This window comes from Hippopotamus amphibius, chromosome 5 (genome assembly GCF_030028045.1).
Source record: "Hippopotamus amphibius kiboko isolate mHipAmp2 chromosome 5, mHipAmp2.hap2, whole genome shotgun sequence".
Taxonomy (NCBI): domain Eukaryota; kingdom Metazoa; phylum Chordata; class Mammalia; order Artiodactyla; family Hippopotamidae; genus Hippopotamus; species Hippopotamus amphibius.
The window spans coordinates 57,761,476-57,832,395 of record NC_080190.1 but is presented as its reverse complement, the minus strand read 5'-3'; the positions used below and the strand labels follow the sequence as shown (position 1 = coordinate 57,832,395).

At 48.5% G+C, this 70,920-nt stretch overlaps 1 protein-coding gene across 7 annotated transcripts; it reads left to right on the top strand.

Annotated features, from left to right (window-relative positions):
- The first annotated feature begins 27,481 nt into the window (after positions 1 to 27,481).
- On the top strand, positions 27,482 to 68,856 carry ANXA11 (annexin A11). 7 transcript variants are annotated; one of them, XM_057734628.1, is made up of 15 exons: positions 27,482 to 27,742; positions 50,233 to 50,295; positions 51,802 to 51,914; positions 52,849 to 53,259; positions 54,566 to 54,653; positions 54,901 to 54,995; positions 55,618 to 55,731; positions 57,732 to 57,822; positions 58,222 to 58,301; positions 58,434 to 58,490; positions 62,105 to 62,198; positions 65,040 to 65,135; positions 66,134 to 66,192; positions 66,396 to 66,518; positions 68,048 to 68,856. In XM_057734628.1, the coding sequence occupies exons 2-15, from the start codon at positions 50,241 to 50,243 to the stop codon at positions 68,105 to 68,107; spliced, it is 1,536 nt and encodes a 511-aa protein (XP_057590611.1). In that variant the 5' UTR covers positions 27,482 to 27,742; positions 50,233 to 50,240; the 3' UTR covers positions 68,108 to 68,856. The 7 variants fall into 7 exon arrangements, with proteins under 7 accessions (XP_057590611.1, XP_057590612.1, XP_057590613.1 ...); XM_057734629.1 differs by lacking the exon at positions 51,802 to 51,914; XM_057734630.1 differs by lacking the exons at positions 50,233 to 50,295; positions 51,802 to 51,914.
- The last annotated feature ends 2,064 nt before the right edge of the window (positions 68,857 to 70,920 follow it).

Below are 70,920 nucleotides of genomic sequence, written 5' to 3'. Positions count from 1 at the left end.
TTAGCTTTGATGTTTGGATTGGTGTCCACCCTTTGCTCCCTGCCGGGCTGGCCTTCCCAAGACACCTCCCCAGTGTGGCTGGCAGGACCAGACTTGGGGTGGGGCCTTTTGGTTCAGCGGCACCCCCACCTAAAAGCCTCCCCAGGCTTCTCCTCCCCCAGGTCCCTAAATGCCCCTTCCAACAGGCTTCCAGGATGCTGGACCTCTGTCCTCCCTTTCCACGTCCCCATCAACAGCCACCCCCCCCCACCTTCTGCCAGCAGAGGTGTGTGTGCACATTCACCAGCATATCCTGCATGCTTGGTACATGAAAAGCTTGTTTCCTTTTATCCTCAACGATCTTGCCTTTTCCTCTTTGACAAATAAGGAAATGGAGAACCAGAGAGGCTAACTTGTTCACAGAGGTATGAAATGACAAAGTCAGGATTTGAACCAAGTCCTGCTGTGCTGATGACTTTTGAGCCCACACCCTCTCTCCACCCAACCACCTGGCCTGGTAAACACCAGCCCAGTCCTCTGGCCTGGAGCGTGTGGGACAGCTGCATGATCTACCCCCACCTGGCTCCTGAGCACCCTGTGAGCTATGGATGTATATGTACCGTTTCAGCTGAGCATGTTTGGCGAAGAGCGAGAATGAGGAGAGGATGACTGAGCTGGTGATTTAGGGAGCAGGCGGTGGGATTGCCGAATCTGCTGCCCTCGGCTGGGTCCCCAGTCTCTGGGACAGCACATGTTCCTTTCCGTGCTGGGAGTGATTCTGGGTGAACATAAGGGTACCTCCATGTGTGACCTTGAAAGACATACCGGCTACCACTCTGGGATCTGAGCCCAGGCAGGAGAGAAGCCTGCCCCCGTGGGTGTGTTGAGGGGCTGTGTGGCGGGTCCCCCAGCTGTCTCCTAAGATGTCTTCAAGGGTAATTTTGACTCTACTCAGTCTCTGCCTGCGATTGCAGACTAACTCCTAACATGAATAGTTGTTCCCAGGGAATTGGCCTCTAATGGTGGGATTCCAGAACTGGGATAAAGTCAGGGGAGGAGACTTGGGACCTGGGGCCTTTTGGGAGCTCAGTCTCACACTGTGAAGTCCCAGAAGTGCCCACTGTCCCTCTCCATCTAGGTTTTCAGTGTGGGGTCATGAAGGAGTGTAGGACGGGGAACGAGGTCTGGCTCTGAAGTGGGACCCCGGACAGGTCACTTACACCCCGCCGCTGGCCCCAGTTTCCTTAACTGTCGGATGCGGCTGCTGGACAAGCAATCCTGATGAGATGCTAGAGGCCCCTGGGGACCCCACCTGAGCTGGGGAAGGCTCAGAACTGTGGCCCAGGGGGCAGTCCTGCCTCCCATACCGGCTATCCTGCCTGAGGCCCCTCTGCCACCACTGGTGGTTGCTTTGGGTTCAGAGCTGGCTGCTAGACCTGCTTCCACAGTGTCATCACCTCATTATCTAGGCGAGAAAAACACCTTTGTTGCCTGTGTGGCCCGAGCAGCCTGCCCCCGGCCCCACCCCTCCCCGACACCTCCATTCTCCCTCTGTCCCCTTTTTTCTAAGCCCCATGTCCCAGCATTGTCCTTCCAAGGCCTGCCTTTAGACTGAGTCTCAGGTTCAGGTCCCTGCAGGCCTCCCCCATAACCAATGAGGTGCCCCATCCCCCCGAAAACTGTCCCTGCCCTGGGAAGTGGGGCAGAGGGGAAACTTGTACTGGGGTGTCTGAGGTGGTTTGGCGGTGGTAGGCCTGCCGTGGCCGTGCGAGGGGCTGGGCTGAGGTCTAGGCACCCATGGGAGAGTGGCAATGTGGGGGCACTGGGCATGTCCAGCTCCTCCTCTGTCACGTGGGGAGAAAGTTCCCGCCTCGCAGGGGTGTTGCAGATGCTCAGCGGGGGCTGGTACACAGTAGGTGCTAGCTAAATGGGGAAGGCTGCATTGAGCTTAGCGGATTCTCCCAAGGGCAGGCTCAGCATGAGGGGACTGAAGAAGCCCCTGCCTGCAGTCGGGGCTGGCCTGGAACTGAGGAAGGGTTGAGCCTCAGTGCTAGGAGAGGAGGGGGTGTTGGTGGAACACTGGTGGGATCTGGAGGCAACACCGGCTGGGGAGGGAGGGAAGGAGGGGAGGTGCAGACACCCTGAGTCTAATGCATTAATCAGCTCCATTTTTTTTTTAATGGAAGCAATATTTATGTAACTTACAACTCACCACTCTAGAATTATTATTTAGCGGCATTTAGTACATTCACAACGTGCAACCACCACCTTTATCTAGTTCCAAAATATTTTCCTCATCCCCAAAGGAGACCTCTTCCCCATTAAGCCTTCATGCCCCAGTCTCCCCTCTGTCAGCTCCTGGCCACCACCTAATCTGTTTTCTGTCTCCTGAATTTACCTATTCTGGATGTTTCAGATACATGGATTCAAACACCTGAGTTCTTGTGACCAGCTTCTCGCACTCAGCATGGTGTTTTCAAGGTGCATCCATGCTGCTGCAGGAATCAACATTCCATTCTTTTTTTTATGGCTGAACAACATTCCACGGGGTGGAAACACCACATCTTGTTTATCTATTCATCATTCATCAACTATTCACCAAATGTCAGTGGACATTCAGGTTGTTTCCAATGTTGGCCCCATTTTGAGGAGAAAGTCATTGAAAGGCTGAGGGTCCCACCATCATCACTCAAACCTTGCTTGGGGTGAGTAGAGCTCCAACCAGAGTGCCCCGTGAAGTGCCAGACCTTTCCTGCCCAGGCAGCTGCCACAGTGGCCACAGTACCTGCTGGAGCAGCTGCGGGGCAGTGCACCCTGTAGAGCAGCTGAGTTGCTTGGCCTTTATTCCGATCCCCTGGCCCAGGGCAGAGGGACAAGAGGATGGGAAGAGAAAGGGAAGGTGGGAGGAAAGAAGGGATGAGTACGAGCTCCCACAGAAGCCTCTGGAAGCTCCTGGCCCGTGAGTGGAGTCCACGGTGGACAAAGCCTAGTTGTGCCCGAGTCTCACTGGAGCCCACCCGAGCACCATCAACTGGACAGGGCTTGTCCAGGTGGGGAAACTGAACCCCCGGGAGTGGTGATGGCTTGACCAGTCTGGAGCCAAACCAGAGATCTGATTCCCAGCATAGGTGTGCTCTGTCTTATCAGCATGAGGCTAGGGGTGGGCTTGGAGGGGCTGTCGCACCTCTCCGGTGGGCCCATTCTGAGACCAGGAAGCAGATAAGGGGTCTGTCTCCTTCCATCACACTTGGGGGGTAGAAGAGGGAGGAGTGAGCCGTGAATCTGGAGCCCTGGGTTCCAGCCACCTTCCTGCAAGCCCCTCCTGCCCTCGCAGCTTCCCTTCCCCACCCTCCACCTGTAAAATGGAAAGTTTAGCCCCCTGGCAGGTGGGTGTGGGGCCCAAGTAAGACCACACCTGCAACAGGGATATGCAGGCTGTAAAGCCCTATGTCAGGGGCTTCCTAGGTGGTGCAGTGGTTAAGAATCCACCTGCCAATGCAGGGGACATGGGTTCGATCCCTGCTCCAGGAAGATCCCACATGCCACGGAGCAACTAAGCCTGTGTGCCACAACTATTGAGCCTGTGCCACAACTACTGAAGCCTATGCCTAGACCCCATGCTCTGCAACAAGAGAAGCCACTGCGGTGAGGGGCCTGCACACCACAATGAAGAGTAGCCCCTGCTTACTGCAACTAGAGAAACCCCGTGTGCAGTATCAAAGACCTAACGCAGCCAATAAATAAATAAATTAATTAATTAAAAAAAAAAAAAGCCCTATGTCGACTCTTTTGGCTCTTTGCGGCCCAGTGGTGAGATACAGCAGTCCTGTCCTGGAGGAAGGACTGTCCCAAGAGGGTGTTTACCTCACCTGGCTCTAGGCCAAAAACACCCTTGACCCAACCCAGCCCCCAGCCTCAGCTCCAGCCCCAAGGAAAGAACAGCACCCGACCTGCATTAATCTCCGCGCCCCCCTCTGTGGCAGACTTGGGCTAAATTAAGTGCATCCCCGGCCAGCAGTTCCGTCCCCAGAAACTGAACACATCCTTCCCGGCTGCCCTCCCACCCACAGCTGTGCCTTCCCATCAGACCGGGGGCTGGAAAGCTGACAGGCCTCCCATCCGCAGCCCTGGAGCTGCCCTCTGGCCTCTGGTGGTCCCCAGCAGTACCAGGGAGGAGACGCTCGCCCACACCCCTCACCATGGGCCTGGCCCAGGTGGGATGTCGGTGTTAAGTCCCCCCCTTCCCTCCCTTCCTCCCGCATATATTTTTTGAGCACCTTCTAACGTCCTGCATCCTTTCCTCTAGGTACATGGAAACCCAAACAGATCCCTGCCATCATGGAGCTTCCATTCGAGTGAGGGCAGGCAAAGAGGAAATGTATCAAGTAAATTAACAGATGTTAGAAAGTGAAAAGTGCTATTTTAAAAGAGAGAGAGAAAAGGCGCCAGTGTGAGGGTTCGGGGTGCGGGTGGGTGAGGGGCGCTTTGCCATCTCAAAGAGGGAGGTGGGACACCCTCGCTGAAAGGGTGACCACTGTGGAGGCCCCCATCCTCCCCTCCTAAGGATTCAGGTTTGCAGAGCGCTGGCGGCGGGCGCTAGTTTTGACTGCTTTCAGGGGCAGGGAGGGCAGTTGTTGATGCGGCTATTCTGTCTGGCTTGGGCGTGGCTCCTCCCGTCCTGGGCAGGGAGGGGCTCTCCTGTGGGTGGAAGTCCCAAGGGAGTGGGGCAGCTGGCCTGGCACGGAGGGGACCTGCACTTGGGGATGAGCCAGGGTGAAATCTCAGTCTGTGCCAAGGATGTGGGCCTGTTTAGAACAGAGGAAGCCCCAGCTGACACACTGAAACACGCCTCCCTGGGCATCCTGACCAGCTAGGCAGGGACGCCGGGGCGGGTGCCTGGGGGCCGTGAGCCACAACATGCGTGCTGCTAAGGCGTGAGCACCCTGTGCTGGTTCCCTCTGTGCCAGACCCGCCATCCCCACACACACAGACAGACACACACAGACACACACACACACACACACATTGCATCAGCAGACTCAGAAAGACCCACCATCACACTCACACATGAATATCACAGCACAGACACATAACACACATACACACCCCATATACACACACAGTATATCACACACACACCAACCATCATGTCACACACATTACACACCCACCCCACACACCCTCAAGTGAGCACACCCAACATACACAAACTACTCCACACAGACACAAACATACACTATTCCACACGGACACACACATACACACACTAGTCCACACAGACACACACACACTACTCCACACAGACACACACACGCTACTCCACACAGACACACACACACTACTCCACACAGACACACACACTACTCCACACAGACACACACACGCTACTCCACACAGACACACACACGCTACTCCACATAGACACACACACACTACTTCACACAGACACATACACACTACTCCACACAGGCACACACATACTCCACACAGACACACACACATACACACACTACTCCACACAGACACACACACACTACTCCACACGGACACACACACACAATTTCACAGAGACACACACACACACACACTACTCTGCAGACACACATACACTATTTCACACAGATACACACACACTACTCCACACAGACACACACACTACTCCACACAGACACACACACATACACACACTACTCCACACAGACACACACACGCTACTCCACACAGACACACACACGCTACTCCACACAGACACACACACACTACTCCACATAGACACACACACACTACTCCACATAGACACACACACACTACTCCACACAGACACACACACACTACTCCACATAGACACACACACACTACTTCACATAGACACACACACACTACTCCACACAGACACACACACACTACTCCACATAGACACACACACACAATTTCACACAGACACACACACACACTCTACTCTGCAGACACACATACACTATTTCACACAGATACACACACACTACTCCACACAGACACACACACATACACACACTACTCCACACAGACACACACACTATTCCACACAGACACACAGATGCCACACCTCACCGATACACATCATATTCCCACTCTACCATATACACAGCACACGTCCCATCCAAACCCCACACTTTGTCATAAAATACAGGTCTGAAGCATCTAGACGAGCTCTCTGAAACTGTCTCCGTCACTTATGGAGTTGGGACACCCATGACGTGTCCTCTGACAACGACTTTGTCTCTGTTCCAGGGCAGGGAGGAGGGAGACCTTCAGAACTCTTCAAGTGTCACTTCATAAAATGTCCGCTAAGGAAGGGGAGTTTTCTTTCACCACACAGAGCTCTCTGGAACAAGGGGAAGATCTGGCATAAATACCAGAAACTGGGTTTTACTCCTAGCCTGACTGGCTACCAGTTACATGTCACTAGGTAAGTTACTTTACCCCTGTTAACCTCAGTTTCTTCATCTGCAAAATGGGAATGAAAACTGCTTGTTCCAAACTTCTCAGATGAAATTCTCTGTGAAATTGCTTTGTAACCTGAAGAAATACTGATACAGAACAGGATAGTCAGAAATTCATACAAATTGTATATGATTCGTTGTTCCTCCCTCGTCCCTCCCCCCCCCCCCCAACAAACACACACTTCTGTCAAGTCCAGGTATCCTAAGCTCCGTAGGGTGGTACGAGCAGGCGTCCCTGCTGTTTCCAGGGGAGGCTTAATGGAGTCACGTGGGACGTGAGATAGTGCTATAAGATGGACCATCTCTTTCTTCTCAACGCAGGACCCAGCAGGAAGTGATTCTTGCCAGTGACTACCCTCCCATGGGCTGTCTGGGGCAGAGGAGTCACAGCCACAATAGGGGAAGACCAATGCAGGATAGAGAGCACAGCTGGGGAAGAGAGACACAGCCGTGGCATCCGTCACTCAGCCCCAGCCTACCCGCCTGCTCAGGGCTGACACTTTGCAGAGAGCACTGGGAGGGCGTCTACACTGGGAAAGAGCTTCTCTGGGCAAGATAAAAGCTGCTCTGAGGCATCACAGGGCTAGGGGTCCTAGGCAGGAAGGGAACTAGGTCCTTGTAAAAACGTGCAGCAAGATCTTGAAGCTTCCTGAAAGATGCGGACTCTGTCCTTCTCAAAATCCACAAAGGCTATAACAGCTTGGGTGGGCACCGGTCGGCCGCTCCGAGCCATTGCTAACTTGCGTCGATTTCATGAAATGATCCTAATGGCAGTCTGGGGCTGGGGCAGCAGCCCTGCGGCTTTGGGGATCAGGCTCACTGTGGTTTCTCTGACCTCATCTTCACGGTCCAAAGTGGCCCACCGATGTGTCTGCATTCCAGGCAGTGGGATACTGTGGGGCAGCTTGCAGTCCCTGTCACGAAAGACAAGGAAAGGAGCCCTTACGCTGGTCATTCTCTGTTGCCACCCCATCCCCCACTTTTTTCCTTACCTGTCTCTCGGCTCTGTGCTGGGACGGCTCACCCCTGCAGACTCAGTCCTCCTGGCTCCTTTGCCTCTGGCTTCTTGTTGGGTTAACCGAGGGAGACGCAGGGGAATTCTGGAAGGCAGGAAGAGAGCGCTGGGGTATCTCTCCCCTGTTCCCTGCTCTCTTCACCAGCCTGTCTCCATCTGCAGGTATGACCCCTATCGCTGCAGTTCCCTCAGGAGACCTTCTCCATGGCTCCAGCTCTCAAGGGGCCCAGAACACAGTTTCCTCTCCTAATCCCTTCAGCCTGGGGGTGATGAAGGCTTCCTACCACTACTAGTCTCTACAAACGTCTTGCTTCCCTGTCTGTTCCCCTAACCTGCCCATACTTCTGGCAGTAATCTCTTTATTACAGCATCTTCATGGGTATCACCTGGGGTGCTTATGTTTCCCGCAGAGATCTTAATGGACACAGCCCTCAAGGGAAAATGATGTCTGAACACCTGGCCCAGATGGAGTATGCTTGGCTCTTGGAATCTAAGCTCTAGATCATCATCAATGACCGCTTTCCCTCCTCCCTTCTTACAGATTCTGCCTTCTCTCTCCTACATTTATTTCTAGATGTGCCTTGTGTCCCTCAAGACTTTTTTTAATGATTTTTTTTGATGAGGACCATTTTTTAAGTCTTTATTGAATTTGTTACCATATTGCTTCTGTTTTATGTTTTGGTTTTTTGGCCACAAGGCATGTGGGATCTCAGCTCCCTGACCAGGGATCACACCTGCAGCCCCTGCATTGGAAGGTCAAGTTGTAACCACTGGACTGCCTGGGAAGTCCCTCCCCCAAGACTTACTCTGAACACATAGGTGGCATTTAACACCTTCCATCAGGTGAGAAACGACCATCTCAGTGCCTGAATGCATTGGCTGGGAATGGAGGGCCCAAGGAGATGAAACTGCCTTTCTCAGCCTCCACTGAAAGCTTAGGGGCCTCACACTTACCTGTCAGCACCCCACCTCATGCAGGAATCATGTGAGCAGCCTCCCTGGCGGATGGCCTACCAATTTCCACTTGTGTCCTTTTGGTGACGGGGAGCTCAGTACTTCTTGAGGCAGTCCATTCTATTTCTAAATGGCTTGCTCTCAAACTAGTGAGAATCAAAATCTCTCCCCCTCCGCTTTCTACCCCCAGGACACAGTCGTGACCTTCACATAACGGTTGTGGACTTGAAGACATCAGTAATTGTCGTCCCAAGCCTTCTTCTCTCCAGGCATTTCATGTCTAACCCAGCCTCCCCATGGCTTTCAGGTGACTTCCCTCTCTCCCTCCCTCCCTTCTCACCTAGATATGAATAGTTTACAGACTATTTTCTGGGGAGATGGAAGAAGAAGCACATCTCACCTCACACAGCAGAAACTTAATAACATTTCTCCTTGACTTTTCCTCCAAAGCTCCTTCATCCTGCTGCTACTTCACCTTTCTTCCCCTCCCCCGTCCCCTCCTCCAGAGTGGTCTTGTCACCCTCGGACTCAGAAGTTCTCCGCAACCTCCAGGCCCACAGCACTGTGCCCGAGACTGTACTCTTCTCAGTCACCACCAGAGGTCTCCCTACTCGAGTCTGGTTTGCTCCCGTTCCAAGCCCCTGTGCTTCTTGGACAGTGCTTTTGCCCATGCTGTTCCCTCTCAGGACCGTCCTTGTACCAGTGTCCATTTCTGGCCATCTGGATTAAGATATCCACCTACAGAGCTCCTAATTATCTTTCAGATATCAACAGATATGGGGTCTCTGGGGAGCGTCCCTGACCTTTCTGGTCCTGCGCGGTGAGGGAATCTTGCCTCAGCGCTCTCTGTACCCCGGCTAGAGTGCTCATTACATGGTACCCTCAGTGTGATGGCTTTTCTATCCTTGAACACAAGCTTCGTATGTTTAATTTTCTCAACACCAAATACAGGCCTTGTATAACACACTGAGCAATGTGGAATGGGACTATCACATCCCTTGTTCTTGTATTTACAGCTTTGTGGCTAAAGAAGGCAAAAAAAACCCAGATTGCTACACTTTTTCCCAGGGATCCTTCCTGAGTCAGATCTTCCCTGATCCTGAGTTTGTGAAATTAATTTTTTGAGTCCAAAGAGACAATGTTGACATGAACCTATAGCAAATTTCTCCTTGTTCACTTTGGCCTCTCATCCACCTTTACAAGGTCTCTGTGGATCTTGATTGTGTATAGAGAGCAGTTCCCCAGGTTTCTGTTCATGAAGCCCTACCACATACCAGTGAAGGCTGTACTTTCCCCCATGACTCCCAGGTGGAGCCCACGACCAGCAAAACACAGCAGCGTCCCCTCCTTTGAAGGCCAGCTGTGAACATTTCTGTCACCTGGCTGAATCCTCAAAGTTAACCAAACTCCAAAACAGTCTCCCATAACCTTGGACACACAGTAGGTGCTCAAGAAATGTTAGTTCCCTTTTACCCTACACCATGATCTCAATACCTTCTTGTATCCATTAATTCAGTAAAGAAATCGCATTTATATATTAGTTCTACATGATACAAAGACTTAAAAAATACATTGCCTTCATCAGAAGAAGCAAAATTAAAAATACGTGCTTCCTGCCAACAAGGAGCTTAAAATAAGATATAAACAATCAAGTGAACAATGATAAGACATTGTAAACAGGTGTTACACAGTCCCTCCTTCGAAATTTTTGAAAATCTTTCTATATAATTAGCTTCCTGCAATATTTTAGAATGAGGTAATAGCTCAGTCTTCCTAGGGATAGCCAGAAACAGAACAAGCATTGCTACCAAAAAAGTAGCACTAGATTTTGGGAGAAAGTATATCACCCATGTGTTCAGTTCTACATCAGTAGCTATCTGTATTTATTCATTCACCCAGCAAACATTTATAGAAACTGTGTCAGGCAAGGTGCAAGTTAGGGTGTTGTAACAAAGATGCCTCAGATTAAAGAGGTGTAAGCAACATGGAAGTCTATTTCTCTATCATGTGAAGAAGCACAGTTGGTAAAATGAGACGCCATATAGGCAAGCCATACCTGCCTAATGCCTCTGTCAGGGAGGCAGGCTGGAGGAGACGTGTTGTCCATTGTGAGCAGCTCGGTGTCTGCCATGCTGTTAGCCTGGAAAAAGTCAATGCCAAGAGAGCTCAGACACACAGCCCTGTGTCCTAGGGAGGATTCCAGCTGTCCCAAAACACAGTCCTGCCCTGCTCCCCAGGGAGTGTTTTCCAAATATCTAGCTAAGGAAGAACTTACTCATTCACAGATAACTAACAATCAAAGAGGAGCATGGTATCTATAAAAAGATACTGTACTCCATAAAAATAGGAAAGTGACAGAATATTTGTGAAATGAATGCCAGAATGGTAGAAAAATATAAAATACACAGCAGTTGGAAATTGTGTTCAAATACAACACCATGAATTTTATAAATGTAATAAAGCAAATTCTTCCATTACACAAAAATTCTAAGCAGATATGTAAGAGGTCAGGGAAGATCAAACAAGACAACAGAGGAGATAAGGCAGACTCTGACGGAGATCTTGAAAAGAAGGGAAGAGAAAAGAAGCATTCTAGAAATGAACAGTACACCAGGAGCAGCAAAAGAACAGACACTGGAAAACACAAAAAGAAATGGAGTATTTCTTTATCTCATTCCAAATCAAAGAGACATACGTTTGGAATGAACAAACAATTTAAAATATGAGCAAAAATTATAGATACAGAAGACAAATGAGGAACAGTCAATAGAAGGGAACTATATCCAAGGACATATTAGGAATTGAAAGGACTTGAAGAAATATTTAAAGATACCATTTAAGGCTTCTGGAACATGGCAGATTGAACCTATGGTTTCTTGCCACTCCTTCCCTAAATACCATTAATATGCTAGTCAAGGCATAAAAAGTCCATAGGACCACAGGAACAAGAGAATTGGGGGAAGAGAACAGCAGAGAAGAGACGTCAACAAAATGTTAGAGATTGGAAAAGAAACAAATGTTCACTAACTAATCCAATGGGCAGGAGAAAGAACACTACGTGCTCGCTAGGTGCAGGAGACAGCCGAGGATCTGGCATTCGCAGAGCAGAATCCTGGCCAGCATCAGGAACTGGAGGCACTGAGGAGGGTGCAGCAGAGTCACAAGATCTCTCCTCTTCTTTCAGAGCAATGGAGCAGGAGCTGGGCACCTGATTGCTCAGCTGGACTCTACGTTGTCTATCCTCCCTTGCTTTTGACTGCGGCTACGTGACTAAGTGATCAGTGACCAAGTGTGTGTGAGGTAACGTGTGCCATTTCTGGGTCTGGACCCAAACACAGGGGCATCTGCTAGTTTATCATCTTTACCCTTTTCAGAAGGGGAACGCAGAAGTGCCTTTGGCCCTGCTTTGACCATGCAGAGGAGGACCATGTCCTAGGAGAGCAACAGATGGAAGAAACCTGGGTTCCTGAATGACCGCATGGAGCAAAGACTCTTGCCAGCCTGGACTGCCCACCATGGCACTGTTTCATGTAAGAACATGTAAGACACTTCTATTTCCTCTAAGCCACTATATGCTTAAGTGTTTTTGTGTTTGTTATTCACACTGGCTTAGCCAGTTACCCAAACTAATGCAACCAGGGTATGGAGCAGGGCTAAAAACAGGAGTATTGGTTGACAGTCTGAATAAAAATCAATAACAGTTTTAGATTTCCTTTTCCACCCACTGAGTCTGTGGCTCTCCCTCTTCCACCTTAGCAAAAACATGGGAGGAAATGTTTCACCCTCTGGCCTCAGGGGCACGAGGCTTAGCCATGGGTGGGCATTAAATGCTGGAATCAACATGGGATTAAATATGGACGATACCATGAGCATTGAGGCTCCTGCCCTCTCAGCCCACGGAGCCTAAACATCGTCCTCTGCTCTAGAATGCTGGTAGCAGATTTATTACTCCAAACCCACGTGCCAAGCAGGAGACTAGCAGATTCCTCTCAGGGGGAAATGGCCACCTTCTTCCCCAAAAAGATTTATAGCAATTCACATTTAGGGGCCCATACACAGTCACCTACAGTGAAGGCCACCAGTTGACAAGCCCTACTCATGCACATAGACCTTCCAGTAGAAGTTTTAGTGCCTTAGTAAAGGCTTTCCAGAAATTATCACAAAGTTTTAACCTGAAAGACGGAGGCCAAACAAAAAAGCAACACACCTAGAAAACAACTTAGAAAACACAAAAACCATGCATATAGAAAAAAACTAAAACTATGCCACTAACATACTCAGAAAGAGAGAAGATTTATAAACATGAAACAAGAGCAGGCTGTTAAAAAAAAAAAAAGGAATGGTCACAGGACAAAAAAGATCCAATAAATTTTATTTCAGGAAAAGCAGAAATGATGATTCCATAGAAAGAATTATAAAATTATAGGAATCCTCCAAAACCTAGTATAAGAAGAAAAAGAGATAGAAAATAGGAGAAAAAAGGTGAGAAAATTGGAAAATCAATCCAGAGATGCAGCATTTGATGAATAGAAATTCCAGAAAGAAATAACAGAAAAACAGATTGGGGGAAAATTTTTTAGGTAAACAATTAAAAAAAAAAAAACTTTCCAGAATAGACAGGCATGAGTTCCCAGACTGAAAAGACACCCAAAGCACCCCATGAAATGAATAAAAAAAAATTCATACATAACACACCACTGTGATGTTACAGAGCCCCAAGAATATAAAGAAACTTCCAGAAAAAAATTTTAAATAAGAAACGCAAAAAAAATTTCAAGAATTAGAAAGACATGAGACTTCTTAATAAAGTCATACCCTCATGGGCAATGTAGGTATGCCTTCAAAATTAGCAGAAATATTTTCCAACATAGAACTAGATATCAAGACAAAATATTACTCAAGTTTGAGGGTAGAGACATTTACACACGTGCAAGACTTCCAAAAACTTGCCTTCTGAGCATTCTTTCTCAGGAAACTAGTGGACGATGTACTGCAAAAAAATAAATAAATAAATAAATAAATAAATAAATAAATAAATAAGGGAGTAAAAATCAAGAAGGAGGAAGATATGGGACACAGGAAACACAGGAAACCGTCAATGAGAATGCCCAGGATGACGGTTAAAAAAAAACCAACAAACAAGTTAGCAGCAGCACAGTAAGTCTATAGAGCAACCAACATGGAAGAGGTCAGGTCAGAAAGTTCCAGGCCAGGAAAGATATCTGCAGGGCAATTCAGTTTACAGAATACATTATATAGTGATGTAAACTCATAGCAGAGAGTTGGAATGAAACGTTCTAAGTACATAAAAATATGGTAAATTAATAACAATAAAACTATTTACTCCAAAAAAATTTTAAATGTACAAATTAGTAAAAGTAATCACGGTATACTTCAAGATTCGGCTGTGAATAACATTTACAGAGTCACCACTGAATGGAAATGGAAACGCAGCAAGACACCATTTCACCCCATCAAATTAGCAAAACTTAAAAAAATCTGACAGTATCAAGTGTTTGCAGTGAATTTGGTGTAATAAGAACCACCCCACCCCACCCCAACCCCACACAAACACACACACTTCTAACATGAGTTTCAACCTCTTGGGATAATAAATTGTTATTATAAAGTTGAAAATGCGGATGGTCTACAGCCCAACAATTCCATCCCCTGAGTATATACTTGACAGAAATGTATGCATATGAATGTCCAAGGCAGCAAAAAACTGGGAACAATGGGAAACAATTCAAATGTCCATCCACAGTAGAATGTGTAAATAAATGACAATCTATTCATATAATAGAATACTTCAAAGGTAATGATATGATTCCTATTTCTTAAAGTTGGTGGAGACTACACAGGTGTTGGTTTCATTCTTTCTTCAAGAAGTGTTTCCAATTCCTCTGTCCCTGCCCCTGAGAAGCTGTCAGGGGAGGAGAGATGCTTAGAGATCTGGAGCCTTACTGGCTTCACAAACATGGGGACAAGAAGGGGAAACGTGTCAGGCTTTCCAAAGGGCATATTTTGCCACCCTTAGTCTTAGACAAACCTGTAGTTTTAGACTGCCTAGGATGCCCGCCTTTCCTTCTCAGTACCCACCTGTAACAATCTCTTCATCTTTTAAGACCCTTGCTCCAAATCCTTTGTCCATCCACCTGCTGAGAAAACCGAAGTTCAGAGTAGCTGAAGGATGTGCTTGGGGAACGCAGCTATTGAGAAGCAGCCCTGGCTCTCTGGAATCCATGCCCTCTTTACAGGTAGCATCTGGGGCTAATTCATGTCTGTATTCATACCACCCTTGAAGACAGTGCTTTGTAAACAGTAGGTGCGCAGCAAATGCCACTTCTTCCCTCCAGGTCCTCAGGTAAGTTTAAACAAAAGCGCTGTAAAACTATTTTGATGCTGCTACCTAGAAAATGACCAGCAGATGGCAGTATTGAGCTTCTCTGGTTTCTAACATCCCAATTGCAGGTTGTAAGGGGAGAAAAGTTGGTTTTCTTCCTGCTTGTCCAGCAGCTTCAGACCAGCTCTGGCCCAGGTACCAGCTAATCTCTCTGCCTCCAGTGGGGGCCATGACACCTTCTCTAATGCTGTCTGATCCCCAGTCTGGGGAGGGGGTCCTCCTCAGGGTCCTGTTCCTCAGCTAAAGGGAGAGTAGCCTTATAGGGTTCTGTTTACATCCTATAGTTACTCTTTTATCATAGCATAATATTGTTTATATTAAACTTCCATTGCTTAAACCTCTATGTGGTTTCTGTCCCCTGATTGGACCCAGACTGGGACTTGTGTACTTGTGGCCCCCAAAATATTAAGATCCTGGGACTTGCTGGTCCAGTGGTTAAGGCTCCGTGCTTCCAATGCAGGGGGCACAGGTTCAATCCCTGGTCAGGGAACTAAGATCTCACATGCCGCACGGCATGGCTAAAAACTTCTTTTAAAAATCCAAAATATTAAGATCCACCATACCTAGTCCCAGATAAAACAAGAATGTAAAATTCTCAGCTCATTGCCGAGCACACAGAGAACAATAAATCTAAGTTTTTGTGTTAGTACCGTATGCTGGGGATGGAGATCAGTTTCCCTGTTGCCGCAAAGGGTTGGCAGCTCTGGACAATCTCCCTTAAGTGGTCCCTCTTGCCTGGTTAGCTTGAGTTGCATTCTCTCCTGGTGCAGCAGTAAAATAAGAAGCAATTAGAGCTGTCATTTACAGTGCCCACACTTCAAGTGGTGTGCCAAAGCTTTTATATGTACCATTAGCTCCATTTTACAGATGAAAAAAAAAAAAAAAGCAAAGAACTAAAGAAGTTAGAAATTTGCCCAAAGTTTCGCAGCTGGCCTAGGAAGAGCTGGAATTTGAACCCCCACTATATCCAGTTCCAAAGCCCAAACTCTTAACGACCATGATGTATTTCTTCAAACATCTACTGCTGTGTCAAGCTCTGTGCTAGCTGATTCACAGTAGTTATATAATGTGTCTCCTGTAATTACTGTGTTTGGTAAGCAGTTCTGTACATTTTATAGATGAAGAGACTAAATTTCTTACCTAAGGCCACTCAGCTAGTGAGGCAGGGTTTGATATTGGCCCTCTGACTCCAGAGCCCACGCTTTAGCTTTATCTTTTTCATAATTTTGGAAGTAAGAACTGTCTTTATTAAACAAGGGCCCAAGTGTGTATACACACACACACACACGCACACGGGGTTTTTTTGTTTTCGTTTTTTCTTTTTTGGCTTCATTGGGTCTTTGTTGCTATGAGCAAGCTTTCTCTAGTTGTGGAGAATGGGGGCTACTCTTCGTTGCGGTGTGCAGTCTTCTCATTGTGGTGGTTTCTCTTATTGTGGAGCATAGGCTCTAGGCACTCAGGCTTCAGTAGCTGCAGCATGTGGGCTCAGTAGTTGTGGTGCATGGGGCTTAGTTCCTCCGCAGCATGTGGGACCTTCCTGGATCAGGGATCGAACCCGTGTCCCCTGCATTGGCAGGCTGATTCTTAACCACTGTGCCACCAGGGAAGTCCAAGAGCACAGGTATCAAGAAAATTGTTGAAAGACTTGATTACACACACATAGACTGAATTACATACCCATATACACGAGTACACAGAAAACCTTACCCTGAGCAAATAACATAATAATAGTCTCTAATGGCAAAAGACACCAAAAATAAATTTCAAAAACCAACAACAGCTTGGAAAAAAATATTTTAGAAATATGTGCAGTGTGAAATTCAGCACCCACAATTTCAATGTCTATAGTGTACTATTTCCCAGCTCACATACTAGAGGTGAAATTGAGAGTGAGAATGTACCTTGACCTAGGGACCATGATGGATGAAACAATGGAAAGCACATGGTACTTGACTTCATATTCCATGCCCATCAGTTCCCAATCACGTCATATGTGTTACAAGATGGAAAGCTGGTAAGGGAGAGACATACCAGATATGTCTCTCTCCCCATGTCATTGCCCTACTGTGCCTGATCTTAACCCTCACTCTAAGGAAGAGGGATGATCTGCAGGCACCTCTGTAGAACTCGTTTGGAGGGACTTATGATCCCCTCCAACACTCCTCCAGGGAGGAGATTCCCTGATACTCCACAGGGCAGTCACGACCTCCTACAGCATCTTGCCAACATCCCATGCTCTGATTCCATATTCATTAACAGTGTCAAATTGAGTGATTAATCCCCTTCATATGGTGTCATGGTTTTTCACTAACTTAGCTCTAAGACCCAAGCAGCTGATGGAGAGAGGGAAATATGACACATTTTAAGATTCAGGGTATTTACAGGTTGCTATGGAAAACACAGCTATTCCACATGGTGAGGCCAAAGAGCACATTCACTTCTATGAGTGGTCCTCATGGAGAGGCCACCGTGAATGTAATAAGTGATGCCCTCAACAACATCCCTACAGCAGATAGGGGATCAATGTTCAACACTGTATTTTGTATAATGTCCCTCAGTGTAGGTTGAAGGCCATCAACTAAAGCAGAAAGCATGAAAAGCAATTCTCTAGGAAGCCATGGGAGGCAGTCACAGCACAGGACTCTGCTGCTCTGGCTGACTTGATAATGTATTTAAGAATACATACTTTATAGGCACTTGTCCACAAACAGCATTTCTCTTAGCCAAGATTTTGAAGAGTACTTTGTGGCTATGGGTTTTAGATTCTCCTTGGAGTGGTGGTGCTTTCCATTGCCAAAGAAGAAATGAGCCACATGCCTTAATAATGAACGGGGCTGGAACTTTGATTCGATTCTCTTATGAAAACTCAGGCGCCGACAAGAACATGTTCCTAAAGAGAAGGCCAACCCACATCCCCTCCAAAGTGCGTCAAGAGAGTCTTTGCCCGCAGAGCCAAGATTCGCTTTGGGAGAAACTGTGAGAGTTCTCTAGCAGTGCAACAAATGGGTAACTGGGGCCCCACAGTTCCACATCCTAAAGTGTGACGGCAATAAAAATGAGCTTAGAGAAATGGTAGAGCGGGTTGCAAAGCATCTACTCTATTTGGCCACACATGCAAAAATCTGCAGCCCATCTCATTTTGAGCAACAGATCCTGTTAGTTAAACTGGTTGTGAAACATCCTCCCAAAGTACCTAAATTAGGTAACTTCCTATTTATAATTATTTTCTAAAAATTTAAGTTGGAGGCTACCTATTAAAATTATTATTTCAGATCCAGAATTGGTAACCATTGTTTCTGGAGGCAATCAGATAGTAGCACCAATTGTCTATTAAGACCATTCCTGGTCCATGACTTGAAAATCAGGTAATTTGCATCCCAGAGACTGCTTGGCTTTCTGTTTTCCAGTACAGGGGCACGATGGCACGGTGAGACCACATTTAACTACCTGCCTGGCACAGACACTGAGCCTTCAGAACTGGCACTGGCTGGCAGGCTGCCCTGAGTCCAGCAAGAAGGAAACCCACAGCTCATCCAAAAGTGGTTTCAAGTGGTTAAAGATTAAGTTAAGAATGACCTTCTACTTACTAGATGGGACCATCTATTTACTAGAGTGTTTACTGCCCGATTCATAATTGTTGAATAATTCTAGTTAGACCTTAAGAAAAAGATCAAGTTAATAATAAAAGAAGCCAGGACACATCTTTGTTTGACCCGACTGGAAATTATGAATAGTGTAGACCATAATTTTCACTACATATTGTGTCAGAGGCTGGGAAAGAATCAGCAAAAGTCACAAACCACTTAATACAATTTTTGGCAGATTTTGCCTCAAGACCCTATAAATTATAGCAGATGACTGTGCGCACAGCTTGTAAGCTGTGCATGGAGAAAGTCAGGCTTGCAGATTGTTAAGCAAAAGCCAAGCTGATAGATCTTGTTTGTACTTGCTGCTGTAGAGAGATCAACTCATCCTGGTTTGTCAGAGACTTTTCTAGTCTGAGTCTGAATGTCTGGTGTCCTGAGAAGCCCTTCAGTCCCTGGCAAACCAAGAGGGCGATCACCCTATCTGGAGGCCTTCCTCACAAGCTGGTGATCCTGGGCTGGACATCTGCATTTAGGGGTTAGGCACAAAACACCATCTGGAATCTCTGTGTAGGAGTAGGGCTTGTTGACTGATGGAGTTCACTGCAGGCTGTTTAAGCATCCATCAGCCTTGGCATTGGTGGAACCAGTAACTATCAGTGATTGGAGGACCTTTGTCTGGGATGCTCATTTTCTGCGCAGATGAATCCTCCAGTTGTCTGCCTGCGGATGGTAAATCAGGTTGCTCACTTGCTGGGGACGGGGGTCCCATTATTTACTATGCAATGCAGATTTTTGTTTAGTCCTGTTTAGCCCAGTACCTTACCTTCTCCTCCCAAATTCTTTGCCTTACATCTACCACTTTGCAATCTGCACAGTTCAACTTATATGACAAATAAGTCTCCTTTCTCCCGTGTCTCCCTGAAGGGGGAGACCCTAGGAAAGTGACCTAGGATTTCCACTTGTGCCCCTATTGCCCTGTGGGTGGGGTGGGGAGAAATAGCTGGCTTCTCCTTGTTTTCTCCCTCTGGGGGCCCCCAAGTTAAAGCATCCTCTCTTCTGCCAAGCTAGTTACCACTACTCCACATGCTTTCTATTGTCTAAAAATGTGTGAAAAATTCTCACCCACTATTTTCCTCTCTTTTGTTCCTTTGCCCTTGTAGGATTTTACCTTTGCTATTCCTCTATTGTCCTTTAATCGGGATTTGGGGAGGAAGAGGAAATAAATTTGTGCTGCCAATCAACCACACTTAACTGAACATCCGTAATTCCAGTCTCTCTTTTTCTAACACCTGATGGATGGATGTTGGTATTTCTGGAATGATCTTCCATGTCCATTATCTTTTCTAGTTTCTATTTATTTCCCTTCCTGTTGTTTTCGGGGAAAATTGCTTGGTCCAGTCTTTTAGCTAATGAGCTCTTCAGCTGAACACATTCTACTGCTTAGCTCACTCCACAGGGGCAGTTTTTTCACTGTAATTATAAATAATATATTTTTTATTTCCAGCATCTCTCACTGATTCTTTTTATCCTCTCTCATTTGAGAATATTAATTATGCTTACTTCAAAGCTCAGTACTGGTTGTCCTATTTGTTCTGTTTAACCTTGGGATCTGGAGGCACACAGCCTGGGGGGCAGAACTGCGCTTCACACACTAAGCTGTATGACTTCGCAGGAGTTATGTAATCACTTATACCTTAGTTTAGTTTCCTCATTTGTAAAATGGGGATAAAAATAGTTCTACCTTAAAAGACTGTGGTAGGGTTAAAGCTTTTTTAATGCATGCAGTATGTTTAGAATAGTGCCTGACGTATAGTCAGTAAATATTAGCAATGATTATTGTTTCCTCAGTTATAAGTCTCTTTCCTAGTGTTGGTGCTTCTCCAATGACCCTTAATTTTTGACAATGATTTTGTGTTTTCCCATGAGATTTCCTGCAGGAAATCTGCTTGCATAACTCACTCTGCAGAGGGGTGAAAACCATTTCACAAATGTGAAAATTTTTACAAATTTCCTCCAGTAATGTTCCATGTTACTTCCAGGGAGAGTGCAGAATGGGCTGGATGCTCTTGGGGGTGGTCTTTGGGCCTTCGCTGCTACCATTTCCTCCCTGGGTTTGCCATCCATCTCGACCCTGCGCTGTCTCTCACTCCCTGTCTCGCACCTGGAGACAGGCCCTCCTGTCTTGGCCAGCTTGTCTGCAAGGGTGGGGTTTAGGGGGCTATTCGGGAGTCAGCTCGTCTAGCTGCTCCCATGGGGACGCTTGGCTCACCCTCCCAGCAGTATTCCATTGCCCCCCTTTTGCTCCAGGCCTCCCCTGCCTCAGGGCATGGAGTGCCCTTGTTGCTATTCCCACTTTGGTAGTATATATTGTAGTGTACACATTCAAGAATACATGTAGTTGTAAAGCAACTATACTCCAATAAAAATTAATTTTAAAAAATTAAAAATTAAAAAAAAAAAGAATATATGTCGTGTACGCTCACGGTCTGGGCCGTAGTACTAAATCTCATCTGCTTTCAGTTTATTAGGAATTACTCGGCACTTCTGATTCTCTGAACATTTGTCATCTTTTTCGAGGACACTAATTTTTTCCTTTCCTGTCATTTCTGCAGTTTGAATCAGGTACTCAGTCCACTATGATGAAAAAGGAAATCAGAGAATTTCTAGAAAAGATGGCAATTAAGCAGAATCTTGGAGAATGAGTAGGAGCAGCCTAAGTGAAAAGGGAAAGAAGGGCACTGCAGGCTGGAAGACGGCAAGAGCAAAAGTATGGGGACACACATGACATGGTATGCTAGTGGGGAAAGGGAGGTTACAGGCAATTGACATTTTGAGAGAGAGAAGAGCTGTATGAGCTGCAGAGGGAGAGGCAGGTCATGCTCTTCTGTGCCAGGTTAAGAGGCTTAACCTTATCCTGGAGAGCCCCAGATGGTTCTAAAGGAATGGCATAGTCAGATGTGCCTCTTGTGCCACTCTGGAGGGTAGGTTTGAGTGGAATGACACTGGAGCCAGTTAGAAAGATCCTGCAGAATTCCAGGTTAGAAATCATAAGGCTCTAGAAACTAGGGCAGTGATACTTATGGGATGGAAAGCAGGGCTCAGTGCAATAAATATTTAGGAAGAAAAATCTATAGACAGGGAGGTTTTTTCTAATAGTATTGGTTTTCTTTAGATGGACTAGAAAGAGACCTCAGTCTTCTTTCAGTATATTTTCATAAAATTGGCAAAAGTAAGCTATTTTTGCTGTAAATAGTTAATACTGCTGGTAGTATCATGTAAATTTTTATAACTATTGTCAAAGTTGGAAATACTTCCACCATTTCATATATGAGCCATGAGATTTCAGGGCATTTTAAGTTTTTTTGTGCAGTGTCTAATCTTAAATACTTCTTGAATTGATACAGATATTTTCCAGTTTAACATGAATGTTCTTACTGTGGTGGTGAATTGAGTTTTGTGCTATCCTTGTAGATGTAAGTATTTCATGTAAAGTTATCATGAAATTTAATATTTTCTTAGTGTATGCATCTGGAATTTACAGACTTCATCAGAATAAAAAATATAAAAGAAGCTAAGATGCAATCTGATATAGTGAGATGCATGAAACATTTAATTTCACACACAGGCATATTTCAATTTGCAGTACTCCCACAGTTTGTGCCTTATTACACAAGAGTTCTAATAAAATATATTCCCTGAAATTGTTCAAAAAAGATGTATTTATATATGTGTGTATGTAATCATTATATAGGTTACCATATCAAGTATATTCCCTATAGGAAAGAACCTTTTTTCTTTTCATTGAAGTATAGTTGATATATATAAATATATATATATTCTTTTTCAGATTCTTTTCCATTATAGGTTATTACAAGATATTGAATATAGTTCCTTGTGATATACAGTTGGTCCTTGTTGTTTATTTTATATACAGTAGGAGAACTTTTATTTTAAATAGGCATGGATGAGAATAGACTTACATGCTTGGAACTTTATATATACAATGGTTGAAAGAGTTTTCCATAGACCAATTTCTGGCTCTATAAATATAAAATCTTGTTTCTCCTCTACTACCTACATATTTCTGGGAACAGATGCTATAGGACACATTTATTATTGAGATACCATCTCTGGCTCTGCTGGCTGAAACAGAACAGTTTTCCTAAAAGCCATTCCTACACTGGGATGACTAGTAGTAATATAATTACACATAGAAGTGACCGCAAACAACATAAACATATCCCACAAACCCAACTAAATATATCTCCAGCTTACCTTGCCCTAGCCAGACCCCAAATGCCCATGGGCCCTCCAACCTCACGGGAGGGGCTTGAAAAGAACTGAGATGGAGGAGTAATCAGAGTAGAAAGAGCCTGCCATCTTAACTGTTTGTACCTAAAATAGCTTACTTTTGCAAATTCTACAAAAGCATACGACCACATAAAACGTTGCTAAGCCTCTCCCACTAGGAGTCCATGGAAACAAGGGGCCCTGCAGCTTCGTGGTGAATCTTCCTAATGTACAAGGCTTGGAAAGTGATTCTGGCAGAGGGAAATCAGGTAGCTATCAGAGCTCTAGCCTGAATGCCTTGGTAGAAGGTGGTATCTCATCTGAGACATAGGACCCAAAGGAAAAGCAGGTTGAGTGGGAAAGATGGTTAGTTCAGTTTTTGACATTATAAGTTTGAGTTTTTTGAGGGATATGCTGGTAAAGGTATCCAGTAAGCAGTTATTTATTCATACATTTGTAATTCTAGTATCACTCGCCTGTTTAAACAAAGAAAATTCAAACAATCCAAAGGAAGGTAGGAAAAGAGAAAAAAAAAAAAAAAAACAAGAGAAAGCATATGTCACATGATATTCAAAATATTAAGTCACCTGTATGGCCTGTTTGCTGACCAATTAGAGACTTGGAAGAGGTCCTGGAAGGCATCCCTGCGACAAACGCTGCTTCTTTTGTTGCTAGATCAGGCTAGATCAGGGGAAGGTCAGGGGTGGAAGTACTGTAAGGTCTCAAAGCAGCAGCTATTTACCAAACAGGACAGAAGAATTTCAATTTGTTATATCAACTCAACTTGTTCTAGTTGAATATCAGTATATCAGTCCTGTATATATATGTGTACACATATATATATACACACAAATATATCAATATATCAACAACAAAAAAGGAGCAGAAATAAGTCCCAATATTTCTGTAGTCATTATCAGTATAAACTGGTTAAACTCACCAATTAAAAGCAGATACTCAGATCTATTTTTTCAGTTGCGTAAAAAAAAAAATTATGTCATTTCCAAGAGAAAAATCTAAAGAACAATATAGTAAGAGTGAAAAAGAGAGAGAGAAAACATATACTAGACAAGTACCATCTTAGATAGCAACATTAATAGCAGGCATAATAATTTTTTAAGGAGAAAAGTAATAAAAGGAGATAAGTCACCAAAAGATAAAACAATTATGAACTTGTATGAACCTGATAATGTGTCCTCAAAATTATAAGGCAAAATCAGAGCAAATTGTAGGGAGAAGTTGACAAACTACAAAAAAGTAGAAAATGTTAAACCACTGTCTCACAAATTAATGGATTGAACAGAAAAAATACCTCAGGATATATACAATCTAAGTAACCAGATTAGCAAACTGGATGGAGAGATACAGAGAGAGAATCTTGCACATGTAGAGTGAATATACATTTACAAAAACTGGGACATCCAAATTCTGTTTACTAGACAACAAAAAGTCTTAACAAATTAATCTCCAAGCATTAGTTAGAAATCTATGACACAGGTACTTCCCTGGTGGCTCAATGGTTAAGAATCTGCCTGCCAATGCAAGGGACACAGGTTTGAGCCCTGGTCTGGGACGATCCCACATGCCACAGAGCAACAAAGCCCATGCGCCACAACTACTGAGCCTGTGCTCTGGAGCCCACACCCCACAACTACTGAAGCCTGCACACCTAGAGCCTGCGCACCTAGAGCCTGTGCTTTGCAACAAGAGAAGTCACTGCAATGAAAAGCCCATGCACCTCTATGAAGAGTAGCCCCCACTTGCCACAACTAGAGAAAGCCCGTGCACAGCAATGAAGATCCAATGCAGCCAAAAATTTAAAAAAATAAATAAATAAGAAATCTATGATGCAATACTTCTTAAAAAGCATTGCTTTGAAAACAAAATTGGAAAACACACTTCTAAATAGTCCATGAATTAAGGATAAAATCCCAGTGGGAAAAACCAAAATATTTACAATTAAAGCATAAGAAAAGCATGACATTAAAACTTGTGATATGTAGTTAAAGCAGGATTTAGAGGGGGATTTATGGTCTCACATAAATATTAGAAAAAAACAACAAAAGATTCTGAAAATAAATAACTAATATTTAACTCTAGAAACCAGAAAAAGAACACCAGAGCAAACACAAAGATAGTAGAAGGAACAAAACCACAAAGACAAAAGCAGAAATTAAAGGAATAGATAATACTTTAAAAAGAACATGATTTTAAAAATTAGAAGGAGATTCATTGCAAAGTCTGGCAAGACTGATGAGAAGACTTTCTGCCCTCCAGCTTCTCATCTGCCTCTCATTTACCCCAGGTATCCTTTTTGCAAGCCTCTAATGTGTGGGTTATTTACAATTTAATTTTTTTCTCCATTAAAGAAGAGCCGTGTTTAGAGCAAAGGGAGTTTGTTTTGTACCTCTTCCTCTTCCCTGTGACCTAGCACAGGGCCAGTCAGTCAGGTTGACTGGGTCACTGTATTCAACCATTGTCAGCTGAATGAATCAATGTAAGAAAGATTATAATACTGTACTACTCAGAGCTCTACAGCACATGACCTTTTCCCAAGGCACTTACTTTCCCTTGCTTAATTTGATGTTTGCATCAGCCCTGAGCAAGGTTGAAGCAGAGTTTACTCTACAGATTTTCATGGATCATTTTGAAAAGTTTAGAGGTGAGAAAACCAAGGCTTGGAGAAAGCATCCCTTCCAAGTGTCAGAATGGGAACTAGAACCCAGGTGTTTGAACACCAAATCTAGAGTCTTTTCCCCCATGGTGTTCCTACCGAGTCATAAGAAGCACAATGGTAGCTATTCAGCATTCTGGCCTCGAGGGGCACAGTTCTAAGGCAGAAAAGTTCTTGCTACATATAGAAGGAATTCCACCCTAAATGATTTGTTTATTATCTTCTAACGTGGTATTTAAAGAAGCATTCGCTCAGCCACGATAAAAATGAGCCTTTCAAAGAAGCTCGTTTTTGCGGCCACCGGGGAGCAGGGAACGCCGCAGGGCGCGGGTGCAGGGTGTCCAGGCAAAAGGGCATGATGGGTGCCAGGTGACCTTCCCGGACGAAACCCCCAGCCCAGAGACAGCGCCAGGTATCAGAAGCCCCCCGGAACGCCGCCAGTTCGGGCAGGGGCTTCCCGCCGGTGTCCGCTCCTGTGCCGCCGCAGGAGCCCCCAGCAGGGTGATAACCCTGGGAGAGTCGCCTTGTGCCTCTGACCCTCCCCTCTTCTTCTCCCGGGCGCATTTCCTCCGAGCTCTCCCGAGCCTTTGGCCTGAGTTTCACTCTCACCCGCCCAATCATCTCCAAAAAATGCAGTCCAGTCCGGAAAAAGAGCCGCGCCTTGGGGGAGGTGGGGATGTTGGAGAGGCTGCGAAAGAAGACTGGATCCCCACGGTGCGTAGCTGGGCTGCGGCCAAGGCTGCCCGAAGGCAGGGCTTGAGCCCAGCACCCGCACCCCGGCCTCCTCTTCGGCCTACCGCACCCAGCCCAGTCCCGCTCCTTGCGCTATTAAAACGCAAACTGGACCAGGAGCTTTGTTTTTAACAGCTCCAAATGGGCAACAATCTAAAAGTCCTTCCATAAGGAGCTAAGTAATAAAGAATGGTGACGCACAAGACCGTTCGTATCGTGCAGTGGTTAGGAAGAACTAAGTTGATCCAGGTGCGCTTGCATGCAAAGACCCTCCAAGATATAGTGGGTAAAAAAGCACGTTGCAGAAAAATACAGCAACACCGTTTTGTAAACAGTACATCTACGTAGTGTACGAAAGGCACGCCTAAACGTGGGCTGGGGGAATGAAATATTTTAAGTATTTTTAATATATATTATAAATATTTATTAAATAAGTATAATGAATAAATATATTCATTTATTGCATAGGTGACTTTTTTCAAAAAATAAACTATGTTTTAGAACAGTTTGATTTACAGAAAATTTCAAATAGTTTTCATAAACTCCAGTTTCTCCTATTATTATCTTTTATTTAACATGGTGTTTTGCTACAATGAATGAGCCAATATTGATGCATTATTATTAATTAACCTCCATACTTTATTCAGATGTCCTTAGTTTTTATCTAATGTCCTTTTTCCAGGATCCCATCCAGGATACCACGTTATATTTAGTTTTCACATCTCCTCAGGCTTCTCTTGGCTGTGACAGTGTGTCTCAGACCCTCCTAGGTTTTGATGACCTTGGCAATTTTGAGGAGTACTGGTCAAGTGTTTTCGTAAAATATCCCCGAACCAGTATTTGTCTCATGTTTTCCTCACGATTAAACTGTGATTATGTATTCTTGTGAGGAAGGCTACAATCGGTACATACTATCACTGTTGATTTACCATTCTTGATGTTGACCTTGATCATCTGGCTAAGGTAGTGTCTGCACCATAAAGCTACTCTCCCACCCCACCTCCATTTCCACACTGTCACCCCTTTAACGTAGAGAGTATCACCTTTTTTTTTTTTTTTTTTTTTTAGAGAGTATCACCTTCTTAATGTACGGAGTCACTAAGGAAGGTACACTGGGGCTGGAGGGGACTTGGGGAAACGCCCTCCCCACGAGTGCGGCGCAGGGCAGGACCCGTCGCAGGAGGCGGCGGGGAGAACGGGCTCCTCGCCGACCTCCGGGGGCCTGCGGTCTCCTCCATACGCGGCGAAGGGCTGTCGTCTCCTTCCCCTCCTCGGCGCCGGCGCTCACCGCCTGCTGGCCCAGAGCCGCCCTCACCTGGGGGCGGGGCCGCGTCCAGACCACGCCCCTCGGGTCCGTCCCTCCGCCACGGGCTCGCGGCTCCGCCCCGGGGGCGCGCTGGGGGGGTGGGAGCCCGGAGTTTTCCAGCGGGCGGCTCCTCCTCCCGACGCGCCCTGAAGGCTGAGGAGCCGGTGGGTCTCGAGCGCCCGGAGTGCCCCGAGAGCGGGAGTGGGACGTAACTCGAGGCCGGTCCGAGGTGCCGCGCCTGGGACGCCCGCAGAGAGAGCCGCCGCAGCCCGCGTCCCCGTTCGCCCCTCGCGGTCCCCCACCCGGTGGCCGGTGGCCAGGTGAGTGCGGGTCCCCGGCCTGCTGGGGGGCACGGGACGCGGCGGCGGCGGGGTGCCGCGGGCCCCGCCGGAAGGCCCCGGACTGCCCCGCGCCCCCGCGCGGCCCGGCCCTGCGGCTTCCTGGTTACACAGCGCGGGGCTAAGGGGGCGGGTGTCGGGCTGGTCCCGGACGGGCCGAGTCGGCCTGGCTGCCCGGCTCGGTGGACGGCGGGGGGCCCTCCGTGGGCGGTGGGAGGTGCACAGGCGGGGCCCCCAGTGGCCAGGGCCACGGGAATGCGCTGCTCCGCCGGAGTCAGGGGCTCGGGCCCTGGGCCGGGCGGGGACCGGGTGAACCTGCGACAAAGAGGCGACTGGCTGGTGTGGGGGTGGCGGGTGGGCCGGCCCCTCTAAGCTCGCTGAGTTCTCGAGAGGGGTGTGTGTGCCCTTCTGGGAAGGGCTTATGTGGAGGAGAGCTAGTGGAGGAGGCTGCCTGCAGGAACTTTCCTCCGGAACTGGAAAGACGGAAATTCCTGGATGCTGCTAGTGTCGGAGGTGATTTGTAAGGCACTTTATTTGAGAGAATGCGGGATCCGTCCCAGGTGCTGTGTTCACCTGTGTGTTTACCTTCTCTGGCTTTCCCCCATCTCAACCTTGAGCTACAGTTTCAGGGAGGGATTCTTGACTTTTACCTCCCCCGGGCTCAACCCAGCCCCCGGAAGATTTAAAAAGGTAGAAACGCGGCTATTGGCTTAAAAAAAGAAAGGGTTGTGCTGTGCCTCAGCTTGAGGCTTTGGGGAGGAGTAGCTAAGCTAGACAGTTCTAGCCCAGGCTGGGAACAGTTTGCCTGGCACCTTTCTGTCCCCGCCCCTCTAATCAGTGACCTTTCTTTGGAGATTGGGTGTTTTGGGACAGACCCGGGGTATCTGTGGTAGCCGGTCACTCTGCCTTCCCTCCCTGCCTTCGCTTTGCTCCTTGCTGCTTTGACCTGGGCGTGGAGTGCCCCTGTGAGGGGTGAGCCTCTGCCCTGTCCCCACGGCAGGAACAAAAGCTTACAGGGCAGTGCCAGGCTGAGTCCAGGAGCTGGACACGTAGGGCGTGTTATCTTGCCTCCCCCCCCATTATGTTCCTTCATTCCTTCCTTGTTTCAGTCAGTCGCTGGGAATTTCAGGAGGATTAGCAGGGCCTCTTCCCTCAAGGCACTCTCTGTGCTACCAGATGTCCCCTGGTAGGAGAGGCCAGGGGAGGTGCCAGGGCTGTTTGCTGCCCTGGCGTGGGGTGCTCTCTACCTTGGGCTCCTGCATCCCTCCTGAATCTCGCCTCTTACCAGTCTCTATGCCTTCGTTTCCTCATCTTTAGAGTGGCGGTAATAATAATACTCACCTCACAGGGTTATTGTGAGGATTAAGTGAGTTAATATACTTAACCACACAGCTCAGGCACTGATTTGAACAGGTGGTGACTGGTCCATACCCCTATGTCCCAGGTAGATAGACATAAAGCCTACAGTGTGGGCCTGGCGCATAAGTAATCATCCTTAAGAGTCAACAACAATAATGATAATAGCTGTCACTCCCTTCATGCAGCTGAAGGTCCAGCTGAGTTGAATTACTCTCCTCCTGACCTGCTCTTCTGTCTTAGCTCATGCTGTTCTGCCCTCCTTCCCCCAATTCTGCCTGTTATTCACCACCCTCGTGGGAGCCATCCAGGTGCCTGAAGCAGGAAGGGACAAGACATGCTGTGAGCCCACACAGCCCTCCTCCACTTCTTTGACATCACTCCCCAGTACCTGCCTTGCAGTAGTAAGTGTATGGCCACACGTCTTCTCTCTGCCCCGTCCTCTGTGTCTGGAGGGCGGAGGCTGTTTCTCACGCATTTCTTAGTCTCACAGCATCCAGAAGGGCCCTTGCCTAGTGTTGGTACTCAGCAGATGTTAGCTAAGTGAAATGGGCAGGCCAGAGAAGTAAGGTTTCCCTGTTGTTAAAAATATTTGACCTTGGAAGCTGCATTTGGATAGGAAAAAAATAAAAAATGGGGATAGTAAGATGGAAGTGAGTCCAGACTGAGAGGTGGGTGTAGGAACTGGCTAAGAGGCCAAATGGGAGTCCCCTTGGACTCCTTTATGTCTCCAGGGCCAGGATGGTAGCCAGGGCTCCTCATGGATTGCTACACCTAGAAGGCCAAGATCGATTAGTGATGCCTTGGCCACGTGATTTGAGGGAGGATGGGTAGTTTGGGATGATAGAAGTGAAAATTGAGCCAGAATAAGTGAGTGTGGGTTTTTCTTGGGAATTCACTGGAGAAAAAAAAAAAAAAGAAGCACCAGTGTGGGCAGGAGGTGAATGTAGAAACAAAATCTGTGCTGAGTGCTGGATGCTCAGAGGACCCAAGGGTCTTTCTGAATCTCCCCTTCCTTCTTGCTCCTTCCTCTCTCTTCTCAGCTGCCGTCTTTTCCCCCTTAAGCAGTCCCTGACACTTGTCCCATGGGGAGCACTGGAGGAAGATTCTGTGTGTAAGTGTCTTTCACAATCACAGCTAAGCACACAGACTCAGGTTTCTCTGAGTTTTTCTCCACAGCATCCTGTGAGCCCATTGCCTGCAGAACATCAGGAATCTGAGCAATACCTAGGTAGAAACGCTCTTAGGGGAAATGAAGAAACTGAAGTTTCTTTGTTGGGAATTTGCATTTTTAAAAGGAGTTGTTGAAATTCAGTGAAGCTTTCTAATAACCCTGAAACCATACCACACTAGTCCTACTGACCCTGACCCTGGTACCCCGTGAAATAAAGGTCTGACGTCACCTGGTGGTTTGTATTTGGGAGAATTCTGACAGTGCAGCATGAACAGTGACTGAACCATGGCTGACTTTGCTCCTGATGTGAGAAAGTAACAGGTGAGGCCAATGGAGGGTGAGGAGACAGAGTTCTCACCTGTGCTGGGTATCCTGGGACAAGCCGTGTAGCCACACAGAGTCCCGGTGTTCTGGGTGGTAAAATGCCTACCCAACATGATTGTTTGCAGATGGCAGTGTTGATATCTTGGGTGTATTCCCTGTGAGGAGCTGGGGTTGGAGTGTGCCGGTGGCAGGTAGCTAACTCCTGGCTCTGTGATCTCTGAGTTTCTAGTCTTCCAAGGGCTTGTGCTCCTGAAAGTCCCGCTGCCTTAGCAGAAAAAAGGGGGAGGAATCAATCCTGAAATTGAGAGGGAAGACAGGGGCCCCCAGCCTCTTAGACCTGTAGTGTTCCTGGGAAGAGACTGGCTTGAAGGACAGTGAGTGAGGGACAAGGAGAAACTCAGAGCTGATAACAGGGAGGTGGAGGTTAAACCTGGGGAGTAGCATCCCTGGGGGAAAAGAGTGTGTATGTGGGGGTGCTGGTGATAGCAGATGTGAGCTTGCTGTGTCCACCTAAAAGGTCACGGCTATTTTAGGAGGCGGGTGACAAGGGATGTTTCTATTGAACTCAGCATTAGTGAGTACCCTAGCGCTGTGCTGTGAGCACAAAAGCAGAGGCCATCCCCACCCACCCTAGGTTGTCCCCTGGCTGTTCTGTAGTACAGATGTAAAATAATGTATTCAACCTCTCCCTTATTGCTGGGTGTGGAGACTGTTGACTGTTTCTGTAGTTTAAAACAGTGTTGGAGTAAACAATCTATAAACTTCTGATTGGAATGTCATTGAATATATTTATGTATAAGGAAGAGTTCACATTTTTATGGTATTAAGTTTTCCAAATCAGGGGCAGATAACAGGCCTTGTGACATAGAATGTCTTCATTAGATACTAAGAATGGGATTCTAATTGGATATGCTGGAGATATATCTGTCTCATAAAATGTATGTCATATAATTTAGAAATTATTTGTAAAAATTTTTTTAATTCTACCTTTTTTTTTCTGTTTGTTGGTCATTAATTTCAACCTTTATTATTATTCATTTCTTTTTACTTTTGGCTTATTTCGTTGCTCTACTTTTAACATCTAAATTGGTTCATTTATTTTTAGTCTTTTAATTTAAAAAGTATATAAAGCTCAACATTTTCCTCTGAGTACAACTCTAGCCAGTGGTCCTTTGTATGAAATGCTCACCTTTCCATTGCTTTCTAGTACTCTCTAGATCAGTTTTGATCCAAGGATTTTTTAGAAGGCAGCGTCCTGAAGTTTTGAGTAAGTTTTTTGGGGGTTGGGGGGTATGATCATATTTTAATGTTGACTGCTAGTTTTATTGAGTGAATGTGCTCAGCAAAATCTCTTGTCTGACTGTATTAAGATTTCTTTGTGGCAGGCTACACAATCAATGTGAAAAGGTCTCATGGACGTGTATTCTCTATGGGACACAGACTTCAGATATGTCTGTGATCTTGAGGTTGCCTTCTTCATCCCTGCTTATTGAATCTTTTTCTTTTTCTTTTTTTTTGAGTCAAGCTCTACTTATATTTGTCCTGAATTTATGAATTTGGCATGCTTGTTTGGGGTATACAGGTTTATTAAGCTTATCTTTGTGGATTGTACCTTGTGTCATTTGTTGCGTATTCAATGCTTTTGGCCTTAAATTCCATGTTAGCTGTTTTAGGAGCATATATTGCCAGGATCTGGGAGAATCCCTCTTCTTTATAGTCTTAAAATTAGTAACTAAGTGCATTTTACAGGACAGTAAGTGAAAGGCTCAGAAATTTGGAGGCAGGCGTTAGTCGGGGAGCTGGTAAGCCACGTCCTTTAGTTTCCACGATGGCTCATGCAGTGTAGGTAGTAACCAGGCTGCCCCAGCCTGCTCCTTAGAGTCAGGATTACTGTCAGCTCCCCCTCCTTGCCTGTCCCAGTGGCCCCCAAGATAGCCAGGTTTAAAGAGGGATGGTTAAAAGGAGATCTGTCTGCAAAGCCCAGGGACGGGCCTGGGTACCACTCCTCTGCCTTTGCGTTTGGCCCCCTCCCCCCCATTCCTTAGGTCCAAGGAGATGGACGGCTCTGACTTGCAATTACGTTTCCTTCCTCATTTGCAGCAGCAAGACAGCCTTTCTCTTTCCCCAAGGGATATGACAAAATAGTACACAAAAATGTCCCAGGGCCAAGTGTCAGATACAATGATTTGGGCCCCAAGTTTTACATTCTTTCCTATGCTTGTGTTTTCACACATGTAAACTATTTCAAGGGACTAGAATGGCCTAGTCCTTGTTGTACCATGAAATCCTAGGGAGTAGTTTTCCAAATCCTGTGTTTCCAGATAAAGGCAAATGGCTGAGAAATGACTGGAAAAAACCCTCAGTTTGCAGAGGCATAATTATTGGAAAGTCCTCAACATGTTTTTAATACTAATATTTCCACTTCTGGCTTTTCTTTGTGTTTACCTAGTATGTCTTTGCCTTAATTTTTAACTTTTCTTTCTCCTTTAAAAAAAAGTGTTTCTCTTGTAATCAGCACGTGACTGGGGTTGGGGGAGATGGCAGAAGGCAGTGATAATAACAAAAGCCGAATTTGGTCATTTCTGTCTTTGGTAGAGCATTCAGACTGTCTGCATACCAGATAGTCTTGATTTTATTTCTTGTGTCTTGTTTTCTGTTTGTTATTTATTATATTTGCCTGTTGTTTCTTTCCTGATTTCTGCTGTCTTGGTTAATTTTCTCATCTTTCCTCTTCTCCACCCCCCTGCGTTAGGATTCAGGTTTGGCCATGGTTTGAGAGAGGAGTTTCTCTCTCTAGCTCCAGAAATTGGAGTCCAGAGTTAATAAATACCTCTTCCCTGAGGTTGTCCAGGCACCCGGCTCCTTCTGAAAAGTTGCTCCCAGCATTCTTCCAGGCTTTGGTTTTCAAACTTGAGCATGTTTAAGGATAACTGGAAGGTTCGTTAAAACACAGATTCCTGGGCCCCAGCCCTAGAGGTTCTGATTTAGGAGGTCTGTGGTGAGGCCTGAGAAATTTCCTTTCTGACAGGCGCCCAGGTTGTGCTGATGCGGCCAGCCTGGGGACCACACTCGGGCAGTGCTGCTCTGGGTGCTTCCCTTAACCCGTGTGGCCCAAGACAGCTGGCTTCCTGACAGAGACTGGCCTTGCTGCCAGGGAGGCTTGGAAACACAGTCCTTACTCGGGGCTGCCATGTGCCAGGCTGCAGGTAGTGTTCTGTTATGGAAGCAAGAGGAGGCAGATGGTTGAGAGGGGGCCCACCAGAAGTTTCTGGAGCACCACCCACTGCTGTCCACAGTCTGAAACTACGACTGTGCTTGTCGGTTTTGCCATTGTCTAAGCCAGCCTTCCTCAGGTTAGGAAGTAGGAATGGTATCTCGTGACAGTGGCAAGTGAGCAGGCAATGCAGGGGACAGCAGCCTCCCTGTAGGCTGGTGACTAAACAGTCCAGTTGCTGCTGCTCCTTTGCTCTTACTCTGAGGGTCGTCGCTGCTTCCAGGCCATTCCCAGTAGTCAGGTCTGGCAGCCTTGCCTTCTGTCACTTGGAGCCGCGTGTTGACCTTAGCAGCCCCTCGGGGTGCAGGGGGAGGTGTCCCTCTGAGACCCAGCTTTGGGATGGAAGGTATCTTACTGTGCTTCTTTCCACGACTTACCTTCCCAACTGCTGGTGTGACACGTCGGTGTCTGTTTCCGGGAGAGCTTGTGGGCAGAGGCCATTTGAACCCTGAGCTGAGTTGGGCTGATGGTCAGCGTGACTCCTGACACCCCAGAGAGATGAAAACAAGTGGCTGCAACCCCTGCTCTTGCTCTTGTTAACTCATGGGGTTGAATCTGGGGAGAAGCAGTGTCACAGAGGCTTCCCTGGGCAGAGGACGCTTTCTCTGTGGCATGATGACATGGGGCTTTATTAGGAGGCGGCAGAGTCATTTTGTCATTCTGTCCTTCCCAGGGTAGCCTTTACATTTCCAAGTCCATTCTCCAGCCCAGGAAGGTGGAATGGCACCCAGAAGCATGAGGGGAGGGGAACCAGCCTGGGCCGCGATGCGTTGCCAGGAGGTCGAGAAACATGATTTGAGTCTTTGTCCTACCCCAGCCGATCCTGAGATCCCAGGCAAGCCTTGCTCTCTAGGCCTCGGCTCCCACCTCAGTAAAATAAGCTGGTTGCGTCCAAGAGTCTCCTGAAGGCCCTTTCCAGCTCTGATATTGTAGGATTCCTGTGTAATCCAAATGCCAGCGCACTGGGAATTGGTTTTATTTCTAAGAGGTATCTTCTAAGCCTGCTTGCTCAAGTTCAGCCCCTTGGTCAGGCCTGGATACTGGTCCGTGGCCACTCTCCAGCCTGCTTTGTCCAGAGTTTCTCCTTGCTGGGCCGCCCCAGGTGCCAGCCCTCGCGCGGCAGAGTCTGAGGCACCGCCTGGCTAATGATTGACGTGGGTTCCAGCTATTCCTAATTCGTGGGTGTGGGCGGGGAGTTGAATGTTTAACAGTACCTTCTGTGGGCTTTTTGTTCAGTGCCTGGGAAAGGATGTCATAGTTGGTGGAGCTGCCCTGGGACTCCCTGGCTTGCTCCTGGGGCTTGCTGTCATCTGTGACCCACACCTCAGAGGTGAGGCAGTGCCCCAGCAGAGTCAGGAATGTTCAGACACCCTCTCACATCACTTGAGGTCCTGCCTTGTCGTGGGAGGGAGAGAGGGAATGTCTTAAGTGAGTCCTCTCTGCCCCCAGAATTCCTGAAGCCTCTGTACCAGAAGCTCTGACCAAAGAGGTCATTGGGACAGGTACCACCAGTGTGTGAAAGAGATGAATCAGGGTCCACTGGTGTCCTGTTGATGTGTGTCAGGGACCTCCCTGTGCCCTGCCCCATGCTGGCCGATGAAAGAGGAGGGGAGGGGCCTGTCCTATAGCCCTGGCACTGACTCTCTCTCTGGAAGCCCTAGAAAAAGTATTTCTGGCTCTGGCACTAGTCTGGTGTGTGATCCTTGCTTGACAAGAATCATCCCTGAGCCTTAGTTCCCTTGAGGTGTTAATACCTATCTTGCAGGATCATTGTGAAGGTTAATGAGGTGATATATAATGAAGTACTATATGTATTAATACCTGTCATAGGTACTGAAAGAGGGGGAGTATTATTAGAACACTAAGGGGACATAGAAAACATTTTAGGCCAAGTGCTGGTAAGTTCCAGAAAGAGAGATCATCGTTGTAGGTGGTGAGATCAGGGTGGGCTTCCTGAAAGAAGTGGGGCTCTATCTGGCTTAAAGGAAAGCCAGAATTGACTTAGGCTTAAGGAAGGCACAAAGGAGACAGGAGGACAGACCAGGTAGAGGGACTGTCTGAGTAAAAGTTCTGAAGATGGAAAGTGCTTTGGTATTGGCTTAACTGAGCTACAGGCATGCATTTCCTGCATTCTTCGTTTTCTTGCCATGGCATAGCCCAGGGCTGGTTGGCAGGCCTTAGGATTCCACCTGCATAGGGGTCAACCCCACCTGAGATCTGAAGGAGCCTCTTCTCCAGGGTGATCTGTAGGCTCTGGTGAGGATTTCTTTTCAGCTTCTAGCTGAACAAGGCTGGCTGGGGACTTGGTCACCATTAGAAGAGCAGCCTTTGATAAGTGCTATTTGAAGGAGAGGTTTCCTGGGGCTCCTAGGAGCTGGAATACTCTCTGAGGTCTTCTAGGTTTGAAGGGACTGGACCTTTCCAAAGGCATTTGAACAGGCCCCAGGACTGTAGAGGCCTGGGGACTCCCTGCTGCCTTTAGATGTTTAGTCTTGTCTGCTACCCCTCTCGCCACCTGGCAGGGCCTTGGGTGAACATCTGTTCCTTTCATTACAAATACAGGGGCCTGCAGGGACAGCCCTGGTGGGGACAGTGGGCAGCTGAAGCAGGCACCCCTGGATGAAGGGGCAGCTGCTGCAGCCCTCACTGTGTGCCACCACGTGGGAATGTGGGACCCTTGTTGCCAAGTCTCCTGTTTTTCCATTTAAATCAGAATTTAAGTTGGGGAGTCTCTTTTGTGTCTCCACCCTCCCCTCCCCACAACAAAATAAATGTGAACTACAAAACCTCCAGGGAGCCTCAGGTCCTGGGCAGCACAAATTGACAACCACGGATCCCTTGCAGGCTCACTCATTTAGCGAATGAGGGAGAGATGCCCAGGGGAGCCTTGGGTTTGCCACGGGCCGCTCAGAGAGAAGCTGGTTTCCTAGACACCACACCTCCCACCTCTCTTCCCTCCTCCTCTCTGCTCCCAAAGAGCCCTTTCCTGATTCTCAGCCTTAATCTCCATTCTGCCTGGGAGTGGCTCTTAAATACTTTGTGGGTATTTTCCTGTGACTGCTCTTCTGTGTTTATCTCCCCAGCTAGAGAGAAACCCTGATGCAGGCCAGAACTATGTTTTTTCCTCCTGTGCTCAGCAGAGTCTAGCCCAGCACTAGGTGCCTCTCTGAGCCCAGAGGTGGAATTCGTGTGAAGCTAATGAAACTTAAGCTTCAGATTCAAGCCCCCACACCCCCCAGTCACTTGCGTGTGGCCTTTCCAAGGTTGTGGGAGAGGCCCTGGCAGTGAATTCACAAAGTCATATAGTTTTGTAGAGTTTGCTAAAAAAGGGTTCTGTATCCGTGTGTCTTAAAAAGGGCCCCTAAAATTATATAGGCTTCAGGCTCCACAAAACCTGAACCTCCCCCTAGAGATGCTGTGAAAACCCAGTATTGGCTGGGACCCTATCTTTTGGACAGTGGACGCTTGGGGGCAGGAAGTTGGGGGGGGTAGTCCTGAGCCAGCCCTGGAAGGATCTTGCTGTGACCCCTTGGCCTGTCACTTCCCCTCTCTGACTGTCAGTTTCTCCATTTGTGAAATAGGAGCCAGGGTGGGGTGGGTGGGAATGACCTGAGTCATCTCTAGCGCCCAGTGACCTCTGGTGTCCTGGTTGCTAGTTTTGGCTGGCTGGGTGTGATCGCCCCACCCACCTGAACATCACACTGCCCACCTTTTCCCTCCCAAGAGCATTTGCATGGCTGGGTGTGCCTGGTCGGCCACAAGGAACCCACTCACAAGCCCTGGGTCTCACCATGGTGACTCCGTTGACTGATAATACAAGCAAGCAGAACTTTATTGAGTGAGCTCTTATTCCCCGCCATGTAGGAGATGTGAGCACCTGGTTCCTCCCTTCTTGGTGGAATGGTTTTTTCTGTGGTCTTGGGGGTTTATTGCTTCTCTTGCTGAGTGAGGTAGACTTGTGCACTGATCTTTTATACAAAGAGAGCCTTTTCAAAGAGGACACCACGAAAGGATCTAGAGAGAAGGAGAGAAGCAGTGCTCCCTGTATGCACTCGCTTTCTATTGCTGCTGTAGCAAATTATCCATATTTAGTGGCTTAAAACTACACAGCTTTTTTTTTTTTTTTTTTAACCATTTTAACCATTTTTAGGTGTGCTGTTCAGTGGCATTAAGGACATTCATATTATTGTACAGCCATCACCACCATCCATCTCTAGAACTTATCTTCCCAAACTGAAACTCTGTCCCCATTAAATACTAATCCCCCACCCCACTCTCCCCCCAGCCCCTGACACCACCATTCTGCTTTCTGTCTCTGAATCGGACTACTCCAGGTGCCTCACATAAATGGGATCTGGAGTATTTATCTTTTTGTTACTGGCTTATTGCACTTAGCATAATGATTGCAAGATTCATCCATGTTCTAGAATGTGTCAGAATTTCCTTCCTTTTTAAGACCAAATACTAGCCTGTTTTGTATGTGGCACATTTTGTTTATCCATTCATCTGTTGATGGACATTTGGGTTGTTTCCACGTTTTGGCCATTGTGAATTATAACTGCTGTGAACATTGGTATACATATATGTTCGAGTCCTGCTTTCATTTCTTTTGGGTACATGTGCAGAAGTGGAATTGCTAGGTCGTATGTTTAATTTTTTGAGGAACTACCCTACTGTTTGCCACCGTGGCTGCACCATTTTGACACATGGCTTTTCTGTCATACAGTTTTGTCTCACGGGTCTCCTGGTGTTTGTTGGCGGGGTTGTATCTTTTCTGGAAGCTCTAGAGGAGAATCTGTTTCCTTGTCTTTTCTAGCTTCTAGAGGCCATCTGTATTCCTCGGCTCCTGGTGCCCTTCCTGCATTGACACTCTTCCTTTCAAGCTTCTTATCTCTTTCTTTTCATCTTTATTTCTCTTCTTCCTTTCCTGTCATCCTTATCATAGCCAAGAAAGGGCTCATGGGCCCACCTGGATAATCTAGGATCTACTTCTCATCTCAAGGTTGGTAACCTTGATCACATCTGCAAAGCCCCTTGATCACATCTGCAAACCTTGATCACATCTGCAAAGCAATGTAGTCACAGATTCTGGGGGATCAGGGTGCGGACTGTGTTGGGAATATTTTTGACAGACCTAATCAAGGAACCTGATGGTGCCTTGAGTGTTGGCTTTGAAAAGCCCTCCCCTCCCTCCTCTCTCTCAACATTGTCTTGAAGCACTCATGACTGTAATGGATTGGTTAGGTACTCCCCTCACTGTGTGGGCTGGACACGTGGTAGACACTGAATAAGTTCAGGTGTCTGTCCAGGATCTTGATGACCCTTTTTCCCCTCTACAACCATCAGAGCCTCTCCTCTTTGACTACTTGGGAGGGTACAACACTGGATAAATTAGTGACAGAGCGGAGAAAACTCCCTGTATTACAAAGGTCTTCCCTGCTCTTACTTCATTCAATCCTCACAGTAACTCCAAGGTAGGTGGGCAGGTCATATCTTTGCAGACAGCTTGGGGATTCAGAGAGGTTAAGTTGTCCTGTGGATGTTACACAGCAAGTGGTGAAGTTAGGACCCAGACCCTAGCTCCAAGCTAATGCTTCTTAGGGAGTAAGTTAAAATTAACTGAGCACCTACTATATGCTAATAAGCTACATGATAGATAGCTTTGTATGCATGTATCAGCCCCTCAGACCCTCACTGCCACGTGGTAAGATGAATGTACTTTCCCCACTTTTAAGGAGAAAGGCTCAAGGAGGTCAAGCAACATGCCTAAGGTCACACAGCCAGCAAGTAGTAGAGCTAGAATTGGAACCATTGTTATTGGACCCTGTGTTTTGCCCTGGTTTCCCAGCAGCAGTGTTAGTAGATTCTATCAGGGCTGTGTGAGCTGTGGGTAAAATTCATACAACAGAGCCGAGAAGTCTCTTGTGACTGTCCTGTGAGGTTTGTGGCTCTTGATGGGGGAGTATGGGTTTGCAGATGGGGGAACTGGTTTAGAGTGTGGGAAAGAGAGTAATTGGAGACGGTAGGACCTGCAGAGGACCTGGGGTTGGACGTCATGAGACCCAGTGTCGGTGATGCTTAGGTTGCGTGACCAGGATGAGCCACCCAGCTTCCCCTTCCCCACCCAGATGAGGGAGGAGTTCAGAGAAGGAGCCCCCCAAGTTCCTTTCCAGCTGAGCTGCTGACAGGTTCGTTGTGCAGACAGTACCTACCACAGAGCTTGGAGTGAGGTGCACCCCTGTGGGCCCAGGAGATCCTGGAGTAACCGTGCTTGGGTTGGATGGTGCAGGAAATGGAGGGACTTGAGAGCTAAGTTGGGACAGCAGGGAGGCCTCCAATACTCTGGGACCTGTGCTTGATTTTTATCCGCTGATCCTGAGCAGGGCATGTAATTGTGAGCAGCTTCCCCTTGCGGAAGTGGTGAAACTAACAGACACAGACCTGCCTCAGAAACAAACCACGGTTTCCCTTTTGGGGGAGGGGGTGTTTCCTTAGGTCCTGGCCACACCTTGGACTTAGGTGTGGGTGTTTTTCTGTCACTGTGACTGTGTCTGTCACGAGAACCTTGGTGGCTACAAGGACCTCGGCCTGAGCCCCCGTCACGTCCTGGGCGTGGTTGTCAGCCAGATATTGACACCATACCTGGGTTTACCTGCTTCCTTTGTGGCTGCTTTCCACTCCTCAGAAATCCTGAATCGGGGCTGGCATTTGACTAAGTGTTGGCTCTTCCTGAAGCCTGTTTGGTATGGGCATCTGTCAAAGGGGCCTCTCCCCATGAACTGGAGCGACCCAAGTATGCCAGGGCTGTGCCCTGGAGGGGTTGGGAGAGAGACCTCCTGGGAATCTGTCTGCCTGCAGCTGCCTTTCCATGAAGGTGCTCCCTCCTGCCTCACTCCCCCCTCACTCCTTCTCAGTTCCCAGGACCTGGTCCTGAAAGGCAGCTGAGAGCAGAGAAATGGTTTCTATCAGGGCCGGGCCCAGAGTGGACATACTGACAGCAGGCTCCTGGGTGCTGGTGGGGCTGGAGCTTTGTGCAGGCTGAGGCCCTGCTTCTGCTGGTTCCTTGTCCTGGGCAGGTTTCTTTTCCAAAGGCCTTTTCAAACGTGCTTCCTCCTCCATCCCTCCCACCCCCTTTTTCCTGAAGCTTGGACCAGGGCCCCTGGGTACCCAAGACTGCAGCAGGAATGGAAAGAAAACATTGCCAGTTTCCTGTTGGTGGTTTCTTCTTGGGGAGATTGGAAAATCCAACACAGCCGTTCCCACCCAGGATCTGCTTCTGGGCTGGGCTTGGTATGGGAGAAGGAACCAGCAGACTTTACTCCTCCGGTCCTCTGCCCTTCTTCACACTGTCCTGACTCTCCCAGCTCTCGTGTTCCTCCCCGACTCTCTACCGCCATCCCCTCCCTGTCCCCAGTTTCTCATCCTGAGTGTTATTTAAAGGTCCAGGGTCCTCGGGGACCCTCTAATCCTGTTTGCTATTTTATGTTGGGGAAACTGATACAATGAGAGGTTAAATGATATCATAAGAACATATTTGATATTAAACTATTACTATCCACATTTAATAGATGTGGAAAACTAAGGGCCAGAAGGTTAAGTAACCTGCCCAAGACCACACACCTAGTAGGGAGCAAAACTGGGATTTGAACCTGGGCCGTCCGGCTTTGGAGTTCATGTTCCTCCCACCACCCTAGACTACCTTTAGTGAAATACCTGGGATCATGGTGAAACCTGGAGTCCTGCTTCCTAATTCTATTCTAGTCCATCAACCAGTGTTTTTAAAGTGTTGGTCTTTGAAATACTAGTTTCTGGGGCCAGTGGGCTCTGTGGGGAAGTACAGCATAGGGGTGAAAGTCCTGAGCTTTGGAGACTGACTGCCTGGGTTTGAATCCTGGCTCAGCATTTAGTGGCTGTAACCTTGGGCAAGTTGTATAATCTCTCCATACCTCAGTTTCCTTATCTCTAATATGGAGATCATTATCTTAGTATTTGTCTTATGGAGTTGTTGTAAAGTTCCATTCCATGTATAGCACTTAACACAGTGCCTAGTACATAATAAGTGTTCGATAAATGTTAACTATTATTATTGACTAGCAAGTTTGGGAAATTGAAGGATAAAGCTAAGCAGGCACCTTTGTTACAGGACTTCTCAGAGCCTTGATTACGCTATTAAGAATTGGCACTTTCCTGGAAGGGGATGTAGTAAGCAGCATTTTCCAAAGTTTCTGGATAACTAATCTCTCTCTCTTTTTTTAACTGGGTACCTGGTAAATTCTCAACTTGTAAGTTGGTGGGAAACACAGTTCAGGAAGCGCTGAACTCTATATCACGCGGCCTGTTTCTACTTGGCAAGGCTGAGCTGGAGATGGGTCCAGGCTAAACTGAACAAGACTTCGAAGGACTGTGTGTGGCAGGACACAGCTTGGGCTGTGCCAGGCTTCTCTCCTCCCCTCCCTCTAGGTATGGGGAGAGGGACATGGTGTGAGCCAAGGCACCTGAGCGTTTCTGGAACCTCCTGGCCATGAGGAATTGCCTTGACTGACCCCAGTTCAAAGCAGTTACTGCACTGTCTTCCTTCTGCCCTTGGAGGAGGGGTCTTAAAGTAGGTCACCAATGACAGGACCGGTTGGGACCATCAAACAAGGCAGCCCAGCCCAGGTTGAAATGGTCACAGATTTTGTAACATGGCCCTGTTAGGGGAAGGCAGGCAGACTCTGCTCCCAGTAGGCCGAGTTGGACCCTCTCCCTGTGTGTTTATGACTTGAGGAAGCTGTGTCCCTGGCATATTTTAGCTACAAAACTGAGGTGGTTGGAAACTAGATAATCTTCAAGTTCCCTTCCAGCGTAGGCCTTTTGGGAATCTGTAAATCTAGGATTGGGGTGAGAACCTGAAGAGGTGTCCCCTTCAGGAGTCCTAAAACCAACTAGGAAGAGCCCCAAGAGGTGAAGCCCCCTCTCACACCTGAGATCTGGGGAGGTGAGGGCCTGGCTCCAGGTCACTGAGTGGGACCCTTTCCATATTAAGATTCTTGGAACTGAACTACCTTTAAATAGTCTTGCTTTGGGCCGCATTCGTGCCCTGCTCTGGGTTGTTGCCTCCCAGCAGTGACCTGGGAGAAATGGGCAGTGTATGGCGGTCAGGAGCTGCTCAGACTGGCTCAGGGCTGGCTAACCCTTCATCTTCCCAACAGCCAGGTACTGGAGGTAGGCCAGGATGGCACGTGGCTGACTAATTACACCTGAGCCTGCCCAAACCTAGCTTTGTACTGGAGTGAGGAGAGTTTGCAGATAAGCAAATTTCTTTTTTGTTTTTTAAAAAGTATACATATGTATATATATATATATGAACATACATAAACTATACACACACACATATATGCATTTACATTTATGTGTGTGTGTGTTGTCTTGAATTATACTTTGGAAACTGCTCAGTGGTGCTTTGGGTTGAGGATTAGAGGAGAGGATGAATTTTTGTGCCTTTCTGTTCCCTTTGAATTTCCCTACAATGTTGTTTGTATTCCTTTTATTTTCTATTTTTAAATATAATTTTTTTTTAGAGCAGCTTTTTACGTTCACAGCACCACCTCCCCCACTATCAACACCCTACATCAGAGTTACGATTGATGAACCTATATTGACACATCATTATTGCCCAAAGTCCACAGTTTATATTACGGTTCACTCCTGGTGTTGTACATTGTATGGGTTTTGATTAACTTATCCACCATTTTAGTGTCTTACAGAGTAACTTCACTGCCTTAAAAATCCTTTGTGCTCTGCCTCCCCCTAACTCCTGGTAATCACTGATTTGATTTTTCTTTTTTCTGATTTTTTAACTTCTCTATAGTTTTACCTCTTCTAGAATGACATATAGTTGGAATCATGCTAGCCTTTTCAGACTGGCTTCTTTCACTTAATAATATGCATTTACGGTTCTTCCCTGTCTTTTTGTGGCTTTGGTAGCTCATTTCTTTTACTGCTAAATAATATTCCATGGTCTGGAGGAACCACAGTTTATGTATCCATTCACCTTCTGAAGGCAGTTTGGTTGCTTCCAAGTTTTGGCAGTTATGAAGAAAGCAGCTATACATATCCATGTACAGGTTTTTGTGTGTCAGGTTTTTGTGTGTATGTATGTTTTCAGCTCCTTTGGGTAAATACCAGGAAGTTCTGTTGCTGGATCATATGCTAAGAGTAAGTATGTTTAGTTTGTAAGAAACTGCCAAACTGCCTTTCCAAGTGGCTGTACCATTTTGCATTTCCACCAGCAGTGAATGAGTTCCTCTTGCTGCACATCCTCATCAGCGTTTGATGTCAGTGTTTTGGATTTTGGCCATTCTAATACATGTGTAGCAGTATTTAATTGTCATATAAATTTGCAGGTCCCTAAGGATGTATGATGTTGAGCATCGTTTCATATGCCTTTTTTGCCATCTGTATGTATTCTTGGGCAAAATATCTGTTCAGGTCTTTGGCCATTTTTTAATTGAGTTTTCTTTTTTTTTTTTTAAATTGAAGTATAGTTGCTTTTCAATGTTGTGTTAGTTTCAGGGTACTTATTGTTGAGTTTTGAAGAGTTCTTACTGTGTTTTGGATAACAGTCCTTTATCAGATGTTTTTTCTTTTTTAATGGGAAATAACAAGTGTTGGTGAGGATGTGGAGAAATTGGAATCCTCACACATTGCTGGTGGGAATGTAAAATGGTGCAGCCACCATGGAAAACTGTAAAACGTGGTGTTAACAATATGACCAACCATTCTCTTAAGCATATGCTCCAAAATATTGAAAACAGGTAGTCAAACAAAACCATGATTTGTCCGTGAATGTTTATGGCAGAACAATTCACAAGATCTAAAGGGTGTAAATAGCTCAAATGTATATCAAAAGATGAATGAATAAACAAATTGAGGTATGTCCCTACAGTGGAATATTTTTCAGACATAAAATGCTACACATGGATACCGTGAAAAACATTATGCTAAGTGAAAGAAGCCAGACACAAAAGGCCACACAGTACATGTTTCCTTTTATGTGAAATACCCAGAATAGGTAAAACCATAGAGACAGAAAGCAGATTAGTGGTTGCTAGGGGCTGGGGAGAGGAGAGAAAGGAGAAGTGACTGCTTAATGAGTATGAGGTTTCTTTTGGGGGCAATCAGATGTGTCTTTTTAAACATTTTCTCCCATTCTGTAGCTTGTCTTCTCTTCCTCTTATTTTAAAAAAACAAATCAGCATGGGTTATCTGAGCTGCATGGTTTAAACTCTACATTTAAATTTTTGCATAAAAACAGATTGAGGATTTACTGTTAAAAAACTAACACACAAATAAATACTCCAGCCCCTAGACTGGGAAGGCCAGTGGAGGGGTCATCCCACATAAGTGTGTGCTCTACTAGGCCTGCTTGGTTTGCTGCTGGGCACTGGAGGAGGAGGTCTCACGGCCATGTGACTTCTGGCTCAGGGAGAGGTGTCCAGGTTTCTGCCTCCTCTCAGTGTTAGCCTGCTGGAAGCTTTGTGCCCAGTTGGCCCTCTGGGGAGGACACTGCTGTATCTTTGTGCCAGGTAGGGCCCTGCCACCATCCTTTTTCCTCCATGTCCCTAGAAGTCAGGCAGGACACCAGAAGATGTGCAGAGTGCATAGCCCAGCCTGTATCTCCATCTCCCATGTGGGGAAATGACAGGACTCCTCATTATTGGGGGGATGGCTAGGGCAGGGTAGTGAGGTGCCTCTTGTTCTGGGTGATTTTGCCTCATCTCCCAACACAACATTTCTAGATTCCTGTGTTTGGGGACTCTGGCTAGGGCCTTGTGGAGCCCTTAAAATTTAATGTGTACATGTACACAGTTTTAGGGAACAGGCCATTTTACAGTCCTATGTACCTGCTGTATGCTTTCAACATTCACCTAGCAAGTTGAGGCTTGGTCTCATGGGATCCTGGGATGCCTAGGTTTGGTGTTTATCCTCAGAGCTTACTGCTGGGAATAAAGGCTAGATTGAATAAGCTAGAAAGTGTCCAAGTATCTTAAAGGAAAGTGTGTTTCCTAGAGTGTGGAGCACAGAAGCAGTTACATCAGAATCCCTGGAGAAGGGAATGGGGTGCTTGTTTATATTTCAGGTTCCAGGGCCCATCCCAGATGGAAAGGCCCAGAATGATTGGGGCCAAGGCCTCAGCATTTTTAGCGAGCTGTCCAGGTGATTCTCACACGTGATGAAGCAGTGATTGTTTTGCAGACTGAAGTTTGAGAAGCACCAATTTAGCCACAGAGGGCCACAGCTGGATGAAATCAGGCACACAGCTGCAGGTTGATGGTCCCAGTGAGAAAGGAAGGGTGGTATTTGTGTTACATCATGCCCCAAGAGAGGCAGGACCAGAGGCCGGAAGTTCCCTGGAGGCTGGTTTCTAGGAACTGGAGCAGTCCCTGAAGAGGCCAGCTGCCTGGGGCAAGTGGAGACTCTCTCCAGAGAGTCCCAAGATGGAGTGCCCTGAGCAGAGCTGGGCCCGGCCTGTCAGAATCCTGGCCTGTCCGCGCAGTGAAGTATCCTGCCCAGGTACCCTTTTCCTCTGTCAAAGGGCAGAAGTAGGAGCAAGGCCTTGGTCGGCACAGAAGGTGTGATGTTCATAGATGTCACAGAGAAAGCAAATCTGCGGGATTGTAATTCAACTGGGTTCCCTTCTGTGGTGAAGAGTGAGGGTGGGACAGAGCCCTGCCCGAGCTCCCCTCTGAGTCAGGATGTGGCACCCCAGGGTGCCGGGTGACTTCGCCAAGGACAATGGGCCCTGCTGGTGGCCTCTTTTGAGGAAAAGTGGAGGCCAGAGTTACCCAAAGACTGGGCCGTGAACAGATTTCTTAATTTTCAAAAACGGGGGGAAGACTGCAGATGTTGGGAGTCAGAGTTGCGTGCTGATCCCTGCACCCTCCTGAGGACATGTGGTCGTTGGGAAAGGGCGAGGTGGGCACTAGGGCACCTGAAGGTCGAACCAGGCTCTCCGCTGCCTTGGCGTTTCTCCTGGGGATTATTAGACGGGTAAGCTGGAGGGCTCTAGGCACAGGGGGATGTGGTAGAATCCTCATTTGATGGAGGCCCTCTTTGTACTGTTGTGAACAAGATGAGGAAACAGGTGTCGCGCTGTGGTAGAGTTAGGTGGTCTGGTAGCCTGTACCCATGTGGTCCTGGGTGGGCTGATGTCGGGCTGGGGAGTGGTCTGCAGCCACAGTTCAGGAGTGCTCTTTCTGTGTCACTCGCTTGGAAGAGCGCAAATGCATGCTTTCCCAACCAGCGGGTATAAAAGAAAGCTGAGAGAAAGTGCTAAGATGCTTGATGTTGGTTAGGATCACCGGAGATCTCAGTAGGCTGGAGGCACAGGCAGAATGGAAGGGAGAAATTTAACAGGAATCAGCATCCCGTCTCCATTGTCCAGAACACCCAAGTGTTACCCATGGCGGGGGTGGGGGGGAGCTACTGCCCTGCGGTCTCCACACCACACCTGGGGCCTTTGGTTCGTTCCCAAGAGAGCTCAGAGAGAGAGAAGGGAGTGGGTCGCAGATTGGAAACTATTTCAGGCAGGAAATGGTGGGAAAAAATGAGACTTTTCTTTCAGAACAGGGGAAGACTAGAGGTGGTCTCTTGAGGAGAGGGAAGGACATGGGGGTGGGGGTGGGGGGTTGTGTGGAATCGTCAGGGAACTCGGAATGAGCACCATCACCCTGTGAGCCGGCTGAGGCAGGCCTGTGGTCCTGCCGCAGGTGGGGAACCCTAGCAGTCCCTCCAGGTCCGAGCCCTGTGGTGTATTTATATAATAATGCTAACCCCAGGCCCAGAGCCGGGCAACCTTGCACTGAATGGACCCTGTGTGAGTTATTCGAATCTTGGAAAAACAGCACGGCCTCAAGTGAGCTCAGAAATCCCCATCTGAATTGGGCCTTTTTTAAAGTTTTTTTAATAGGTATACATGCATGTGGCAAGAAATGCAAATATAAACAGTGAGCTTCATTTCTATTCCAGTTTTCCGCTCCAGAGGTAACCAGTATTACCCAGTTTCTTGTTTGACATTTCAGGGATGGGTGTGTATGTGCATGTGTGTGTATACAGCACTAAATTTGTACATTTTCTTTTTTTAAAAACGTTAGCTTAGCACACACAGCACTACACTACACACAGCACTACACCTTGATTAATAATGGTGATCATTTCAAATCTCCACTAATGGAGCTGGCTAATTCTAAAATAGCTACAGGGTGTCCCTTGTATGGATCTGCTGTGATTTATTTAACCAGCCTCTTGCAGGTTAAATTATTTAGGGGTTCCTTCTTGTTGTTGTTGTAGCAAATGCTGCAGTTAAGTGCCTCTGGGAAATAGATTTCCAGAAGTAGAGTTTCTGAGTCATAGAGTGTGTCATTTTTAATTTCAACATCTCTGTATTTTTAATTGGCAAGTCTCAGTGTATTAGTGAGGGTGAATATCTATAGTTCCTTTTCTGTAATTGTTTGCATCATTTGAGTTTTTCTAAAGGTTATTGGTCTTATGAAACATTTTTCCTAAATTTATCACTTCTCTTGTCTTTATGTTGATTTCCTTATTTGTTTCTTATGCAGAAATTTAATTTTGTCTTTGGAAATAAGGGCTACTTCTTATGTTTAAACTTTGGTGTGGCTGAAGTTTTATTTTGGCTTTATTTTGGTGTGTGCAACAAGGTAGGATCCAGCTTTTTTGTTTTGTTTTCCCTTTGGGCTCATTCCTCTGGGAGGTGGTCTCCAGAGACAAAAGTGTCACGAACACGACTGTAGCTCCCCCTGTTTTTCCAACGGGCGGCTCCTCTTTCTCCCATCAGAAAGTTTCCAACCATCATTCTCATCCCCAGGGTATCTCCTCATCAGTGAGGTCTGAGGGTTCTGGCAGATGGGTCAGACTGAAAGTAGCACCACTGGGGACCTCAGTTACTGCACCACAGCATGCTTGGGAAAGGGCCTTTGACCCACACCACAGCTCGCCAATTCTCGCTCTCTCCAAGGTCACTAGGCCATCATCTGGCCTCCCATTGTAGTCACCTGTGGACTCACGGACCCAAACAGATTACCATGCTGAGAACCAGACCTACCATGTGGGGACCAGTGTCACCTTAAGGAAGCCCTTCAGCTTCCTTGAAAACAGCATGCCTAGTTCGCCAGTGTAGCTGTGAAGTGCAAGCAGAATCTTGTAGGTGGATGACGGAGCCTAGAGTAGTGTTTCTCAAAGTGGGGTCCCTGGACCAGTAGCATCACCTGGGAACTAGTTAGAAATGCAAATTCTGGTTCTACTGACTAAACCCTGTAGGTGGAGCCCAGCAATGTGTTTAACAAGCCCTCCCGGTGGTTCCGATGCACACTGCAGTTTGAGAACTAGCTGGGGGCCCAGCGTGCAAGGAGGGACAGCTCCTCTGGGGTCAGCAGGTATGATTGTTAAGGGGGCTCACAGGTTTCCTCACTCTCACTGGTCGCTGGGTGCCTCTCACACTGCAGCAGCCAGTGATTAGGACGAGTAGGTGGGTTGCCTGACAGTCTGAGTGTGTAGTGTCACAGCAGATCTGTGTCCCTCCAGGGCAGTTCAACTTTCAACTCGCATGAGACACGGCAGAGAGGGTCTTTGAGAACAGATATCCCACCATCACCAACAGGCAAGAGCTCTAGGTTCTGGCCGTTCTGTTTCCCTTACTACTGATCTGCATGCAAGTCCCTTACCCTTTCTGAGCTCCATCTGCCCCATCTGTAGGGACAGGATGGTGCTGCCTCACTTGCCCTGATTCTGAATCCTGGATCAGGTGAGCCCTCCTGAGGTCTCTCCTTGTTTCTGGGAATGATGATTCCATACCTGGTTCCCTTGCCCAATGCACCAGAGGCTGGAGAACAAAAAGTGTAGTTTGGGGCAGAGCCAATTTGGAGGCTGCTGTGGATCACTGGGGGTCTGTAGGTTGGGCACAGAGAGGTAGGGGCTCCAGCTTTCCCTGTTGCTAGATGGATGGTGATAAAGAAGATACAGGCAAATAGTCCTGGATCCCCTGAGGATGAGGCAGGAGAACAGCTTCACACATGCAGCATCCCTTGTCAGCAGAGGTGGGAGTGGAGCTTGACTGAAAGTGGTTTTCAGGGAAACTCACCGGCTCGTGGGTGCTGAATCCTGTAACGCCCCCAGTTGCTGTTTCTGGCAGGGGCCCAGCAGGTAGAGGGTGAGCTGGGTGGTCCGCCATGGGTCAGGCCTGACGCAGCTCCTCCTGCAGGGCCGGCTTGTGGGTGTCACTGTTCTTTGGTAAGGCTGGTGAGAGCCCCTAGCAGAGCCTGAGCACACTTTCCTCTTTCCTTCCAGATCTAACCATGAGCTACCCAGGCTACCCCCCGCCCCCAGGCGGCTACCCGCCAGCTGCACCAGGTAAGAGGGTCTGGGGCAGGCGAGGGAGGGAACACACTCTCTGCTCAGGGTCCCAGAGTGGAGAGGGGAGGAGTGATAGTGCTTTCCAGTCATTTCCTTGCTCCCTTCTTACCCCCACAGTGCAGCCAGGTCAGGGAGGGGCTGGAGAAGAGCTTGGACCTTGGGGCCAGGCGAGGTCAGGGTTTCAAGCCACTTCTGAAAAGCCAGAAGCAGGCCAGGCCCCAGTCTCTTGTCTTAATAAAGCTGATAACAGCAGACAAATGTGTTCCATTCTCTGAGACTCAGTTTTCTCCTTTGCAAATGGCTTCAAGCATCTCCATCACTGGGCTGGCCCAGACAAGAATGCAATAGCCAGGTACAGCCTTAGGCACAGTGTCTTCTGTAGCACTGCCAGGTGACAGTTGCCCCTTGTCACTTTTCCTGCCTTGTGCTCAAGGTGTGTGGTTTCCCAGCAGCAGGGGCCCCTGCAGCGGGAGGAAGTGGAGGCAGTTGCTAAGGGTCACATGTTACTGCTGCACCTCCTACTGTGGGCGGATAGCAGGGAGGCTGTGCCAGCCGATCAGGCATGCCTGTCCTATTACTGCCACCTCTGTCAGCATCTGAGCAGCGAGAGAGGGAGCCGGCGGGTGATTCCAGGAAGGCTCTGTCCTGAATGTCCTGGAGCCTTGGAGCTGAAAAGCCAAACCCGAGGCCCTCGGGGCCTTTTTGCTGCCATGGACGGGGCTGCATCTAACAGGCCAACAGCCCACATGATGATGATAGCTGCCGTGCTGCTTGTCACAGTGACAGCTGTAACACACGAACACTCACTGGGCTCCCGGCTAAGCCCTGCCTGGCATTATTTCTCTTAATCCTCCTCACGGCAATTGGAGGCAAACGCTAATTATCCCCACTTCACCGGAGGAAACTGAGCCAGGATGGTTGAGTGCCTCCTCCCAGGGCACATACCTTGGTCCTGCTGGTTTCAGAGCTGGAGCTCTTTACTGCTTTTCCCCTGTTTTCCCCCTGACAAGGACAGGTGTCTGTTTTCCATGACTGAGCGCTGTCTCCCTCCATCCTGTCATCCTGCTTCTCCCCACCTCATACAGACTCATGATGACAGCAAACAGCCAAATTAGCAGGACACCCCACCCCCACCCACCATGCTTTTCTGTCACTCTGGACTCTCAGTGCTCCCTGAGCTCGCCACTGTCCTGGGCTCGCACAGCATCCTGAGTGACCTGTGTTTCTGTCTCTACTCCAGCTCCATGGTGGTGAGCCCAGGTGGACAGGTGTGCCCTTGGCCCTCCTACCTTAATACCCCGCAGAGGGTCTTGGGAATGTTTGCTAAACACGGAATTGAAAGTTCCCTCTTCTCTTCCTCTGGTTCGACTTTGCTGCCCGAGTGGTCCTATAGACTGTCTGAGGCTCTGCTTGGCTTCCCCTTCCGCCACCTGGGAGCTTGATGTCTCTGCCTGGTCCTGTTGGGGGCTGTCAGGGCGCTAACAGGCTTGGTGTTGCTTGCAGGTGGTGGTGCCTGGGGAGGTGCTGGCTACCCACCGCCCAACATGCCCCCCATCGGGCTGGATAACGTGGCCAACTATGCAGGGCAGTTCAACCAGGACTACCTCTCGGGAATGGTGAGTCCAGCCCTCCTGCTGGGGGCCACAGTGGTGTGGCCAGAGGGAGAAAGGCTGCTGGCTTCCATGGTGTCAGAGAGGGATGTGTGTGTGTTTTACCTGTGGGCGCTGAGGGTGCTGAGCTATGTCTTAGGACATAATGGTTTCCATCAGGGCTCTCACTGGCTCACTGTCCCTCTGCGTCTTGATTTTCCTGTCTGTAAAATGAGGGGTGGGGAAATGCATTGGACCAAATGGCCTTCCAGGTCCCTTTCAGCTCTGGGGGATTGGGTGGGGGTGGGGCTTTCATGGAATGTGCATCAGGCATCTTCTGTATGAGCTCAGCATAGGGACAGGAGGGGGGTGAGGGTATGCATGTGTGTCTCTGCGTGCGTCGTGTACGTGTGGCCACATGCATGTACATGTTGTACATATTTGTACACGTGGATGGCTGTCTTGGTTGGGCCTGGGAGCAGGTGCCTGGTAGCACAGGCAGACGTACTACTTTTATTGATTTGCTTATAAAGTGGTATGTTTTATAATCTAAAAACAAATGTTTGCTCAGTGTAAACAGTGCAACCACTACATAGTCTGATTTGTGCCAGGCCCATTCTAGGCACTGGGGATAGAAAACTCCTAGCCCGGGAGCACTTACCATCCACTGGGAAGAGACAGACAGTAGCGTAAGGAAACGGTGTGGTGTTAGAGTGAGTGTGGGTGCTTTGGGCACGTGGGCAGGTAAAGGGGTCAGCAGTGCAGATGGAGGGCATGTGGGGCAAGGTGGGTGGACAGGGTGGGCCTTGCTGAGAAGCCAGTGGTGCTCGGACTTGGCTTGAGCTGAGTGTGGCTCCTGGGCACCTGCTGCAAGGCTCAGAGCAGGGAAGGGCAGATGGGCAGAGTGTGGCCGTGTCCCTTGGGGGCTGTTAGCCTAAGGCTCTTTTTTGTGGACTTGCAGGCTTCCAACCTGTCCGGGACATTCGGAGGAGCCAACGTGCCAAATCTGTACCCAGGGGCCCCTGGGGGTGGTTACCCTCCCGTCCCCCCGGGGGGTTTCGGGCAGCCCCCTTCTGCCCAGCAGCCTGTTCCTCCATATGGAATGTACCCGCCCCCTGGAGGAAACCCACCCTCCGGGATGCCTTCATATCCACCATACCCAGGGGCCCTTGTGCCAGGCCAGCCCATGCCGCCCCCTGGGCAGCAGCCCCCGGGGGCCTACCCTGGGCAGCCACCCATGACCTATCCTGGGCAGTCACCAGTGCCACCTCCAGGGCAGCAGCCAATGCCACCTCCGGGGCAGCAGCCGGTGCCAAGCTACCCAGGGTACTCGGGGTCCGGGACTGTCACCCCTGCTGTGCCCCCAGCCCAGGTGAGTGCCAACCCTGTGCTACTGTCTGTCTGGGCCTGGCCCCAAGGGCCTGAGACATGTGGCCCAGTGTCCTCTGTCAGCAGGGCTAGGGAGCGTGTGGGGAACGAGGGAGGGCTCAGTCCTACAGCTCTAACTTGGAGTTTTCAGGGTCACTTTCTCACAGACTCCCCGTCCCTCTGTTTGTATTCCTGAGGGCCTAGGGAGCTGCCCTGTTTGTCCCAGCTTGGTTAGATGATTCCTGTGGGAGTTGGGTCTGAACACCTCCAGGTACTCTTCATTCCTCTTGTGTTTTTTACTGCCTGGGTTTTGTAAGAACTGGTCTCAAGGCCTTTGGCCAATGGCTCTTAGTTTTCAGTCCCCTGGGTGTGGCCTCCCAGACTGGCTTCAGAGGATTCTTAAAACCAGCTCCTTTGGGTAGGGAAGATTGTTGGCAGTTCTTTCAGGGCTGCTCTTGGCTCATTTTGGAGAGCAGTCCATGTTTGCAGAGCCTAGAATTCATTGTCATGGTTACATGGGCAAACCAGCCAAGCACAGGGCAGTGGTATGTGGTTGACTACTATTTTTAGTCAGAGGGTCCAGTCCCCTCCCTCCCTCACATCCACACACTCCCTACCCCTGCCCTGCTCTGCATCCTCCCTCTCTGCCTTCCCCCTTATCTTTTCTTTCAGCTTATCTCCTTAACTCTGTTAAAACCAGATTGTACTAGATAATCCACCAAGGGAGCATTTAGGCAGAAAAAATCAAGTTTGTTTGGAGTGTAGCTGCCACATCAGAAGGAAGTGCAGATGGTAAGCAGGTCATAGAATCCAGAAAACAGTGCTGAAAACCAGAGCTAGTCCAAGAGGTAGTTGGGCTGGGTGTCCCATCACGAAGGCTGGACACCTGCACCCCAGAGGGAACACACGTGCACAAAGGTGGATTAAGCCCGTTAGGGGAGCCCTGATGTGTACTGTGGTGCTGAGACCATGAGGAGAGGCCAGGCCCCTGTTCCTGAGGCCTCCCCTTCATCGGGAGCCCGGGCCCAGGCCTGGAGGATCCAGGCATAGGGCAGATTTTCAGCATCAAGACTCAGCTCTAGGTGGACTCCTAGCCACGGGAGCCAAGCAGACACTTCAGTGCCAGGACATGAGGACAGGTAATGGTCACCGTGGGCCGACTCAATGTTGAGTCCCCTGTGCTGTCAGTTGAGCAGGCTCTTTCAGGTATCCCAACTTTCAGAGGAAGGTCATTTCCAGAGTCTGCGGCAGGCAGTCTCACATCTGGGGGATACAGCATCTTACTGTCTGTCTGTCTGTCTGTCTGTCAGTTTGGAAAGCGAGGCACCATCACAGATGCCCCTGGTTTTGACCCCCTGCGAGACGCTGAGGTCCTGCGGAAGGCCATGAAGGGCTTTGGTGAGAGACCCTGGATGGCGCACGTCCTAACCGCCCCAGGACTCCCCAGGCAGTTACACGGTGGCTCTGTGGGCTGGGGTTGCTGGGTGGAGGCAGCCTGGCCCCAGTGGTGGAAGAAGAGAAGGTGGATATGGGGCTGCAGTTGGGATGCCCAGGAAAATTAGAAGACCTAGGCCAGGAAAGTCTCCAGCCACAGAGCATCCTCATGACCCTCAGCCCTGCCCACCCCCACCTTTCCTTCCTCCAGGGACTGACGAGCAAGCCATTATTGACTGCCTGGGGAGTCGTTCCAACAAGCAGCGGCAGCAGATCCTCCTGTCCTTCAAGACAGCTTATGGGAAGGTGAGTGTTGGCGGGGGGGGGGGGGGGGGGGGTCCTCTCCTGAATTAAGGTATATCCTCCAGCACAGCCCTCTTCCTGCTTTTCCTTGGGGCCTAGTGGGCCTGGATCTCCTGGATGGACTATAAGGCACGTTAGGGTATTTCCTGCTGGCTCTCAGCTGATGGCATCTTCTAGAGGCAAAGGATGCTCTGGAGGAGAAACCCCAGAGTCCACAGGGTACTGAGGTTTGATGAGAGGTGCCCAGGTGTTCCAGCCTGGCTCTGCCACAGCTCACTGAGACCATGAGCAAGTTACTTCCCTTTGAAGGAAGAGGCTTTAAGTACTGAACAAATGCAAGGGGGGGTGTATTTTGAATTTGGGGGCTTTTGGATCTTAGCAAGGTAACCCCTGGGTATACATAGGCTAGTGTTCTGGCCCAGTTCCTCTCCTGCTTTAATGTACCAGGAGTCCCCTGGGAATCTGGTTCTAATGCAGGCTGCGATTCTGCAGGTCTGGCCTGGGGCCTTGGGTTTGACTTTTCTGCAGATGCTCCTGGTCTCTGGATCTGGGATATTGTCCTTATTGGTCACCTCCTGTGGATTCTCAAAATAGGTTTTGTTTGTTTGTTTGAATGTCCAATCAGGATTTGATCAAAGATCTGAAATCTGAACTGTCAGGAAACTTTGAGAAGACAATCTTGGCCCTGATGAAGACCCCAGTTCTCTTTGATGCTTCTGAGATAAAGGAAGCCATCAAGGTGTGTATGTGCTGTGTGTATGTGTGTACCTGGGTGGACATACAGCCCTGGGGAAAGGCCTGGACCACGTGGTGTGTCTTAGCTTGCTCATTAGCTACTGTTGTCAGCACGGCTCCTGGACCCTCGCGGTTGGAGTCCAAGTGCTATAGAAAAGGGAACTTCCTGGTGGTTCTCCCAAGAGGCAAATGAAGCGTCATTCATCATCAAGGAGCATCTAAGTCTCTCCACCTTAAAAACACGGTGGAAGCTGGGGTTGCAAAGGAAGCTAATGATGCAGTGATAAGAGGGGTGGGAGGTGTGGATGCTATCATCCTCACTCATTAGGACTCTGTTGTTAGCAGATATGAGAAACACTCTTGAGGAGCTTAAGCAGAACAAAGGTGGAGAATCTGTTAGGCGGATAGAGACAGGAGGAGGAGAGGGATGGGACTGGCAGAATTTCTTTCTCCTCTCTGCTGCTTCTTGAGTGTCTGCTTCATTCTTCCATCAGCTTCTGCACCTCTCCTTCCTTGGCACAGTATCCCTGTCGACCCCTCTCTATGTACCTGTCAGAGATCCAGCCACTGAAGAGGCCAGCTGTCCCTGGTCCAAACTTCAAATAAAGGGCAGGTTCTGATAGGCTTCGTTTGGGTCCCAGTATCCCCCTAGTTCAATCAGTTGTGACCAAGGGGAGGGTCCTGCACATTTTGTACTGTCCTGTGGCTGCCAGGACACCCAGCAAGTGTCCCGTGGATGGGGAGGGGCTGCTCCCACAGGCGGGGGAGTCCTTGTGAACTGAGCAGGTGCCTCAGAAGGAATCTAACATTCCTCAGGGGACTGATAGGCACAGTGACTTTTCCTTCCCCTGAGAAGATGTTACCCGATGGGTTCTCCTCTTCATGGGTGTCAGAAGACACAGCCAAGCCACAGAGTGGGCCAAGGAAGGATTTATTACTTGCAGCAAGTAAGCACATCAGGGATCTTTCCCAGAACAGTCTCTCTTGGAACTGCGAAATTGGGGAAGTTTTAAGCTAAGGGCACATGCGTATTCATGAAGGGACTTGGGTGGTCTGCAGAGTCCAGGCGTGAAAAGGTCAACATTGTCATCCCGTAGGATCCAGTTGATTTGGTGCTTGAGTGGCCAAGGGGGTTAAAATTCTGCAGAACAGCTCAGAAAGCCCTTCAGGCTAGTGTTTACCCATTGAAACAGAAGTGGGGGTCTGTATACCTGATTGCTTATCTTTCTTATTGTTCTTTTGTTCCCTTAAGGGCAAGTACTGTGGCCAGCCTTAGATCACAAAATGGCTTAGGCCAAAAATGGTTTCTCTTATGTCAAGAAAGCTATTCCTGGTTCTCTTGCTCCAGGGACGCCCTACCTATCTACCTGCAGTATCACTCCCATTTTATGGTCAAGAAACCTGAGGCACAGAGAGGTGAAGTAATATGCCCAAGGTCACACAGAAGAGCCAAGATTCAATCTGACATAGAAACCAGGCTACTGACCCTGTCCCCTGCCTCCTCACTGTCTCTGACTCCTCACTGTCCCTGACTCGGTATCTCCAGATGTTCCACTGCCCACTCTAGGACTCAGATTTTTCCACATGTCCATGCTCTTCCTTTAAACCCATTTTCTCAGTTGTTTCTCATCTCATTCATGGGCTGAACTTGGAATAAAGCAGATCCAGTTCCTCCTCTCAACCTCACCATTTACGGTGTGTGGCCTAGGACAAGTCACTACACCTCTCTGATTCTTAAGTGTCCTGGCAGATGGAATGGGGATGATCCTTCACATGATCTCTACGTATCACTGTGTTGCTATCATTACTGGTACTTTCCTGGGATTGCAGAGGGGAACCTGACTGCTTCGGGCCTGAGCAGCAGCAGCACGGTGGGTGGGTCTGTGTCTGTGGCCTCCATCGCTGGGGTTTGTGCCCTGGGGGATCGTGGCACCTGCTCTTTCCTGAGTGCCAGTGAGGGGGCTGTAACAAGCTTGTGCTTTGTTGTGCTCTCTGCCTCCACAGGGGGCAGGCACAGATGAAGCCTGCCTGATCGAGATCCTCGCCTCCCGCAGCAACGAGCACATCCGGGAACTGAACAGAGTCTATAAGACAGGTTAGGCTGGCCCTGGCGCCCTCTGTCCCTTGCAGATCCCTGTGCTTTCAGGGCCTTGGCCACACCCTCTCCCAGGGCCTCTCTTCCTTCCTGACCTCCTGGCCCGCTTATCTCCTCATCTCCCACCACCCCCAACACACTGGGCTTCCATCCCAGACCCAGCCCTGCCTGCTGTTTACACAGTAACAGGTGACTGAGGTAAGGGAGAGCTGGGGAAAACCTCCTGGGTGTGGTTGGGGCCAGGTCAGCCTGGAAGCCCCTCCTGATCTCCAGTTGCATGTTCCTGGGGGCCCTGGGGGCCACCTGTCTCCTCATGCCAGCGGCCGCTGTTAACTGTGTGCAGTGGGCAGCTTGGTCCATTGGGCTACAGAGTGGCCACTTCCTGCATCTCCCTTTTAGAATTCAAAAAGACCCTGGAGGAGGCCATTCGGAGTGACACATCAGGGCACTTCCAGCGGCTCCTCATCTCTCTCTCTCAGGTACCTCTCCCAGTGCAGAGCTCGGGCCCATGGCAGGGAGAGGTGGTTCTCTGGGCCATGGGGAGGAGGAATAGGGAGGGAGGGGTGCGATTCCAAGGAGTGACCTTGACCTCACAGCCTGCTTCCTTTCAGGGAAACCGGGATGAAAGCACAAATGTGGACATGACGCTTGTCCAGAGAGATGTGCAGGTGAGTGTAATGGGCCATCTTCCTGAGCAGAGGGGCATCTCCCACTTTCTTTTGTCACAAGGGAGGAGTTCTGCGATGGAAAGAGCAACAGATAAAGAGTGGATTCCAGATGCCGTGAGTTTCACAAGGCTCTGCTCCTTATCAACTGCATGACCTGGAGCAGGTCACCCCATCTCCTTAGTCTTCAGTTTCTCCACCTGCAGGAAGGGAACATGTGGGATAATAAATATTACAACATTTGGTAGATCAGTTATGGATGTGGGATTTCATGTGGCTTGGAACTTTTTCCTGTATTTGGTTGCATAGACCATTATGTTTGCAGATGGGGCAGAATTCACACTTGCCTATTAAGCTGTTGAAGATTTGAGCCTAGAAACCAGCTGTCACATTAGTTGTGCAGCCTTAGAATTCTGCCCTTGTCCCCAGCCTGGTATGAATTGCGGACCAAAGTGGGAACAATCTCTGGCTGTTTCATCTCTTGGTCCAGGCGTCTGAGCACCTCTCCAGAGGCGTTTGGGTTTTCCCACTAATGAAATCACCACCATAGCAGTTCTGGCCGGAGAGAGCCCCGGCTTCCTGGTGGGATGAAGCTGGCCATACCTCTCTCCACCTCACTGCTCCTGCCCCCCAGGGCACTGCATTCTCTAGGAACTGCCAGTGGACTCCTTGTCTCTGTCATGTGTCAGAGGACTTCTTCATTGCCCTTTTGTAAGAGATGGAAGAGAACCACTCTTCTGGTCTGGCCCATTTGCTTTCCAGGTGAGGACACTGAGGCTCAGAAAGATTGAGTATGGTGTCCAGAGAAAACTGGAGGCAGAGCCTGGGCGAGGGCCCAGACACCTGGCTCACTCTCTGTGCCCAGACAGCGCCTGCCTCTGCCCAGATCCCAGGCCCCTCACTTAAAACATCTCCCTGGCTTGGGACACCCATTCCCATAACTGGACTCAGGCCTGGACATCCCCAAAACCCTGGGCTCTGGCTCTTGCCCCAGTGGGGATTTTCCTGTTGCTGTTTCCTCTCCAGGCTGTTTCCTAGCTAAGACAGAAGTTGCCTTGGTTGCAGGTTCTCGTGCCTACTGCTCTGCCTTTTTTGTTCTGGACCTGCTTGGCCTCACCTTGACCTGTGGGGTCTCTGAGCTCCTGATGGCCACCTTCTGCCCTCAAGTATCAGTGCCTTTTGGTTCAAGACCTGCTACCTGATGCCTGGAAGAAACTTTTTTTTTTTCTTTTTAATGGTGATCTTACATGTTTATTCTTTTTGCTGTTTTTAAGCTCTTTATTGGAATATTGCTTTACACTCTTGTACCAGCTTATGAGGTACACCAAAGTGAATCAGCTGTATTTATACACATATCCCCATATCCCCTCCCTCCCGCGACTCCCCCCCACCCTCCCCGTCCTGGCCCTCTAAGGCATCACCCATCATCGAGTTGATCTCCCTTTGTTATACAGCAACTTCCCACTAGCTATCTATTTTACACTTGGTAGTATATACATGTCTGTGCTACTCTCTCACTTCGTCCCTACCTCCGCTTCGTCCCCACCCCCCTAACCCCGTGTCCTCCAGTCCATTCTCTGCATCCTTATTCTTGTCCTGTCACTGGGTTCATCAGTACCATTTTTTTTTTTTTTTAGATTCCGTATATATGAGTTAGCATACAGTATTTGTTTTTCTCTTTCTGGCTTACTTCACTCTGTATGACAGGCTCTGGGTCTATCCACCTCATTACATATAGCTCCACTTCATTCCTTTTTATGGCTGAGTAATATTCCATTATACATATACGCCATATCTTCTTTATCCATTCATCTATTAATGGGCATTTAGGTTGCTTCCATGTCCTGGCTTTTGTAAATAGTACTGCAGTGAACATTATGGTACATGTTTCTTTTTGGATTATGGTTTTCTCTGGGTATATGCCCAGTAGTGGGATTACTGGATCATATGGTAGTTCTATTTTTAGTTTTTTAAGGAACCTCCAAACTGTTTTCCATAGTGGCTGTGCCAACTTACATTCCCACCAACAGTGCAGGAGAGTTCCCTTTTCTCTACACCCTCTCCAACATTTATTGTTCCTAGATGTTTTGATGATGGTCTTTTTGACCATTGTGAGGTGATACCTCATTGTGGCTTTGACTTGCATTTCTCTGATGATTAGTAATGTTGAACATCTTTTCATGTGTTTGTTGGCCATCTGTATGTCTTCTTTGGAGAAATGTCTATTTAGGTCTTTCACCCATTTGTGGATTGGGTTATTTGCTTTTTTGGTATGAAGCTGCATGAGCTGCTTGTATATTTTGGAGATTAATCCTTTGTCCATTGTTTCATTGGCAAGTATTTTCTCCCATTCTGAGGGTTGTCTTCTTGTCTTGTTTATGGTTTCTTTTGCTGTGCAAAAGCTTTTAAGTTTCATGAGGTCCCATTTGTTTATTTTTTATTTTATTTCCATGATTCTAGGAGGTGGGTCCAAAAGGATCTTGCTTTGATGTATGTCGTAGAGTGTTCTGCCTATGTTTTCCTCGAGGAGTTTTATAGTGTCTGGCCTTACATTTAGGTCTTTAATCCATTTTGAGTTTATTTTTGTGTGTGGTGTTAGGAATTGTTCTAATTTCATTCTTATGCATGTTGCGGTCCAATTTTGAAGAGGCTGTCTTTTTTCCATTGTATATTCGTGGCTCCTTTGTCAAAGATAAGGTGCCCATATGTGCTTGGTTTACCTCTGGGTTCTCTATTCTGTTCCATTGATCTTTCTATTTTTGTGCCAGTACTATACTGTCTTGATCACTGTGGCCTGGAAGGCACTTTTGAGCCATCTGTTACAAGGGTTGCAAATTGGCAAATCGGTTGGGCTCAAACCTTTGAAAACTTAACAGGAGAGTGCAGATTCTCCCCATTTGCAAACATAACGGTGTATGTGATGAAAAGGCAGGCAAGGGCCTATCACATGAAGTCCCACATCCATAACTGTGATCTATCAATTGTTGTAATAGTCATTGTCTCACATGTTCGTGCTTACAGATAGGGAAACTGCTTTTAAAGACTGAGAAATTTCACATAGATATCTGGGTTTCTGGTTCCTCGCGAGAAATGGATCTGGCGGCTGAGTCTTGTTCCTGTCATGTACTCGGGTGAGAAGTAACCGCCCCTCTGCCTGGTCCCCGTGGTCCCCACCACACTTAGAAGTGGTCTGATTCCCGCATTTAAGTTACCTACCTGGCCTGTCAGGTTTGTGACCCCGAATCTAATCCAGACTTCGCGTTTTAGAGATGATGAAACTGAGGCTAGAGAGGACCAGTGGCCTGCCTAGAGTCCCGTGGCAAGTGGGTAGCAGAGCTAGGGCACAAGCCCATGTTTTCCTTCGTTCTGCTGCTCCCTTGGTTGGGTTAAAGCTGTTCCTGGCCTGTCCTGGGCCCCAGTGGCCTCGACTCTCCTCGCTCAGTGAGGGGACGTGTGGATGGTGTCAACTTCAGCACAATGAATGGAACTCAGCTGGGGCCCTGCCCCCTTTCCCTCCGTCTGGGCTTGCAGGGCCCAGAGACTATGCCTAGCTCTCCTAGGCTTGGAGTCTGGGCTGAGGCCTGCATTGTGTGTCTATCTGTCCCTCTTCTGTCCAGGAGCTCTATGCAGCTGGAGAGAACCGCCTAGGAACAGATGAGTCCAAGTTCAATGCAGTTCTGTGCTCCCGGAGCCGGGCCCACCTGGTGGCAGGTAAGGCAGTCCCGGTCTCCTTGCAACCAGGTAATGAGGACGGATGAGGTGTGGCAGGAAACAGCTTGCAGAAACACTTAGCAGTTCCACTCTGCGTGGGCCTTTCACTTCCTTGAAAGAGCCCCCTGGTGGACAGTTAAAAGATATTATCAGCAGGTTTCCTGAGTCTGCAAGCATCCCGTGCTGGAGGAAAGCAAGGAAGGAGATGAGAGAAATGGGAGCCTCCAGTTGGCTGGTATCTTTACCTGCTAGAATGTGGAATATTAGAATTGAGAGAGCCTCCAAGAGCACCTGATCCAGTGATTTCCAAAGTGTGGCATAAAAAATAAACATCGCAATTACTAAGTTACACTTCTTTACTCTTTGCTTCAGCAGATATAAACTGAGCTCCTGCCATGTGCTGGGTCATGTGCCAGGTCATGGAGTAGGTGAAGGGAAGGCACTGCACAGTCTCTCTCCTCCTGGGGTTCATCTTGTTTGGGGAGCCAGGCAGTAAACAAAAATCAAATACAATCTGTACCAGTTGGTAAATCTTTAGAAAAGAATTATAAAGTTGGAAACTGGGATGGGAAGTGATAAAGGTATTGGAGGGTGCCAAGGCTGTCCTCACCAAGGTAATGACCTTTGAGTTAAAAACATGAAGGAGTTGCAGGTGCAGAGGCCCTGAGCAGGGGGCTCCCAGTGCAACCAAGAAAACAGTGAAGGGGGCTGGTGAGGTGGAGCAGATGGCGTGAGTGAGAGGAGGAGCAGGTGAGCTCAGAGACAGTAGGAAGCCCTGCTGACAATTGCATGGACTTAGGTGTTTATCCTGAGTAAAACAGGGAGCCATTGGAGGGCTCTGAGTAAAGGAGAGACATGATTTGACTTAGATTTTGCAAGTGTAGTGGCCATTGTGTTGAGAAGAGAGAAGGGATCAATGGCAGAGCAGGAAACCAGTTAGAAGGCTGCTGCAGTAAATCCAAGGGAGAAGTGATGGTGGCTTGGACCAGCTGGTAGGGGCAGGTGGTGAGAAGGGGTCAGATTCTGGCCCTGATTGCCGATGAACTGGACTTGGAGTGTGAGAAAAAGGATTCGAGGATGACACAGGGTTGGTTCCCGCTGAGCCAGTGGAAGAAGAGGGGAAGGGCCCTCAACTGAGATTGGGAAGCTGTGGATGGAGCAGGCTTTAGGAGGGAAGGAAGTCAGGAGCCTCAAGCTGGAGATACCACGTAGGCAACTGGGTTTGCAAGTCCAGACGTCAGGAGAGGTTTGGGCTAGAGATGGAAGTTTTGGAGCTATGAGTGGGTTGAAGGAGTTTGAGGCTCTGGGACCGCAAGAGGTCCTCTCGGGAGGGAGACAGGAGGGAGACCAGCAGTCTGAGGACAGGGCCCTGGCCATTGCAGGAAACTTAGAAGGGGCACCCAGAGGAAGGGGTGTCCTAGAGGCCAGCAGTGTCAGCGGCGAATATGAGGTGAGGACAGAGAACGATGACCACATTTAGCAACGTGGGTGGGTGAAATTGCCAGCACCGGCTCTGTGCATGCATTGAGCCTTTAATGCAAATAGGCACCATTCTCCCATTTTACAGATGAGGAAGCGGGCAAAGGGCAGTTGGGAAAGTCAGCTACCCAGCTGGTACCATGGGCAGAGCTGGGATCTGAACTCAGGCTAACTGCCTCCAGAACACACTTTTTAACCTCTGCGCTGCACTGTACTGGAGCATGAGTGAACATATGCCCATCTTAATCACTGTTTATTTTAATGAGTACGGAATATATCTATTGCACATCAACGCCCCAATTTCACAAATGCTATTAGTCAGGAGAAAAGAGGAGCCAATCTAAAGAAAACAGTAAATAATGAATTTGGATACAGATACAGTGGAAATCATAATACTGATAATGGAAATGACAGCAGTTTGGAGAACACAGATAGAAACTGAGACCCTGGCTGGGGAAAAGGAGGTTTATAACCTGGGTCAGAACTCAAGTTAGGACCCAGGTCTTCGTGGCTCCATCTGCCTCTCTTGGAACCCACAGCCCACTTCCCATGGGTGCTCGGCTCGGCCCATCCCAGGGTAAGCTGGGGCGCTGGATGGGCGTTAGCTCACGGTCAGATTGAGAAAGACCAGCAGCACGTGGAATGACGGAGGAGGGCTGGGACTGGAAGTGCAGGGATCTAGAAGACAGTGTCGGTGTCGGGGCTCTTGGACAGGGGGCTGAGGTGCGATGGGTGAGCAGTGGCCAGGGCAGTGCTGGTAAGGGGACCACATGAGCAGGTCTGGGGGCAGGGGGAGTGCACTCGCCTTCGGGTGAAGAATTTGGCCACTTTGAGAGCTGGGCGGGTGTGGTCACGGAGGCCGCCCAGGGTGCCGGGAGCAGAGTGGGAGAGAGGGGGCTCCAGGAAAGGGCAGAGGCCTCCTCACCACGTGTCCTGTATGAGTCAGGTCGGGCTGCCGTAATAAAATACCACAGACTGGGTGACTTAAAGAACAGAAGTCTGTTTTCTCGCAGTTGTGGAGGCTGGAAGGCCAAGGTCCAGGTGCCGGCAGTGACGGTGTCCCCCGAGGCCCCTCTCCTGGGCTTGCAGATGACCACCTCCTTGCAGCATCTGCACAGGAGCTTTCCTCTGTGTTTGCAGCGCCGGGGTTTCCTCGTGTGTCTAATCCCCTTTTCATATACAGATAATAATCAGGTTGGATTCGGGCCCACGCTAAGGGCCTCATTTTAACTTCATTGCCTCTTTAAAGACTTTATCTCCAAATGCAGTTAAATTCTGAAGTCCTAGGAGCTAGGACTCTGACAAAGGAATCTGGGGGGCACAGAATTCAGTCCATGACATGTCCCTCTGTTTTCCCACTAGTTTTCAATGAGTATCAGCGAATGACAAGCCGTGACATTGAGAAGAGCATCTGCCGGGAGATGTCCGGGGACCTGGAGCAGGGCATGCTGGCCGTGGGTAGGTGTCTTGGCCCGCCTGCCAGGGGGCTGCGTGTGTTGTGAGTTTTCAGGGTGCTCACTCACTTCTGGTTGAGGAAGCGCGTAGTTAAGGGGTCCAGGATTGCTAAATCCAGCTGCCTCCGTGGTGGGAAGTCAGGCTGCTTCCCGAATCACTGCGTAGTTGTACCCCCAGCACTCCTGGAGGTGTCTTGTTTATATTTCAAGCCCAGCCCTGGGGGAGGGAGCTGCAGTGTGGGCACTAGTGGGAGCGCAACCAACTGTTCTCCCGGAGGAAGATGACTCATATCCTGCCAAGTTTCCTCTAAAAATACACCCCTGCAGGCAGTTGTCAGATGTTTGTGATGGAAACACGTGGAAAGATTTTTTTATTTGCAACAGCAAAACGGGCCCTGGCTAAGGAAAGCTGGCATGGCTCCTGGGAAGCTGGTGTACTTCCTGCAGTGCCTTGTCATGTCCTGCAGATCAAGGCCTGATGGACTCCAGGTCCGTCCTCCCCCCTCCCCCCCACCCTGAGGGGCTGGTCCCTCTTTATACCCACCTCCGAACATCACCGTTTGCCCATCTTCTGCTTTGCTTTTCTTGGAGCTTTCTGGATGGGACAGATTTCCCTGTGTAGCCCATGGTAGGTATCATGGCCTGAGAACCCAAGTTAGGCCTTTATTCCTCTCAGCCATCCTTCTCCATCTGTCCCCTCCTGCCTGAGCAGCAACATGGTTCCTTACCACCATCCACGTTCCTTCCCTACACAGCTTCCTGCATCACACTGGTTGTCATGAAAGGGGTTGGGTTGGTGTCCAGGCTCTGCATGTTTCTATTCCAAAGGGCTGGAGCCAGGATTGTGGATTAATTGAACCTGGAGGAGATGAGTGGGGGAGGAAGATGGATGCAGTGGTGTGTTTGATTGACATCCGGCCTCCTGAGAGGGTGCTGTGTGCTCTATGCGCCCCTGGACTGAGTTTTCTGCAGGTTGAGTTATGCTGTGTTTCTCTCTTCTAGTGAAATGTCTTAAGAATACCCCAGCTTTCTTTGCTGAAAGGCTCAACAAGGCCATGAGGGTAGGTAACCCCCAGGTGCAGGGTCTGGGTGGGGGATGTCTCAGCCCACTTGTGACCAGGACCTTGCTCAGGGGAGGAGGCACAAGGAGGGCCACTCTTCAGCCAAGAGGACGGAGGGCCAGGGGCAGGGAGGGGCCCAGGGAAGGTGGGGAAGTGGACAGTGAGGAGGCCCGTTGCTCATGCCCTTGGCTGACTCTCTTTAGGGAGCAGGAACCAAGGACCGGACCCTGATCCGCATCATGGTGTCTCGCAGCGAGGTCGACCTCTTGGACATCAGAGCGGAGTATAAGCGGCTGTATGGCAAGTCGCTGTACCATGACATCACGGTATGGGCCTCTAGGGGCTGTCTGGGCTGTCTCTATGGCCACTCCCACCGTCCCCTTTACTCTGCCCCCTCAGAGCTCCCGCAGGCTCAGCCTCAGCCAAGTTGGGGCATCTTGTTTGTGGTCCTCGTACTTGCCCTCTTCAGTTTTCACTTCTTCATCTCATTGTACAGCAGCAGGTTGTCAGCTCCTGATGGCAGGGTGGGTCTTTGACCCTGCTGTTCAGTAAATGGTTGGGGGAGGAAGGTCCAGAATCAGCATTAGAGAACACGCAGGACCTCCCCCGCCTGATGCCTGGCCCTCAGAGTCCAGCCACCCCGTGGGTCTGTGATCTGTCAGTGAGAAATCATGTCCTGAGCCCCCGCAGGGTGCACGGCTCTGGCTGCCTGATGAGTCCCCTCGCTCAGCTTTATGGCGGAGACAGCACAGGAAGGCAGTTCAGAGCGAGGGCTCGGGGGTCACACTGCCCTGGGGGTCAGTTCTGGCTCTTCTACTTGCTCACTCTGATCTCGAGCAGCTGGCTTAAACCTCCCCGAAGCCCAGTTCCATCATCCTTAAGATGAGGATAATAATAGTGCCCTCCAGGAGTGTTGAGTCTTGAGGGCGGTGGTCCAGGTGAAGCATGTTGTGTGACACGTGTACATGTCTGATAGACCCTGGCTCCTCTTCTATCACTGTGTGCCAGAGCCAGGCTGACAAAATTGATTCCTCATGGGGGTTGGGGCGGGCCTGACACTTAAATTCTGAACTCACTTGAACCTTGAAATTGAGGTCCCCACGCCCAGGTCCTGATTTCAGACTCACTAATGTTTGGGGTGTTGGGCATTTCACTGAGAGAAGCTCTTTTCTTGGATGTAAAAACAATGCTGTTGATGGCAGAGAATTAGTAATTATTCACAAAGTATAATGTGTGTGTGCCAGCAGGTTGTGGGCATCTGGAAGAAGCCATAGGCCTTGCCCTCAAGGAAAGAAATGATGGCAGGAAATGATTAGAAATTAGCTAAGTGTGGCCTTACTTCTAATGTAAGCGCAATGGACTCAGATGGAGAAGAGATCAGTGTGAACTGGGATGCCCAAATAATAACAGTCCCCTCCACTGGACAGTCGTATCATAGTAGGTTACATTTCCTGTAGAGGACACAATAGTGTATTATGGTATAATCCCAATTTAGTGCAACAGAAATGCACTGGGCGAAAGGCCACCATTAGTTAGCCCTGGGTAGGGGTGTTTTTGGCTGTTTAAAATTTTTTTTGTTTATTTTTCAAATTCTGACTTCAATCACTGGGGTGAATGCAACTTTCTGTTTTTTAATGGGGGGCTCAGGAGGCTGAACTGTGTTGCCCAAGGTCTGTGCCTCATTCAAGGCCAGTGTGTGAGCCTCTTACCAGCTCTGGCACCAGCACGGTGGGGAATTTCCTAGGATGGGGCTGCTTGTCTGTAAGGGCACTTGGGGCAGAAGAATGTCAGGAGTCAGGAAGCCAAAATTGGCTGAGCCTTTCTTAACTGATGTCTTACTTGTTTCTGGGACCAGGGAGACACTTCAGGGGACTACCGGAAGATTCTGCTGAAGATCTGTGGTGGCAACGACTGAGCGGTGACTGGTGGGTCACTTCCGTCCACCTGCTGGCAACAGCGATGCCAGGAAAAGGCCAAAAGAATGTTTGTCTGTTTCTAACAAATCCACAAAATAACCCCCCGGTGTCCCAGTGAGGACCATCCGTAGAACCTTGGCCTCGTCCTCCACCCACCCTCCTGATCCGTGTATTGTGCTTGTGCTGAAGGACCTGGGTTGGTCTTGAACTCTCTCAGGATGCCTCCTCCCCTCCCCCACTCCTCACAGCCTCTTGCAGCTAAAGTAGATGTTTTGTTTCCTGACTCATACATTCAGTCCCTTTTGCTTGTGGCTGAAACTCTTAGTTTCGTTTTAGTCGTATAATTTTGTGTGTTTATTTGGAGGTTTTTTTTTTAATATATAGTCATTGCAGACAGATGCACACACGTCTTTGCTACGTACACAGTTTGGGTGAGACAGGTGGGGGTTGGGGGTGCCATGTCCTCAATGAGGAGTAAAAGGGAAAACCTTCAAGGGTACTCTTTGCATCTGGTGAGAATGTGTCATGAGCTTTGTTATTGCCAAACTCACTCCTTTTTAGAAAAGAAAAAAAAAAAAGGCCAGAAGTCATCTGTTCCTTCTTTCATGCAAAACCACAAGAATAAAGCCAGCTCCCTGCCAGTGACAGGGTTTCTTGTAATTGAGAATGTGCCTTAAACTTGAATGTCGATGGCCAAAAGCTGTTTCCAAATTAAAGTCAGCCAGCTCTGGAGCGTTCTGGAAGTGTTTTCCTGGTGCCGACTTGTCTTCTTGTGCTTTATGATTCTGCCCTGTAGCTCAGGGGTTCCAGCCTTACTAGCTGGTGGAAATTTATATGACTTTAAATAGAAACTTGTGCTCAGGAAACCCTGCGCATAAGTAATTTGCAGAGACTGGGTCGTAAGGACATGAGAAATGGAGGTTCCTGAAATTCATCCTTGGGGTCCAGACACTGAAAAGGCTCAGGGATTTTGGTCGGATGCAAGTGTGGTGAAGTCTACTAGGGCAAGTAGGAGGAGCGTGGTCCTTCCCCCAGATCTGGAAGGAGGGACGCCGGCAGGAGGGGATGTCCATGACTCCTGGGGGAGGCCTTACAGAGGAGGGTCAGAGAGGCATGAGACCAGCTCCTCCCCTCTGGGACCCTTCAGTCTGAAAGGGAGCTCCTGGCTGTGGTCCCCAGCATGCCCTTTGCCCCTTGGTTGGTGGTGTTAGGAGAAGGGAAGTCCAGAAGGGACAGAGTTTCTAGTAGTTGTCATCACTTCCAGAAACCCAGAGCTTGTCTTCTGATCAGGAATCTCCACTCCCTTTCTGGTTTTTTATGTCAAAAGTTTAGAAAGGAGAGAATCTAGGGAGTAGGGTAGGAACCCAAGCCTGCTTGGCCCTAGCAGGGGCCCCAGGGCGTGGCTTGTCCACAGAGTGGATATCTGCTTGGGGATACCACCTTGACTCCCTGCCTTCTGGACATAGAAGAGGGGATGGCCCAAGGGGCATGGAGCAGCCGTGAGCTGGAAATAGCATGGTCTACCTAGACCTGCTTTGCCCAGCCAGAGAAGGCTCACGTGGGCACTGGAATGGACAGCAGGCTCTGCTTGTCACTTCATCTCTGCCTCAGTTTCCACGCCTGGAGCCTCTTGACCAAGAGTCAGCATGCTTGGCTGAGGCGCTTCTCCCTGAGGGCAGGCCCCTTGCCCTTGGGTACCTGGTGGGATGGACTGTGTGGCATTGCACAACTTGCCGTGAGCCCAGACTGACTTTGGTGGCCTCCTGCATTGTGCCAGGGCCTAGATTCAACCTCCCGTAATGTGACTGTAAATGTTCTGTGACATTACTTTGTCCCATTGTCTGCACCAGAGGTTTCAACCTGATGCCCAGCAGGTTATCTAACCTGTACATGCATTTACTTTTGTCCCCAAAGAGTCTTTTACTTTGGTCCCCAAAGAGTCTTTTTTAGGCCTCCAGCAGTTGCTGCTGGAGCCAACTCATAGATGCCCTATTTAGGCATGCACTCTCCATTTTGCCACAGGCCCTACTACTCCCTGTTATACCAAGTGCATGTTACCTGTTTGGCCCCTACGGGCATTTGAGTTTGAGAGCCCTGGACCACCTGTGTTCATCCTGGTCCTTACTCTCTACCTTTCTGTCCCTCTGACTTCCCTCTTGGTCATGCCTGTGAGACCCAACCCATAGTAAGAATGGGCTGGAGGACTATGTGAATGCCTCACAGATCTCTCCAGAGACAAAGAAAGGTACCTACTGCCTTCTAAGTTCAGTGGAAGGTTTTTTAACAGTGATGATGATGCTCAGGATAAGAAAAAGATGAGGGAGACATTGACCTTACAGGTCATCTTTCTGGAGAGGATTACACTGGGTCTTTTTCTGCCTCCTGGAGGTGTTAGTCAAGGCCAGTCATGCTGCACATCTAATGTCACTTCCAGAGTGGCAACTAGAGGATGAGGCACCAGGTGAATTCAGTCCTGAGTCCATTGTCAACAGCTGTGGAGATATTGGAATGAACACTATGTATTACGAGCAGGGCTACGACTAGGGTGAGGCAATGAGTCACTTGCCTCAGATGCAAAATTTAAGAAAGGAACCTTGGAGTGCTCACTTTGTGGATGGGGAAATGGTCCTGAAGTGGTGGTTCTCAAACCCTGGTGTGCATCAGTACCTTCCGAGGAGGTTATTAAACATGCAGGCCCCTGGGCTCCAGCCAAACAGATTCTGAGCAGCCATGGGGTCCAGGAAACTACACCTATAACCTGATTGCTTTATATTCTGATTCTGAGCTAAATACTCCTGCACTGAGACAGAGA

Bases quoted from the DNA above. Each gene is read 5' to 3' on its own strand.
- ANXA11 (XM_057734628.1), top strand. From the start codon at position 50,241: ATGAGCTACCCAGGCTACCCCCCGCCCCCAGGCGGCTACCCGCCAGCT. The intron at 53,260-54,565 runs GTGAGTGCCAAC...TCTGTCTGTCAG, and splicing joins CTGCTGTGCCCCCAGCCCAG to TTTGGAAAGCGAGGCACCAT. The intron at 65,136-66,133 runs GTAGGTGTCTTG...TCTCTCTTCTAG, and splicing joins GCAGGGCATGCTGGCCGTGG to TGAAATGTCTTAAGAATACC.